Source organism: Microcaecilia unicolor, chromosome 2 (genome assembly GCF_901765095.1).
Source record: "Microcaecilia unicolor chromosome 2, aMicUni1.1, whole genome shotgun sequence".
Classification (NCBI taxonomy): Eukaryota; Metazoa; Chordata; class Amphibia; order Gymnophiona; family Siphonopidae; genus Microcaecilia; species Microcaecilia unicolor.
This window is the reverse complement of record NC_044032.1, coordinates 366,840,539-366,901,486: the sequence shown is the minus strand read 5'-3', so window position 1 is coordinate 366,901,486 and position 60,948 is coordinate 366,840,539. Positions and strand designations below refer to the sequence as shown.

General features: G+C 46.9%; 1 long non-coding RNA gene across 1 annotated transcript; it reads left to right on the top strand.

The window, feature by feature from the left end:
• The first annotated feature begins 532 nt into the window (after positions 1–532).
• Positions 533–23,418, top strand: LOC115463774. The gene is made up of 3 exons (XR_003941075.1): positions 533–617; positions 6,978–7,135; positions 23,124–23,418. It is a non-coding gene; the product is annotated as an uncharacterized LOC115463774 (long non-coding RNA).
• The last annotated feature ends 37,530 nt before the right edge of the window (positions 23,419–60,948 follow it).

Genomic DNA, 60,948 nt, shown 5'->3' with positions numbered 1-60,948 from the left:
GTTTTTTTTTCTTCTCCTCGCTCCCTCCACCCCCCACCTGCCCGTGAGTTCAGCATACCGCAGCTTTCTCATCATATCCTCCCTCAGGTCCATTTTCACCTTACCGCCGTTTGTCAGCCTCCTGACTCAGGAAGACATGCGCAGCGCTGACAAACTATTCAGCAAGGTGGAAAACCCGACCTCCCCCAAAAGGATGCAGACCACCACCTCTGCCCCGGCCATTTTTAACTTTTATGAGTTCTACTGGGCTCATTACGGTGAGCAGCTGGAACGGAACGTTTCACCAAGGTTGAAGCACAAACCACCGTTTGTCCAACATTGCTAGTAGTAACAGGCTGCCTGGCCAAACAAGCGCCTTTTCTCTGCCAGATCCCGCCCACGCGGAAGCAGGACGTTGCATCAGCGTGGAGAGCGGGTGGGCAGTAACACAGGGGTGGCCTGTCAGCGTATATGCACTAGAGCTGCTGGGAGAGGAAGGTTTTGAAGGATGGCTGGTGAGGGAATGAATCATCTAAGAAGCCGAGAGAGAGATATGGACTCGAGGGGGAACGGGAGAAGGTGCTGCGTTTGGTTGCGAGCGGGAGACGACATGAAATAAAAGAATTGAACCTAATCAGGTTAGTCTCTTTCTCCTTCCCGCTCAGCTCTCTTCTGTCTCACCCCCTTCCCCCTAACTTTAAAATTGATGTCTGTCAATCTCTGTCGCCAGTAGCAGCAGTGATACAGATCCTGCGACCTGACTGAGAACCTTTTCTCAGACGGCCTCGACCAGCCCCTACAGAAATAGGAAGTTGGGTCACAGAAAAAGCTCTGGGTCAGGCCACAGAGGGGCACCGGCGGTGTATCCTGCTGCTAGCGGCAAGAGATCAAAATAAACCGGGGGAGGATGCCCTGTAGGGCAGAGGAACAGAAGAGAGTTTTTGTGAGGGAGGCCTTGGAGTCATACCTTGTCCTACTTTTCCCTAGTGCCTTAGTAGCTGTGAGCATAGGCGCCCGGTATAAGAGGCTTGGGGAGCCGCAGCAGGAAAGGATTAGGTGTCCGGGGGGGGGGGGGGTGTTGGGCGGGCGAACGGCGCCGTGAGTGTCCCCTTCCCTCCATTTCCCTTGCTTACTATCTGCCCCGCGCCATCTTTAATTTACCTCAGTCCCCATTTCAAAGCCCGCCCCCGTCTATTCTTCCCTCCCTTCGCGACGTGAATTCGTTCCGCAGAGTCCCGCCCTCGAGGAAATGATGTCAGAAGGCGGGACTCTGCGGAACGAATTCACGTTGAGAAAGGAGGGAAGAATAGAGATGGGCAGCAGGGCAGGCTTTGAAATGACGCGGCCGACGCTGGGACGGAAGTAAATTAAAGATGGGTCGGGGCAGATAGTAAGCAAGGGGAGACCATAAATAAATAAATGCTGGTATTCTATACACTTTCGACTATGGTGATAGAATTTCTCTTTCAGTGTGCTAGCAAATAGACGCTACTTTTCTTTTCCCCTATTGTGCCCGAAATCAAGTGTAAGGTCTACCAGTAGTAGACATTTTTCTCTCAGTGGGTGGAAATTAATGTTTTATATTTATTGATACTCAAAACACTTTAGTGCTCAGTTAGTTCATATAAGCGAGAGAGAACAATTGCAAGTTTCCCTCAAGCAAGCGGCATGGTCCTGCGAAACGGTGGCCAGCAGAGGGGCACCGGTGTATCCTGCTGCTAGCGGCAAGAGATCAAAATAAACCTGGGAGGGGGGGGGGGGAGGATGCCCTGTAGGGCAGAGGAACAGAAGAGAGTTTTTGTGAGGGAGGCCTTGGAGCCATACCTTGTCCTACTTTTCCCTAGTGCCTTTGTAGCTTTGAGCCCTCCAAGTAAAGAAAAATACTTACTTTGAGTGACTTAGTAGGCTTTTTCTTCTTCACGTACTGTAAGTACATGTGGTGTTCTCCTCCTCGCCCGGTGTTTGTTTCATCCACTTCTGTCCCAGTTTCCTCCACTTCTTCTATATCTTCTAAATATAGATCATGTACGTCTCTTCCTCGTCTCAGCTCCCGGTGTTTTTTGCCTCCGCTCACTTTCCTCTCCACCCAGTGTATTTTGCCTGCGCTCCTCTCCACCCAGTGTATTTTGCCTCCGCTCATCTCCGCCCAGTGTGTTTTGCCTCCGCTCCTCAACACCAAGTGTGTTTTGCCTCCGCTCCTCTCCGCCACGCCTCCACTCCTCTCCGCCACGCCTCCACTCCTCTCCGCCTGCCTCCTCCTCTCCACCACGCCTCCACTCCTCTCCGCCTTGCCTCCTCTCCTCTCCACCACGCCTCCACTCCTCTCCGCCACGCCTCCACTCCTCTCCGCCTTGCCTCCTCTCCTCTCCACCACGCCTCCACTCCTCTCCGCCACGCCTCCACTCCTCTCCGCCACACCTCCTCTCCTCTCCGCCACGCCTCCTCTCCTCTCCGCCACGCCTCCACTCCTCTCCGCCTTGCCTCCTCTCTTCTCCGCCTTGCCTCCTCTCCTCTCCGCCACGCCTCCACTCCTCTCCGCCATGCCTCCTCTCCTCTCCACCACGCCTCCACTCCTCTCCGCCACGCCTCCACTCCTCTCCGCCACGCCTCCTCTCCTCCACGCCTCCACTCCTCTCCACCACGCCTCCACTCCTCTCCGCCACGCCTCCACTCCTCTCCGCCTCGCCTCCACGCCTCCACTCCTCTCCGCCACGCCTCCACTCCTCTCTGCCACGCCTCCACACCTCTCCGCCACACCTCCTCTCCTCTCCGCCACGCCTCCTCTCCTCTCCGCCACGCCTCCACTCCTCTCCGCCACGCCTCCACTCCTCTCCGCCTTGCCTCCTCTCCTCTCCACCACGCCTCCACTCCTCTCCGCCACGCCTCCACTCCTCTCCACCACGCCTCCTCTCCTCCACGCCTCCACTCCTCTCCACCACGCCTCCACTCCTCTCCACCACGCCTCCACTCCTCTCCGCCTCGCCTCCACGCCTCCACTCCTCTCCGCCACGCCTCCACTCCTCTCCGCCACGCCTTCACTCTCCATCACTTGCATTATCGCCTGAACTATAAACCCACAGCAAGCTGGAGGGTGCAGCTGACATTTATAACCCTCTCCCAGTCTATCTCACAATACCCCCCTTTATCACAATCCTTGCATCAGCTCTGACCTTGGCCCTTGCCTTTTCCTTTATAGCAGAGGTGGGCAACCTTGGTCCTCAAGGGGTTGAACTCAGGATTTCCCTAATGAATATGTGTGAGATCTTTTTGCATACACCAGGTCCAAGGTTGCCTGTCCCTACCCTATAAGGAAACACTTTAAGTAGCCCAGAATTAATCCCCTGCAGTTATTCACTGATTTCAACTCTAGTTGAACTCTCTACAGAGGCAGCACTAAGCTAAATGATTCAGGAGAGCTTATGTCGATTGAAGCTTGCAAATTAAGAAATTGATAAAATTGGACTGAGATTAAGGTGCTAAACACATTGCTAATAAGAGTCCTGAGAAATGAGTGTAGCTGTGCACAGCTTCATCATTAAGTACTTTATTTAAATTTTTAATACCCGGGCCTGGCTTGGGGTGGTTTTGTGGTATGAGCATGTTATTTTCCAGTGCTCGTGCATCATGTGGCTCACAGCTGCTATGGCTGACTTGGAGGAGAGCGGTTGTGGCTTGGGGAGCAGGATGGTGGGAGGCAGGTGGACGCAGGGTTTTCTGGAATGGCAGCAGAGGTGGGGGTAGGATGAATTATGGTGTGTCTTTTGGAGGAGGTTATCTGGCAGGTGATGTGAGCAGGGGGTGGAGGGAGGACCAAGGGGAAGAGTTCTGGTGTTGGACAATAGAATGTTCTCCAAGAAATAACTGAAGAAATCTGACCTGTTGTGATAACTTGATACAAGGATATCTGCATCCTGAAACTGTGCTGATGTGTGTATTTTGGTGCCTTGTAATGCTGCTTACCTATCCTTAAATTCTGGAACAGTTCCCCATTTTAGGGTACATGAGGAAGCTCTTGGTCCTTGTTCGAGACTGTGTTATTGATTCATGCAGGAACAGACAGACTTTGACCAAATGTTTACAATGCTTATGCTTTTGTATTGTCTCTGAATTTTGCCACAGTTGGGAAATCCCCTGATTTGGTATTAGGTTTTTCCTCAGAGTGAGAACTGAAGAAATCTTTTCCTTTTTCAAGTGTTCTCAGTTACTTTCTAAGTTTTTGACATTTTAGTATTTCTCTTTCCTGTGTGAGATCACTTTTTCAGTAATTGTCCCATCATCTGCCAGCAGGCAGAATCAGTGAGCCTGTAAGTGAACATGCACCACAGAGAGAGAAGTTTGCACTAAAACAGTGTGACATCGGCACCTTGTGTTAATGCAAGCATAAACACAAAGATTGGGTGGCAACACTGGTAATTGGGACGCAAAACCAGTGCTGGGCAGACTTCTACGGTCTATGCCTGATCATGACTGAATAGATAAGGATGGGTTTGAGTGTAAATTTTAAGGGGTTTCGACGTTAGCTTCAGAACTTTTAGTACCAGAAGAATGCTGGGCAGACTTGTACAGTCTGTGCCCTGAGAATGGCAAGGACAAATCAAACTTGGGTATGCATATAAAGTATCGCAACATGTAAAATGAGTGTTTCTTGTTGGGCAGACTAGATGGACCGTACAGGTCTTTATCTGCTGTCACAGTTAAGATGGAAGAAAGCAGAAACCAAGAGACGCGACCAACGTGATTAGAAAAGTAAAATTTCAGTCAGCAAAGGTAGAAAATTTATTTTCTATTTATCAATTGGAATTTGTCAGTTTTTTGGTATGTACATATGCTAGACCTGGTTTAAGACCTGTGAGGCCTGTGAGAATTCTCACTCATTAGTTTTAAATCTCCAACTTTGTCTATGAAATTCGGCTCTCTTCTGAAAAAAGCCAGACAGTTGTTAATCTTAACCTCTTGAGCACAATTCATAGCCTCACACCCGGGGGAGGGGGGGGCAAGGACGTCCATACAGGACGCTCCTGATGAGCGCCTTTGCCCCCCCCCCCCGATACACGTGTTTGTGTTTTGGTTTGTTTTTTTTTGGGGGGGGGGGGGTTTGACGTGTGTGGCATGCGCAGAGCAGCCAGCATAACGCTTGGCTGCTCCGCACATGCTTTAGGGGCCAGTTACCAACGGGGATTCCAGCAGATTGATGCATTGTACTTTCAAATACCGCACCAAACATGTGCGACTTGTTTTTTTGCTGCATTCGTTTTTTTAAATTCGGTAACAGCTTTTACGTTTTTGCTTTTTTTACGTTTGGTTGATGCATCTGGCTCTGAGTTTCCATATTTCACCACTTATTCTTTCACTCAATTTTCTCCTTTTGATACAAGTCTAACCTGTCTTGTCCTGAGTAGGATCAACCCTTGCTGGCAGATAAGAGCACTGGGGCCAAATGGTTGGTACTGCAGAGAAGGCAGCAGCAGTTAAAAAATGCTTTTCACCGACTCCTTCTGCTGACTGGACAGCAATACACAAGGGGGTGGGGAGAACAGACAGATTTCTGCAGGCAGCTATAACTCTGACTGCCTACCCCCCCCCCCCCCCCCCCCCAAACTCTTATTTCTGCAGCATACTGACTTGACTTAAGGGCAAAATGTGCCTTGGGAATCATTGAATTAGCATATCTGAGGATCTGACCAAAACGTTTGGGTCCTAGGCATTTTCCTAACTTGCCTAGGCATTAGTCTTGCCCTGATCTTATCAGTTATATTCTTCTCTATCACAGCTGTTTAGTTTTCCAAGTTTCTTTTTATTTCATCATTTTATAAACATCATTTTATTTCATCATTTTATGTACTTACCCTCTTCAGAGAACACTGCCAGGCCTGATTAAATTTCTTGTGCTCAGTGGTGGCATTTCTGTGGTGGATGCCGCCTTTTATGTGCCCCCATGCCAAGAAGTGAGAGCCTGTTCTATATTGGCATCTGGACGCCCAGATACCATTATAGAATTCTCGTGTAACTCAGTTGATGTGCCTTATATTTAGGTGCTCATTTACATCAACCACCGACCTGTCATAACTGCAGGCACCTCAATGCAGCAAAGGCATGTGTAACTTATGTAAGTTGAGTGTAACTGGGAGTCCCGTCCATGTCTGCACCCCCCTTGCTGTTGCATGCAGTAGCAATTACGTTCACCCTTATATGTGTAAGTGGCACTTTTCTCTGCACTTAATGCACACAAAGGGTTCATACCTGTGAGCACCTAGTTATAGAACTGCCAGTAGTGTGTTTATGTAATCTGAACAACAGATTTTCCTTCCACCCTCGTTCTCTAAGCAGCCACCTCTGTGCATATGCTGCACTTAAAACTTTTGCATTGTGATGACCCCAAGATTCAATGTAGATGAGCAGGTACACAATAGTTTTCTCTCTTCCACTCCCCAACAGGCCAGCTCTAGGGTACTTGACACCTGAGGCAAATCTTCAGCCGTGGCCCCTTCTCAAAGAACGGTTTAAGGCCTTTCACCCTTCTGTCCAATATCTCCTCCTCCTGTACCCTTTCTTAGTCCAGCATCTCCCCTTCTCTACCACTTCTTCGCATGTCCAGCATCTCTCCTTACCTACCCCTCAGACATACAGCCTCCCTCCTTTTCTATCCATCCCCAAGTGTCCAGCCTATCCCCTTCCTTCCTCCCCCAGGTGTCCAACATTTGCCCTCTTTTGTTTTTACCTGAATGCTGTCCCTGCTGGGTCTACTGCTTCTGCCACCCTCTACCAGACCAATTTTGAAGGGAAATAAGAGCAGTTAGTATGGGGTCTTGAGCAGACCACATGCTCAAGGCCTGCCACATCCCACCACCTCAGAACAGAAAGTTCCCTGCGTCCTTAGCGAGCCTACAAGAAACATGAGGGAAGAGGATTTGAATAGACAGAGCAGAGCATACCAAATAGCTATTCTTTCTAATTCAGTCTCTTTTCTTTTCTTTTTTTTTCTCCCTCTCTTCTCCCAGGCATCCTATAGACAACATACGTCACCGCTGACACTGACTGAGGAACTGAGGGATCCTGATAGGCCAGTTCATCCCAGTAGTGACTGGAACATGTGCATATGGGACTTGAATCAGAGAGGCGTTTCTAGCTGAGGGAAGTCTGTGACAGAACTATAGTGGTGAGTTCAAGCATCTGTACTGGGCTCAAGGAAAACTGGATTTGTTCTCAAATGTGATAACCTTTTCTTAGATCCACGTAAGAATTCTCCTTAGACGATATCCATAAACTTTAAAGTTCACATAGGTCCCTTCTTCAGATGATACTGCAAGGCTGTAGGCATTAGGCAAGAATCATATGTATTTCGAGTGGTGGCTGTAAAGTATAAATGCACAAAGGTTTGAAAGGGGTTTGAAGTAATTAGATGAGCATCACTTAGCGGAAACGGAATTGTTGGTTGAAACTGCATGTATAGACTAACGCTAGAGACAGTCCTGGCTGTTCCATAAGTGTGCTGTTCATCGAATTGTGGGTATATTTAGGGCTTCTATATTAGGTGTTTATAAATTGTAAACTGTAAAGGGCAATTCTATAACAGGATGTGTGCAGGTGTACGTAAGTGCACAGAAAACAGCATTTACGAGTGTAAATGCATTACATGTTATTCTGTAAGATAGCATGAAAGTGCTGTACTGCATAACTGCAAGGGAGCCTATATGTGGGAGGAGCATAAGAGGGACATGGGTGTGTCTCCAGTTTAGAGAATTCTTGTTATGCACGTTGAATGTGCCCCTGCCATTGACCTGGCAGAAATTATGCGCTACGTGTGTTTACGCTAATATTGTAAAATGGAATAGGCACCCCCTCCCTGCGCAGTCTAAATGGAGGCACCCTGTTAAAGAATTCTCCCCTAGGTGTTTATTTCCAGCTGATTGGTGGCTCTTTGGTACACAGAAACCTTCTGCCTGATATTTAACTGCAGCCCCAGCGTTCTGGAAAAAGACCAGATGCTGTGGTTAAATGGAAGCTGCAAGTACCCAAATACTATCTGGTGCTGGTTTCAGTGTTGATCTAGATGTATTAGCTGCCATAATCAGACTGCTAACTGGGTAGCTAACCGGATAAAGTTAGGCAGCCTTTTTGCTATCTTAATCTTATCTGATTGGCTATCCGGTTAGTGAGCTAATAATGGTTGCTAATCAGCTCTGCCCAGCCTCTGATAGTGTCCTCAAGCTACGGTTGCCAGCTTGAGAGACGTCCGTTCAGTTAAAATTGTAAAACTTATATTTTGTAAGTGAAATTGTAAGTAAGGATGATGTGGTCAAATTTGTATATGCTATAAAACAACATATATAGGTGGATGGGGCTGGGAAGATTTGGTCTTTTACAAACCAACCTCAAGAATTGTGGAAATCCTCCAAATGGAAGGGTAGGGAAGGGAAATTGCTGCATATGGGGGAGGGAGTGGGGCTTGAGCTGCCCCTTGATGTGGGGCTGTGTAGCTGAAGGTTTGCCTTCAAATGAGGAATTCCTACACTGTTTTTCCAGCCAATTGAAATTACAGTCTGGCTGTCCCAGTTATAACCGGTAGCAAGTTGAAAGTAATTTTCTTATCCGTCCCTTAATACAATTGGATCATATTTACACAAGTTCGCTAGGTCTCACTGCTCACTGGATACCTGTCCGGCCTACTTGTTGTGGGAGGGACCTGGTGAGGTTTTTGCCTTATTTACACCATGGAATTATAAATATGTTGGCTGAAGGCAGGTTCCCAGAGGCAAAGGGTCACATTGTACTTACTCCCATTCCTAAAAATCCTACTTTACAATTGGACAAGACATTTTGTGTGCCGGTATACACCGATACAGCTTACCGGCACTTTTTTTTTTTTTTTTTTTTGCCAGCGAGTCGCTGGCCTGCATTCTTTCTCTCGCTCCCCTCTTCCCCTCGACCCTCCTTACCCTCGGCAGCGCGGTGCAGCGATTAAGAAAGGCTGCCAGCGTTGGGGTCTTCCCTCTGCGAGTCCTGCCTATTAAGAAACAGGAAACTGAAACAAAGTAGGCGGAACTCAGAGGGAAGGCCCCGATGCCGTCAGCCTCTCTTAATTGCTGCACTGGCTGATGATGCTGGGGGCCTGGACTCTCAATCAGGCAGTAGGAGAAGGAGAATGGACAGGGGAAGGGAGAATCGCTGGACATGGATAGCAGGGGAGGACAGGGGGGAAAGAAGAATCGCTGGACATGGATGGCAGGAGAAGGAGAATCGCTGGACATGGATGAGAGGGGAGGGCAGGGGAGAGAGGAGAATCATTGGACATGGATGACGGGAGGGCAGAGGAGAATTGCTGGACATGGATGGGAGGACAGGAGAAAGGAGACGTGGACATGGATGGGAGGGGAGGGCAGGAGAGAGAGGGGAATTGCTGGACATGGATGGGAGGAGGGCAGGGAAGAGAGAATTGCTGGACATGGATGGAGAGGAGGACGGGAGAGAGGAGAAATGCTGGATATGGAGGGGAGGGCAGGGAAGAGAGAATTGCTGGACATGGAAGGGAGGGCAGGGAAGAGAGGAGAAATGTTGCAAATGGATGGAGAGGAGAATTGCTGGACATAGATGGAGGAGAGGGCAGGGGAGAGAGGAGAAATGCTGCAAATGGATGGAGAGGAGAGCAGCAGAGAATTATTGCTGGATATGGATACAGACGAGGGAAGATAGAGGAGAAATACTGGACATAGATGGAGAGAAGAGCAGGAGAGAGAGGAGAATTGCTGGACATGGATGGATGGAGGGCAGGGAGGAGAATTGCTGGACATGGTTGGATCAAGAGGTAGGGGAGAGAGGAGAAATGCTGGACTTGGATAGGGGAGTGGGGGAGAGAGAATTATTGCTGGGTATGGATACAGGCGAGGGAAGAGAGGAGAAATGTTGGACATGGATGGATGGAGTGGAGGAGAGAGGAGAAGTGCTGGACATGGATGGGAGGTGAGGACAGAGGAGGAAAACTGCACATGGATGGAGAAAATAGGCAAAAGCTGGATCCACGTTATACCTCCTCCAGTGAATTCCACGGAGGAGGACCCAGCTTTTACTTATGAATGTAGGGTAAGAAATGAAGAAGAAATGAGGAAAGTAAAGAAATAAATGGAAAGGAAGCCCTGGAAACGGAGTTAAGAGAACAGATAGCAGCAGAATCCAAGACTGGGACCAACATGATTAGAAAAACAAAGTCATCAGACAAGAAAGTTAGAAAAAAATCATTTTATTTTCATTTTAGTGTTTGGAATATTGCAATTTGAGAATTTACATCTGCTGCCCATATTCAACAGATTGCTAAAACCTGTTGTTTCTTCCTTTATAACATCGCCAGAATTCGTCCTTTCCTTTCTGAACACGCTATCAGAACCCTCATCCACACTCTCATCACCTCTCGCTTAGACTACTGCAACTTGCTTCTCACAGGTCTTCCACTCAGCCATCTCTCTCCTCTTCAATCTGTTCAAAACTCTGCCGCACAACTAATATTTTGCCAAAGTCGTTATGCCAATATCAGCCCTCTCCTGAAATCACTTCACTGGCTCCCTATCCATTTCTGTATACAATTCAAGCTCCTCTTGTTGACCTATAAGTGCATTCACTCTGCAGCCCCTCACTACCTCTCCACCCTCATCTCTCTCTACACTCCTTCCCTAGAACTCCGTTCACTAGGCAAATCTCTCCTAGTTGCGCCCTTCTCCTCCATCGCTAACTCCAGACTCCACTCCTTCTATCTCGCCGCACCTTATGCCTGGAATAGGCTTCCTGAGCCATTACGTCTAGCTCCATCCCTGGCCGCCTTCAAATCCGGGCTAAAGGCCTACCTGTTTGATGCTGCTTTCGACACCTGACTTGTCACTTTTATCTTATCCTTGTGTCCTTCTGTCTGTCCTTCCCTTATCCTTATTGATCCTGTCTGTTTGTCCTGATTTAGATTGTAAGCTCTTTTGAGCAGGAACTGTCTTCCTTCATGTTCAATTGTAAAGCGCTGCATATGACTGGTAGCGCTATAGAAGCGATTTATAGTAGTAGTAGTAGCTGTCTTATTTTGAACTGGGTATACTGGAGCTGTAACAGCTTACAGAAATTATTTATAATGGAAAAAGATCACAAGTTATTTTTTTCTTCTATACTGCTATAATAATTTCAATGATGCCTGTTTATATGCATCATGGCTGGTATATTGGGTATGGCTGATATGGGCGTGGCTATCGTAGGGGCAGAGCCATAGGTGGTGACCCCACCCATAATGAGTACCTGTACCTTTTTCCTACAAAAAGATCACTGCAATTGGATAGTGTGTCAAATTACAGACCTGTTGCATCCATCTCTCTATTGGTTGTGGAACAGTTGGCTGCTTATTTGACCCGATATGATATTTTAAATCATTCACAATCAGGTTCTAGGAGTGGATATAGCCAAGGAGACAGTGTTACCAACATTATCAACAGAAGAGAGGAGGGAGGTTAATTTGGGAGAGATTCCTCCTAATGCAATTCGACATGTCTTGTGCCTTTGACCTGGGGTCCTACTAACCGTCTTGGATTATTATGGCATCAGTGGTGCAGTAATTGCTTCAATGGATTTTTGACCTGCAGACATTATAGAGTGAAAATGAAGGGAGAACTAACTGATGAATTGATTCCAGATTGTGGCATCCCCCAGGGTTTGTCTATTTCGCCTATTTTGTTCAATTTAATGATTGGCTCTCTTTCTAGAGCAAGATCTACAATTTGTTTACTTTCCAGTTTTCTAGTATTAAAGGCTTGGAACTCTAGAGGATATAGTGGAATGTAAGAAGACATATTCATAATAGCAGTAGTATAATGTTTCATTTGTGGCTCATCCCAACTTGAAAGGTCTGTGTGTTCTGTCATACTGCTTGTTGAGGTATTTCTTATCTTAGATGAGATACACAGTTCTGATTTTTCTGGTGACTGATTTGGGCCTAATACAGTGTGAAAAAATATGATGAGATGTTGTAATTTTATTCCTTAACCAGGGAAGACTGAGTACAGTTACTAATAAAAGCTGCCTAGTAACTCTGCTCACTGTTAAACACTGTATTCTGAAGAGCATCTGCCAGAGTCCTAGGCTCCTGCAAGGCAGATATTTGTCTCATCTTGTTAGTGCATTGTGACAGGGCCGGTTAAGTGGTGACAGCGCCATGATGGTAGATATGCTTTTAAGTGGGGAATCGGACAGTGTCCCTTTAAAGGTACTTTAATCATCCTGTCATTATATTTAGTACTGGAAAAGGCCCTTAATTATTTCAATTTGGATTATGACTAGTACCAGCATTATTAGCAGTAGTATAAATGTGATTTTATAGTAGCAGTTACTGTACACCGCTTCAGTATTGAGTATTGTTCAAACAAATCCGTAGTGAAGTGGAGAACCCGAACGCCACATAGGAGAACACAGTTATATTTTGTGATATTTTCCATTACCATTTGTTTTTGAGTATTCTGACGTGATTTGGTTTGCTTTTATCTAATTTTTTTCTGATTTTTATTCAAGGTTTATTTGTTTATATGTGTGTTTTGTAGACTCCTGATGCAGGCCTTACGGCCGAAACACATTTGTGTCGAGTCTTTTTTTCATCAATAAACAAGTGTTCTTGAGATTCATCTCTCCAGGCTTTGTTTTGCTGTGGTCAAACATCCCACTTTCTCCTATATCAGTAGTGAGTATTGACAGTATTAATGGCATTTGGGTATAAGACCATCCCTCCTGCTCTGTTGGAAGAAGAAAAATGGCAGAAAATCAAATGTTACCAAAAAAGGATGAAAACTAAGATTTTACTGGAGATGTGATAGGAAGCTGTTCAGAATGTTATGTTATTAAGCACGATATCTTACCCATTGCTTCACTTCAGGACCACTGTCAATGATTTATTCCACCTGTTGTTTCTGCAGAGATGGGCCCTTCAGTAATAAATCGCTTTCCAAATTAGTGTTGCCTAAAAAACTTAAAGCAGATATTATTCAAAAGGTTTACTCTCTTAATTTTGGAAGTGTTTTGCCCAGTGTGTGGCGGCAACCAAAAAACAAACAAACAGGATGCTAGGAGTTATTAGGAGAAGGATTCAAAATAGACCAAAAAGATTGTTATGCCTCTGTATTGCTCTATGGTGCAACCTCACCTTGAGTATCATGTTCAGTTCTGGTCGCTGTATCTCAAAAAATATATAGCAGAATTAGAAAAGGCTCAAAGAAAAGCAACCAAAATGATAAAGGGAACGGAACTGCTCCCATATGAGAAAAGGCTAAAGAGGTTAGGGCTCTTCAGCTTGGAAAATAGACAGCTGAGGGGGGAGGGGGATATGATTGAGGTCTACAAAATCCTGAGTGGTGTAGAGCAGGTGGAGGTGAATTGATTTTTTTCACTTATTCAAAAAGTACAAAGACCAGGGGGACACTCAATGAAATTGCATGGAAACACTTTTTAAACAAATAGGAGGAAACATTATTTCACTCAGAATAGTTATGCTCTGGAACTTGTTGCCAGAAGATGTGGTAACGGCAGTTACCATGTCTGGGCTTTAAAAAACGGTCTGGACAAGTTCCTGGAGGAAAAGTCCATAGTTTGTTATTGAGATAGAAATGGGGGAAGCCACTGAGTGCCCTGGGATTGGTAACATGTATGGTGCTACTAATTGGGTTTCTACAAGGTACTTGTGACCTGGATTGGCCACTGGGCTAGATGGACCATTGGTCTGATCCAGTGTGGCTATTCCTGTGTTCTTATGTTATACCTAATGGTCTCCCTGAAAATTTACTAGGCTGAATTCCTAAATTTATGCTAAGAATTTTTCATTAAAAACTAAGTTTAGCACTAAATCTGAGTGCATAAATTTAGGTTTCGAAGGGGCTCTTACTAAAGTGTAGTAAAATCTAGGCTTAGCACATTCTAACACAGGATCTTCCAGCACGTTAAGCCCATATTTAACACAATGCTGTGTACAGCGTTTCTTTTAAGGGCCCTTTTACAAAGCTGCGGCAAAAGGTGGCCTTAGCACATCCTTACGCAGTCTTTGCCGCATGCTAAGGCCATTTTTACTGCAGCCAGAAAGGCCAACTTTCCAAATTAATTGCCATTCGCTAATGTTGCCATTAATGCAGTCATTACCAAAAGTTAGCACGTGAGCCCTTAACTGCCACCTATTTTGTAGCAGTAAAGGCTCAAGCGCTAATCAGTTAGGGCCCTTTTACTAAGCCAGGCACTAGGCTCATAAATAGAGGCACATGAATAATGGACATTAATTTCAAAGCCTACATTTTAAGATTAATTTTCTGCTGAAAACTTAGGGCTTCTCTTACTAAGCTGTGCTAGCAATTCCCATGCAGCAAATACGAGGCAGCCCGTTCAAACTAAATAGACTGTCACATTTGCCGCGCTGGGAATCACTAGCACGGTTTTGTGAAAGAGGCCCTTAGGCTTCTAAGTGGCTGAACTAGGGCAGAAATTTAAGAGCTCTTTTTTTTTTTTTTTTGAATATCAGGCCCAAGTTCATTTGTGGTTATGATATATTCTCCTTTTTTCTTCTTTAATTTGCCATGTGTTAACCCAGGAGACATGGTTTGGTGACTCAGCTGTCTTTGCTGGGTAGGAGGGAAGTGTCCTCGAGAGACCGTTTTCAGTTGTAAGCCCTGAGTTTGACAATAGGTGCTGGGAATGGAAGACTTGACTTGGGAATTAAACCCGGGTGCCCCCACTCGTGTTCCATTCTAATTGTAAAATGACAGTTTATCTTGAGAATCCGAGGCTGGGGTATCTTTTAATAGGACCATCGTAAGAGTAGGTATTTAGTTCAGGAGTTTTGCTGAGAGAAGACTTAGAGTGACCGGCTGGTAGAATAACAGAAACAGTTGGGATCAGGACTAAGCCAAAAATATCAGGTGCCCTAGGTGAATCTGTAAAGGGTCATGTGGTACAACCAAAGTATGGTACTTTCTCTCTCCCTAGTGGACTCAACACAGTCTAGATTATGTACCTGTGGGACCTGACTGTACACCAGGTTGCCGGTATCTTCCCTTAGCCTCTTTTTCACCTCTTCCCCCCCCCCCCCCCCCCCCAATTGTGGCCACCATTCACTTTGTATGGTAAGGAATTTAGTGGAATATAAATTCCACATGAGAGTAAATTAGATCTTCTCTTCCCCTCTCTACTCTCCAGATTGCCAGCATTTCATCTTTCCTCCTTGCTTCTGGGCTGTTGCTGACCTCCTGCCTCCTCCTACACTGACCCTGTAATGGTGACTTACCAAAAATGCAAGGAAGACAAGGGGTCCATCAAACATAGAGTTACCATATTTTGTCCTCTGAAAAAGAGGACACATGCCATGCCCCCTGCCCTGCCCACACCACGTCCCTTTCAGATCCTTGCCGCGCCCTTTCTTGCTCTCACCCCGCCCCCTGTCACATATTCCCCTCCTCTCCCCTTACTTACTATTTACTGCCCTGGTGGTCTAGTGACCTCTTCGGGGCAGGAAAGAGCCCCCTCTTTCCTGCCCAGAGTGCTGCCTTGCCCTGCATCCTTCTCAGGCTCAACTCGGGATTCAAAATGGCCGCCGAGAGTTGAAGTCTGGCAAGGCCGCTTCAACTCTCGGTGGCCATTTTGAATCCCGAGCCAAGAAGGATGCAGAGCAAGGGTAGGCAGCGCTCCAGGCAGGAAAGAGGGGGCTCTTTCCTGCCCCAAAGAGGTCACTAGACCACCAGGGCAGTAAATAGTAAGTAAGGGGAGAGGAGGGGCAGATAGTGAGTAAGGAGAGGGGAGACCCACGACGCCGCTTGCCTTCCCGCCTGCCCGTTTGTCCAGAAATCCGGACAAAGAGGCGGGCGGGACGCCCCGGAATGTCCTCAAAAAGAGGACATGTCCGGGGAAATCTGGACCTATGGTAACCCTAGTTGGAAGGGGCATCATACACCCTACTAATTTGTGTTTTCTCTTGCACTGATCGCAACATTGGTGCTCGGCCATTAAGACAAAAATGGGAAAATTGGCCATTTTACTGCTGCAGTGAAAATGGCCTCAGTGCATGGGCAAAACCTATATAAGGCCACTTTTTACCACAGCTTAATAAAAGGACACCTTAATAACTCTAGAGGACCTTCTCAGCCACCGTAGTCCATGTATCCATGTATATGTTTCCGGTGTGGACAGAAGCAGATTCAGAACTAAGAACAAAGTGTTCATTCTGTGATGTTCATTTGGAGATCATCTCCAAATGCCTCGATTTCCTCTCCTCTCAAGCCATCCTCGATCCACTTCAATCCGGTTTTCGCCCTCTACACTCGACAGAAACAGCACTCTCTAAAGTCTGTAATGACCTGTTCCTTGCCAAGTCCAGAGGCCACTACTCCATCCTTATCCTCCTTGATCTATCTGCTGCGTTTGACACTGTCAATCACGATTTACTTCTTGCCACACTGTCCTCATTTGGGTTCCAGGGCTCTGTCCTCTCCTGGTTCTCCTCCTATCTCTCCCATCGTACCTTCAGAGTACACTCTCACGGTTCTTCATCCACCCCCATCCCGCTCTCTATAGGAGTTCCCCAGGGATCTGTCCTTGGACCCCTTCTTTTTTCAATCTACACCTCTTCCTTGGGCTCACTCATCTCATCTCATGGTTTCCACTATCATCTTTATGCTGATGACACCCAGTTGTATCTCTCCACACCAGACATCACCGTGGAGACCCAGATCAAGGTATCGGCCTGCTTGTCCGACATTGCTGCGTGGATGTCCAACCGCCACCTGAAACTGAACATGTCCAAGACCGAGCTTATAGTCTTTCCACCAAAGCCCACCTCTCCTCTTCCTCCTCTCTCAATCTCAGTTGATAACACCTTCATCCTCCCCGTCTCATCTGCCCACAACCTTGGAGTCATCTTCGACTCCTCCCTCTCATTCTCTGCGCATATCCAGCAGACAGCCAAGACCTGTCGCTTCTTCCTCTTTAACATCAGCAAAATTCGCCCTTTCCTCTCTGAACACACCACCCGAACTCTCATCCACACCCTCATTACCTCTCGCCTTGACTACTGCAACCTTCTCCTCACTGGCCTCCCACTTTGCCATCTATCCCCACTTCAATCCATTCAGAACTCTGCTGCTCGTCTTATATTCCGCCTGAACCGATACACTCATATTACCCCCCTCCTCAGGTCGCTTCACTGGCTTCCGATCAGATACCGCATTCAGTTCAAGCTTCTCCTTCTCACCTACAAATGCACTCAGTCTGCAGCCCCTCATTACCTCTCCACCCTCATCTCCCTTTACGTTCCCGCCCGAAACCTCCGCTCACAGGACAAATCCCTCCTGTCAGTACCCTTCTCCACCACTGCCAACTCCAGGCTCCGCCCATTCTGCCTCGCCTCACCCTATGCGTGGAGTCAACTTCCTGTGGCCCTACGCCAAGCCCCCTCCCTACCCATCTTCAAATCCTTGCTCAAAGCCCACCTCTTCAATGTTGCCTTCGGCACCTAACCTTAGACTGCCCCAATTTGACTGCCACTACTTGATTGTCTGTACATTTGTCCATTAGTTTGTAAGCTCTTCGAGCAGGGACTGTCCTTCTATGTTATATTGTACAGCGCTGCGTAACCCTAGTAGCGCTTTAGAAATGTCAAATAGTAGTAGTAGTAGTAGAGATGCTTCTGAACTGCTTTTGTAAACTGTGGCCTTTTCCCCAGCTATGCCACAATCTCAGACCTAAAAATGTTATATCATACAGAAGAAATTGAATTCCTGGTTGCCAAAAAAAGCAAATAGTAACATAGATGACAGCAGAAAAAGACCTGCACGGTCCATCCAGTCTGCCCAACAAGATAAACTCGTATGTGCTACTTTTTGTGTATACCCTACCTTGATTTGTACCTGTCCTCTTCAGGGCACAGACCGTATAAGTGTGCCCAGCACTATCCCTGCCTCCCGACCACCAGCCCCGCCTCCCACCACCGGCTCTGCCACAAATGTTGACCTTGCTTTGTTAATAGCTGCCAGTTGCAACCTTTTTCTATTCTTTTCTTCTGTACGATAGAGTGGCTCAGATTTCTGTTTCTATGGAGGGAAAAAAAGTCAGTTTTATCACCCTAAATCTTTCAATCGATCTGAGTCAAATCAGAGTTATGTCTCTTCAGAAAGGAGCTACTGTGGCTGGGTTCTACCTCAGGTTATGGCAGTGGGTAAGGGCAAGGCTGGCTGGCCGCTGGCAACACACACAACACTGCAGCCTCGTCGTTGAATCAGGATTATGGCGGTGTGACGGCTGCAAGCAGAGAAGGCAGCAGGCTGCAGACAGTAAAAACCGCTGCGCCTGCGTGCAGCGTGCAGGAGAATCATCAGCTGATCGGACGCTGGCTGGCATGCGCACAGACGCTGCCTGTAGCCTGCCTGCGTTGGCCCACACAGCGTGCGTGCATACAGTCTCAAAGCCAGAGGAGTTGGACCGAGGACAGGTCATGTGATGATGACCCGAAGACTGAAACAAATCCAGGAAATGGAGAAACCCGCCCGGACTCCTGACGGCGCCCTCAAAAAGAGGACATGTCCGGGGAAATCCGGACAGATGGTAACCCTAATCAAACAGTGTCTGTGGGGACCAGCATCCCCCATGCTAGAAGCACAACAGAGAGGGGCTAAACCAATTGGACAGTGTCAGCCTGGGATGTCCGCCCACTCACTACTGGAGGGGGGACACTAGGTAGTTCGGATCCAATCAGTTTAGAGTGATGTCATCAGGGAAGCCCTGCAGGAAGGAGGAGTTGGGACAGCAGCCAGCCAATGAGAGTCCATCTTCTGGGAGATGGGCATTCTAGGATGTCAGCTGGCCAATAGAAGGAAGCTGCAGGGCAGGAACTGCTGGGGGTCACGGTTGCCAGATGGGCGGTTTTCCGCAACCCACCGCGGGAAACTTTTGCCCGCGGCGGGTTGCAGTTTTTTGGGCTCGTTTTGTTTTTTCTGTGTGAGTTTTGGGGCGGTTCTTCGGCCGGCGGGGGTGGGGCTAATGGTGTCAGAGGCGGGGTTTGTGACGTTTTGGGCGGGGTGTGCTGACGTATTGGGCGGGGCGATGACGGTGGGGTGGGGTGATGACAGAAGGGGCGGGGTTGATGACGGGGATGGGGGTGATGACAGAAGGGGCGGGGTTGATGACGGCAGGGGTGGGGTGTGTGTGGTTTTTGGGTGGGTTTTTGACGGTTTTGTGTGGGAATTTTTTTTTTTTATTTGGCAACCCTGCTGGGGGTGGAACTAAGCCCTGCTGATGCCGATTTCTCACAGAAAATGAGTGGAGAGCAGCAGAGAGACTTTTCCCACTTTTTCCCAGCAGCGGGGAGGCAGGGAGCCCCAACACAGGTCTGCCCCCCCAAAAAAAGTGGTTTTGTGCTTTACAAAAAAAGGGTATATCTACTGCTTTCATACATGCAGCTTGTCTGCGTGTATGAGAGCCGTCTGTAGCATGCGCAGAGCAGTCACGCATAGCAATTGACTGTTCTGCACATACTCAGCTCACCGACTGGCTTCCCTATATCACAAGCAAATGAGCTGGGTTACAAAAGCAACAAGCATCTCATTTGCATACGATTCTCTTTGTGAATCCCTCTGTGGTTTCTGAATCGGTGCATGCAATTCTTTTTGTGAATCCCTCTGTGTTTCTGAATCGGTAAATTTTTACCTATTTGGAAATACAGCTAGAATCTTAATGGGACCTTTGTGCATGTGGGCCTGACTCAGGAGGACATCTTAAGATATAGCTGATCATCCTGCTGAGAGAGAGAGCTAGTGTTGCACCACCCCCCCCCCCCCCCCTCCAGCACAGCACAAGGGCTGTCTGAGCTGGGAATGGGAAGTTAGCCCCAAAGCTCAGAGACTGCTTTCCCCTTCCACCTCCATCCCAGCACCACACAGATCACAGGAGGGCTAGGATGGAAGCAAGCTAGCGAGAGAGGCCCCCCTCCCCTGTGACATCAGCACAAGCCACAGACATTGCCAAGCCAGCCTTTGACAGAGAGTGCACTGTGACTGCATTGCGAGGTTAGAAGAATTTAATTAGTCCAATAAAGATATTACCTTATTTCCATTTTCTCTATTTATTAACACAGCTACCACACTACTTTATCCTAAAAATAAAATTCATTTTTCCTACCTTTGTTGTCTGGCCGTTACTGTTTCTAAATGTGTTGGTCCCAGTCTCCTGTTTCTTCTTTCCTCGATGTTAACTCTCCCCTTTTTCCATCCAGCGTCTGCGCCCTCTCTCTCCCCTTTTCATCCAGCGCCTGCGCCCTCTCTTCCCCCTTTCCATCCAGCATCTATTTTCTCCATTCATATGTAGTTTTTCTCCTTTTTTCCCTTTCCTTCATCTCCATCAGTATGCATCTCCTTCCTCTTTCTTCTCTCCCCTCCATCCATATGCATTTCCTTCCTCTCTCTTCCCTCTCCTCCATGCATGTCCAGCATTTTTCCTCTCTCTCTGCTCCCCTCCATCCATGTTCATCTCACTTACCTCCCCTCCATCCATGTCCAGCATTTCTCCCTTCCTCTCCCCTCCCCTCCATGTGCATCTACTTCCTCTCTTTCCTCCACTCCATGTCCAGCATTTCTCCTCTCCCCCCTCCCCTCCATCCATGTGCATCTCCTTCCTTCCTCTGTCTTCCCTTCCCATCACCTGCATGCCCAAGCCTTGGAACTTAGCAGTCAGCAGCGCCACAGCAGCACTTGGTGCTTCTTGCCCTTAGATTGAAAACTTCAGAGAAAATGCCCTCGAAGCCTGCACTCTCGATGTCGAGGGAAGAGGCTTCCCCGGAGTCAGAGTAGGGCTGTACGTCCGCGCTCTTCAGGACATGAACAGGGATCCACTGCTCGAGGCAGGCACAGACTGATTCAGTACAACCTGAGTACAGTGACGTCTGAGTGGGACTTGGGATTCAGAGGAGGACCCACTTTACTTTTCAGAGGAGGAGTCTTACGGGAAACCTTCTGATCCCTCCCCTCCTCAGGAGAAATGTAAATCTTCACCTTAGGATCTCTTTCATCGGTTTACTTCAGCCATCCCATTTAAGTTACAGATGGAGGGAGAGCCCATGGCAGAGATGCAATCTGTCCTGGAGTATGAGTCTCCTCCTATGGAAGGGGTCACTAAACCATTGCATCCTATCCTTTTCTACCCCATTCTTTTCTTGGGCATCAGTTCTAAATACTCCAAAAAGCTGCAGTGTTTCATCATATTGACAATTACATTGGCTTCCTATTAGGGAAAGAATTATTTTTAAAGCTACTTGCTTGTTTTATTTCAGATATTATATGGGTTTACTTCTGAACTACTGATTAAGACAATTTCAGTTTCTCTGTTTGGATTTTCATCCTGTTTGAGTGTGGAAGATGGAGCTATAAGCGCAGAGGGATGGATGCTGGGCAAACGAATAATGGAGGAAGAGGAGGAGGTAGATAGGCAGATACTGGGGAAGATTATACGGATGGGGGAGGTAATAGATGCTGGGGAAAGGGAACATAGAGGCAGAGGGGTGTGAAGGTGAGAGACAAAGGAAGGGGACAGGAAGGTGAGAGAGAGTGGAAATGGAAGGATAAAGGGATATGGAAGCCTAGATAAGATGTAAGAGAGTCTGGAGGTGGTGAGGGGATGAGAGACAGAGGTAGATGATGCAGATTTGGGTATGACTACAGAAGGTAGAAACAGGGAGCTAGAAGGTGGCTGAAAATGGGGAATGAGAGAGAGAGACAGGTGCAGTGGTGTGCTGGAGCGGGCTCTCACGGGCTCGCGAGAGCCGTTTGTTAAGTTTTTAAGAATTTTGGGAGCCGGTTGTTAAAGTAGGCCTCCCCATGGCTACTTTAACAACTGACTCCCAAAATGTGGGCTTGGGCCCCCTCATGGATTCTCTTTTACTTTGATGGCAGTGATGTTGGCCCCACTAGCCAAGTAAATAGACTACTGCTGCTCCCTGCTCCTTGTTTCTGACTCTGAGCATCAGGCTGGGACTTTTCATGCAAGCACAAGAAGGTTCCATCATGCTGCTCAGAGCCAGAAACAAGCAGCAGATAATGGTGGCAGTCCATTTATTGGCTGGTGGGGCTCGGCAAAGGTATTCCTAGTGTGCCCGCACAAGGGAGGGGAGAGAGAGGCATGTATTTCCCCCCCCCCCCCCCAATTTCAGGGCCGGCTATGCCTGGAGAGAGAGCCCGTTGTTAAAAATTTACCAGCACACCCCTGGACAGGTGGAATGGCAAGACTCGAGAAGTAAGCATATGATAGAGAGACGGGATTGGAGGGAGGGAAGAAGGAATAAAATCTAACTAAAAGATAAAAAGGAAAATAAGAGAAGTGGAGAAAAAGGCTGAAACAGAAGAATCAATGCCAAAGAGAAAGGGAAAAAGATGGGAGGAGTGAAGAAACAGAAAATGTCTAGAAAAAGGTTTAAGCGAAAACAAGAGGAAATGCTAAAGATAGACCAGGACCAACCCAAATGGAAAAACAAAGTGATCAGACAAAGGTACAAAATATTTATTTTTCAATTTTTAGCAAATGAAAAATGTCACTTACCCCTCCTGTTTACTAAGCCGCGCGGCAATGCTAACATAGTCATTCAAAGTGAATGGGCTGTGTCAGCATTAGCACACCACCACCACCAGTCAGCACAGCGTAGTAAATGGGGGATTAATGTGCATTACTTGATCTTGAGTGGCCATTTGAAGGGTTTTGTGTTGGACAGGTAGAGAGAGAAGAAGTATGCTGGGGCAAGGAGGTTTAAAAAGACAGGAGATGGCAGGAGCATGCTTAGCCTATTACTGGGCTGAATCCAGTAGGCTGAGTATGCCGCCATATTGCATCATCCAAAACAATAGCAAATGCTTATAAGAATAGCAAGCGCTTAGTAGAAATAAGGGTCTGCCCATGTGTGGTTCATCTGTAAAAAAAAAAAAAACTCTGAAGCTGTTCCAGTTGAAAAGCCCGGGCCTTAAAAGATGGAGGATAAAAGAATTTTATCTTTTTTAGTTATTTGAAAGCTTCCCATATGTAGATATATATCATGAAATAAAATTGAAAATCACTAAAAACAGCATAAAAAATTATTGTAGACTGGTAGACACAGCAGTAATAAACTCTGTATTTTGTGCCCATAGAATACAGTAATACATGGCTAAATTACAGTGAAGATATCCTGTTTCCTGATGGGGTTCATCTTAACTACTCTTCTAATCTGCCTTTGGAAACCTGGTGTTATATAGATGGACTATATTGAAATTAAAAGGAAGTCAAATTAAACTCTCCTTTTATTGGGACACATGGAATCACATCTTCACTTCAGCTCTTTTGTAGAAGTTTACATTTTAGATAATGGATTATTCTGTTTTGAGAATGTTTGTTTCAGGGACAACTGGTTTTATAAGTCAAAAATAATAAAAATAACTATTTTGATGCAGATCTCTTGTTTGTTTAAACATAACTGAATGGGGTAAGGTGGAGGATATAGGATTTTTAAAAATACATTTATATCCCACATTGTCCCAGGATACTCGGGTTCAGTGTAGCTTACATTTGGAAGATACAATGAGATAGAATAATAGAATTCAGTAATATCTTGGGAGCAAGTCACTGGATATATTCAAAACATTTAACAAAATTGAGATTAGCATATTGTTAGGTTCTCAGGTTCAAAACACGCAGGCACAGACTCTGGAGTAATCGTGAGCCCTTGGGCTGCTGACGAGGAGAGGCAGCAGCAGGCAAAACCCACCAACCAACACTGGGCTAGAACGCACCGGACTGGTACGCACTGAAGTGGAACGCACCGGACTGGAACACACTGGACAGGAACACACGGGACTAGAACCAGGCTTCACCTATACTTAGCTGCCGTTCCCCAGGGGTTGAGCCCCTGGGTGCAGGCAGGCGGCAGGACTTGGAGGGATATTGGTACTGGAACTAGCAGGCTGGTACACCAGGAATCAGGATTCAGAAGTGCCCACAGGCACCTAGACAAAAGCAGAGCAGACAGGGTTCAGAAGTGCCCACAGGCACCTAGACAAAAGCAAGGCAGATAGAGGTTCAGGGTACTCAGACAGGAGGGAAAGGAAGCCAAAAGCAGACAGGATTCAGAAGTGCCACCAGGCACCCAGACAAGAGCAAGGCAGAAGTGCTAACTGCACCAGGAATACAGGGTTCTCAGACAGGAGGGAAAGGGAGCCAACAGGACTGGAATCAGGATAGGATTCAAGGCAAGCAAGACAAGGCAGAAGTGCTAACTGCACCAACACTAACCTGGACCTTTGGCGTTTGCAAAGGCCCTGAATGGAAGAACACCACTTCCTTATCAAGGCCCTAACTGATGATGTCACAACTACTAGACATAGGCAAGAAGTATACTGAAGCACAGAGAGGCTTAACACACACAGGTGCAGTATAGTGGAGTAATTAGAGCCACACTGGAAGCAGCCAGCACACAGAGACAGAGCTAACTCAAACAGAATTTCAGCTAAGAAGCTGACCACCAGAAATAAGGTAAGTTTGAGAGGGGTCACGACCACAATCGTAACACATATATACCCAACTGGGCATTTAAAAGTCTGTCCTATTAATAATGCTGCATGTTCAGAAATCATAGACATGTGATTCAAACATTATCACATGTACACAGCAGAACAGGCATCCATACACACATTGCAAAAGTAAACAGCAACTTGTAGAGTACACCCAAACTTTTTATTTCCTTATTTCCATCTTCCAAAATACGAGACAGCAGAGGTACAGATCAGTAGGACCCAAAGCAGTACAAAACAAGTTAGAAACAACACAGTTTATACCTAATTGTTCAAGCACCCTTAGGTTTCACCTTTGGGTTTAAATCGGTGGTTCTCAAACCTGGTCCTGGAGGCACCCCAGCCAGTCAGGTATTCAGAATATCCACAATGAATATTCATGAGATAGATTTGCATGCAGTGGAGGCAGTCCATGCAGATCTCTCGTGAATATTCATTGTGGGTATCTTGAAAACCTGACTGGGTGTGGTGCTTCCAGGACCAGGTTTGGGAACTACTGGTATAAAAAGCAATAACAGTAGGTCACGTGATGGTTTGAGAGAGGAAGTCGCGTCTATCTTCTCTCTGGGGCTCCCTCTTCTCCATTCCCCGCATAACGAGCGAAAACCAGACGAAAAATAACTATAAAACGTGAGCGCACCTTGTGCATATATATGGATCCCTTTGTAACAAAGGAAACCCGGGCTTCAGCGTCGAAATCGGCGAAAAAAACAGCTGAGAAGCACCGAGGGTCGGAAGAATCCAAGATGGCGCCCAGCCCAGTCCCCGAACGCCCTCCACAATTCCACCCATTGCAGCTTCAACAGATAACAGAAGCGGTGAGAGAGGCTTTGAAACCAGAGCTGACAAAATTATCTGACCAGATTGCGGGTGTAGAATCGCTACTGGGAGAAACGACGAGGAGGACGGGGGAGCTCGAAGTACGAGTTTCGGAGCTGGAGGACTCAAACATGGGCAGAGGATCACTGCTGCAGGACCTACAGAATTCATTGCGAGCCCAGGCAAAACATCTAGATGACCTGGAAAACAGGTCTCGCAGGTCTAATCTTCGCCTGATTGGAATTCCCGAATCAGTGTCGGATCGCACTCTGCCCACGCAATTGGAGAGTTGGCTGAAATCTGAATTTGCTCTCTCTGATAGCAGTGGGCCACTGTGCTTGGAGAGAGCACACCGTCTGGGCAGGAGAACTGAAGGAGGAAACAGACCGAGAGTGGTCATCATAAAAGTCCATAATTTCTTGCACAAGGAAGAAATTCTGAGAGGCGCCAGATCCAAATGGGACTCACTCACATTTGATGGAACAGCAGTAAAAATTTTTCAGGATTACTCTGCTGCCCTACAGGAGCGCAGGAAAGCATTTGGACCTCTGTGCCGCCATTTGGCAGCGAAAAACCAAAGATTCATGCTATTGTATCCAGCTCAGCTCAAGGTGTTGGAACAGGGGGACTGGAAGATGTATCACTCTCCAGAAGAGGCCCAGTCCCTCCTACGGGACAATCCCGCATCCTCCCCTGGTCACAATGGCTGAAGGGGGAACACATGAGCAGGTAGCAGGCTGTGATGGTCTAAGATCGCAGGCGCACTGCAGCTGTAACGCAGCTAGAGCAAAGCTTGCACAGAGTTGTACCACAGTTAAATGTTATGAAGTTAACTTGGATCTGTATGTTTGCGGATTTGTTGAATTGTTGTAAATTATTGTAATTCTAGCGCAGCAAAGATGAGAGGATTGGAAGGAGAAAAATGGGGGAGGGGGGCCCCTACCATTAATTGACCGGAGCTCTCCTAGTAGATGTTGCGAAAGGAGAGGTCAAAGGTGATAAGGGGGGGGAGGAATTAGGGGTGGGGGGGAAGTTTGGGGTGGGGGAGGGTAGGGGAGAGGGGGGAAGGGAGGGTCACAGAACAGAAGGGGACTGGGTGCACGGGGAATGTCCTTGAGATGTCGGGTGATGGAGCGGGGAGACTCGGGTGGAGCTGGGCACCAGAGTCTCCCATACTCTTAATGTGGTTTGGTAACTATGGAAATAATTTCATTCAGGAAGGGGGGGTGCTCGGACTAGATTCATAACATGGAATGTAGGGGGCATTACATCCCCAATTAAGAAAGCAAAGATTTTGCAAGCCTTAAAGAGACACCATGCAGATGTGGCTTGTATCCAAGAGACGAGATTATCTCAAGAGGAGTTACAAAAGTTGAAGAGAACATGGGTAGGTGAGGTACACTGGGCAGCGGCCGAAGGAAGGAAGAGTGGGGTTGCAATCTTAATTCGAAAGGGAGTAGTGGCGAAAACACACCTGGTGGGTAGTGACCCAGGGGGGAGATATGTGGTGGTGCGTCTCTGGCTGCACCATGTGGAGTACTTAGTAGTAGCGCTATACGGTCCAAATTTATATGACAGATCCTTTTACGACCACCTAGTCCAAGTGTGCCTCCCTCATGGGTCACTGCCGCTGCTTGTGATGGGGGATTTTAATTTAGTGGCTGACCCCACACTTGACTGCTCGTCCCCTAGAAGGGCAACCCGGGGAGGCCCGGAGGTGAGGGCTCTATCACAGTTCATCCAAGCACTTGAAGTGGTGGATTCTTGGCGCACTTTACATCCAGAGGAGCGAGAATACACCCACCTATCTAGGGCCCATGGGACTTTCTCTCGTCTAGATTACATTTTGGTGGATCAACGGGTGTTTCCCTATGTGAGTGAAGTGGAGATAGGCCCGGAAGAGATCTCGGACCACTCCATGGTGTGGTTGGATTTAGAGGATCGAGACCTGGGGATTGGGGGAAGAGGGTGGAGATTTCCCACGTACCTAGCATCAGACCCAACATTTAAACAGCACCTGCTAAAGAGTTGGGGGGAATACTCACAATTTAACAAAGAACATAGGGATACTCCCCTACTATTCTGGCAAGCGGCGAAAGTAGTTTTGAGGGGTGCAGTGATTGCATTTACTGTACAACGGGAGCGCAAGATTAATGGGGCAATTATCCATCTAGAACGTAGACTTGGGAGAGCTAGGCGCCGATTTGCGGCGGTTCCATCGAGCTATAATAAGGAGCAGATGAAAATAGCTCAAATAACATTAAATTCACTTTTACATGAAAGAGCCTCGAGAGCCCTAGCAGTTAGGAAATTCCGGTTCCAGAGGCATGGGAACAAATCAGGTGCCACGTTAGCAAGGGTAGTCAAGGCCTGGAGTGGCCCTAGAGCGATAGTGGCGGTGAAAGACCGGAAAGGACATATTCAGAATGAGAGGGAAGGAGTAAAACAGGTGTTCCAGCACTTCTATAGTGAACTATATAAAAATATATCCCCACCATCATTGGAGGCGGTGACAGATTATTTGCGGAAGGCCAGAATGCTGACACTTAAGGCAGCGGAGGTAGAGGTCCTGAATAGGCCTATTACAGGAAGGGAACTTCAGGATATCATTAGGTCACTCCCTGCAAACTCAGCTCCAGGCCCAGATGGCTTCTCTAGTGAATTTTATAAAATCTTAAATCCGCACATAGTGGGCTCCCTGCACTCGTATTTTGAGGAGGTAGTAGCTCAAGGACAGTTTCCTGCTTATGCAAATGAGGCACTAATAACACTATTGCCAAAGCCAGGAAAGCCGGAGAACCAGGCTGGCTCTTTCCAGCCTATCTCCTTAATCAATGTAGATATAAAGATCCTAGCTAAACTGCTAGCTAATAGACTACAGGAGTGCCTACCCAGTCTTATCGGGCAGGAACAAGTGGGTTTCATGCGCAATAGGCACTCAGGAATTAATGTGCAACGATTACTACTAGCCCAAGCCCAAATTCAGCGTTCAGGCGGTGAAGCGATGCTGGTCAGCCTGGACGCTGAAAAAGCATTTGATAAAGTAGGCTGGGATTATATGTTTGCGGTGTTGAGGCATGTGGGTGTAGGGGGTTGGGCTTATGGGGCTATCCAGTCGCTATACTCAAATCCTCGAGCAGCTGTGCTGGTTATTGGATCTAGAACACAACAATTTCCCATCGCGAGGGGGACTAGGCAAGGCTGCCCCCTCTCTCCGCTCCTTTTTGTGCTATCCATTGAACCATTGATTAAAAATATCCAACCGGGAGAGGGGGTGTCAGGGGTGACAGTAAGCGGAGAGAAAGTAAAGGTGTTAGCCTTTGCGGATGATCTATTGATAATATCAGAGTCCCCGAGGTCGGCACTGCCAGCACTGCTCGAGGAGATAGAATGCTTTAGTGTACTGTCAGGGTTCAAAATTAACTGGGAATAATCACGCATAATGAGGCTACCTGAGCGACTGGATGGCCCCGACCCAGATGACTTCTCGCTGCAGAGGGCAAGGACAGAGATGAAGTACTTAGGTGTATTAATCCCCAATACATTAAGTGGTTTGTATGAGATAAATATCCAAAAATTAATGAAAGATACAGCGAGGAAACTTGAGCAATGGCGGGGTCTTCCTATCTCTTTGTCAGGACGTATAACATTATACAACATGATGATTATCCCCTGCTGGTCATATATGTTCCAAACCTTGCCCCTACACCTTACCAACAGGGACGAGAAACGATTGAATGGAATGTTAAGGAAATTTCTGTGGCGGGGAAAAAAGCCGAGATTCCCATTGGAGAGTATGTATGTACCGAAAGAGTACGGAGGGATGGGCCTGCAGATTGTGAGACATTTGGGGATTGCTTGTGCAATGAGACATGTCACAGACTGGTTCCGCAACTCTGAGGATTTCTCGGCCACCACAATAGAACTACGGTTGTTTGCACCCACTCACTTTAGTAGTTGCCTACATGGGAGTGGAGGGGCCTCTCCAGTACTACGCATTTCAAACCTTTTGCCGCAAGCACAGAGAGCCTGGAGCTGGATTTGCAGATTACATCAATTTTCGCCAAAAGTCACCCCACTGCTGCCAATCTGCGGGAACCCTGAATTTCAGCCTGGTTTGATATATAAAATTTTTGAAAAATGGAGAGAGCGAGGTATAATCTACCTACACCAGATCTTAACACGAGAAGGAAAGTTGCAATCGTTTCAGAAACTGCAGGATCGAGGGCTGCTCCGCCCTAAAGACTACTTTCATTATTGGCAACTATTGCATTATACGAAGAGTTTGACTTGGGAGGCCTTGGCTGAGGATGTGCAGGAGGAATTACCATGGGCATTCTCGCTGGGATCACAACAAAAAGTCCCATTGAGGTTTCACCTCCGACATATTAAAGACACAGCTGTGGAGCCAGACTTTGGTAAATATGCTGAGGCCTGGAGCAGAGACCTGAAGGTAGACATTTCATCAGGCTTGCTTAAAGAACATGTATTGGCCCTTTACAGAGTGTCACCCTTAACTGATCATTGGGAACTACAGTATCGTTTTGTGTTTCGGATGCATATGCCGCCTCGACGGGCGTTTCATGTGGGGGTTTCCCCTGATGGGGCGTGCCCCAAGTGCCATACTGCGGGAGCGACCTTGGGACACATGTACTGGACTTGCCCTGCAGTGAAGAATTTTTGGACGACTTTACTACAACGGGTTTCAGCCTTGTGGAGGACTAGGTGGTCTTGTTCTCCGATGCTGTTGTTCGGGAAGCCCTGCCTGCGGGCTCCCCGGCCAAAAGGGCTCACTCTCTTTGTACAGCGAGCCATTATGATTGCAAAACAGACTATTCTGGTGGATTGGCTATCCCCAAAAGGTCCCTCACTTCAGAATTGGCGAATGCGGATGGTGCAACTGTTACGCTTTGAGAGAATGATGATAAAAGACGGAAATCCGACTGAGTTGGACAAATTCTGCTCGAGATGGGGTCCGTTTCTGGACTCTATGCCCCCAAGAGCTAAGAGTTCCCTCTTGAACATATGACTGACTCATGGAGCCCCGGACATTCATTCCCAGAACTAAATAATGAGTCACAGGGAGGGGAGGGAGGGAATAAGTAGATAATAATGTGCCGGCCTGGGGAGTCTTGGGGGAACATCAGAGTCCAGTCCCCTCGGGACTACCACACCCGGAATTTTGCTTTTAGACATTAAATCTTGTTATTCAAGGGAGGGGGGAAAAATGTTAAAGAATTGATGATGCTGTTTAGAGAAAGCAAAAATGTGAAGTATCTATGATATGGTTAGAATGTTACTTAACTGTTTGTGTGGACTTCTTTTATATGTCATCAATAAAAATAATTGAGGATAAAAGCAATAGCATATGCATGTAAGGTCTAGCTATGCAAAGTTAAGCAGAAGACGACAACAACAGCAAAGGTGACAAAGAGGAGTCCAAATGATGAATGTGTAAAGATGTGATGCTTTATTCTGTTCAGGGAGCTACTCAACACGAATTTGTGTTTTGGCTAAAAAGCCTTCATCAGGAGTCTAAAAACAAACAAAAAAAGCATATCAATAAAATAATTGAAAATGTGCAATACGTTAAACACGGAAGGTAAAGCAACAAGGCAGATCTTGTAAAAAAACAGAGTCTTTATTAATAGATTAAAAGCTGCCCGAAATTAAACAGAAAATACCCAACATGGCCATGTTTTGCCAGTACAAATGGCTGCGTCAGGGGCAGTAGGTCACTGTAAATGAAAATAAAATCATTCAGTGTCTTTCTGAAAATAATGAAAATAAATAAATGAATGAACTTAAAACACAAGAGGAACTCTAAAAAGCACCTTTAACAATGGTACCATATTAAAACCTAGTATCTGGGTACTCAAACAATACACAATTGTGAAATAGTTCAAACAAATGGCTTACCCAGCTGGTGTAAAGTGCAAAAATCAGCCTGGCTGGTTTAGCTGTTAGAACATAGCAAGCACTAAAGGGGACAAACACCACAGATTATCAAAACAGCCATACTAGGCTGAAACAAGGTAAAACCATTAAAAAAAAATCTCAGTGTACTTACATATTCTGGGATCAATTTCTTATAAAATCGCTGTGAATGCATTAAAAACAAACTTGCTCTGTCATCCTAACTTATATGCCTGCTGATGTCATGCATACATAATGTATATAGAGTAACCTATAAAAACAGTTGAAAACAAGGAATACTTGATCCAAAACCAATAAAAACATGACGTGCAGAAAATCTAAGGGGCAGATGACGGAAAGCCCTGTGCTGTTCCAACCTGCACTCTAAAAATAGCGTGGAACAGCACTGGGCTTTACCTCCCCTATGATCAGAGATAGCGTGCATAAATTTGAATGCTATTATTATCTCTGATCATAGGGTAAAGTGTGGGAGGATTGTGCCTTAGCATCGGGCACAATCCTCCCACACTTGCTTGACAGTTCTGGGCTGTCAACTGTCAAACACAGGGGCTGGAGGTCCATGGGACCACCAGACCCCAAATAGCATGACTCTGGTATCCTAGTACCCCCACCCTGAGCCAAGCGACATGGGGGCTGGAGACAAGTTCAGGTGGGGGGGCTGGAGATCCAGTGGTCTCTAGCCCCCCTAACATTCCCTCAGATAGAGCCCTGATGGCCTGGTGGGCTGCGAGTCAACCCACCTGACCAGGTGGTCTAGCGGTCCTCTTCCCCACCCCCTTCCTTTGTTGGAGGAGGGAGGTGACCTCCCTTCGGTGCCGCCTCCAAAATCGTGGCGCCCTGCCCAGTGTATCCTGGGATATGCTGGGCAGGGCTTCACACCATATAAGGGAGTTTCTGGTGTGAAGCCCCACCCAGCGCATCCAAGGATGCACTGAGCAGGGTTTTTTTGAGGCGGCACCGATGGAAGAGGAGGGAGGCCACCTCCCTCTTCCAATGAAGCTAGGGGGGTGGGGAAGAGGGCCGCTAGACCACCAGTTGGGGGGGGGGTTGATCCGTGGCCCACTGGGCCACCAGGGCTCTATTTGAGGGGATGCTAGGGGGGCTGGAGACCCTTCTGCCTAAAGCCTTTATATTGTTTCACTGCAACATGGATTCTCTGGTGAGCTGTGAGGCTATTCTCAATGATGCTTTTACCACACTTTCTATATGCAACTGTTTTAACTTCTGAATGGATTCTGTGGTTCATTGCTAGACCAGTCCACCAGAGAATCCATGTTGCAGTTGACGACGCCATCCCCCTTTCAAATGTTGTAAATAATTTGCTTAACTGTTTCCAAATAATGATTAGTGGGATCTAGTTTCAGTTGCTGTTAAAACTGAATATCTATTACCTTCCTCTAAATATTGCTGCTTATCTTGGACTACTATGCCTTCCCCTTTATCTGCTTGCATTATTACTATGGTTTGATCACTTAGCAATGTTTTTAAAGCTTCCCTCTCTGCCCTAGTTTAAAGATAGTGTTAAGCGACTGATGCTAAGATTGTCTGTCGAAGGAGCTTTGATAAGTGAAAATACTTCAAGGAATTAATGTACGAGCAAAAACGCAGGGCTTAATTGGCGGCTCCACAAGAAGTGACATTGAGTATTGACTCTAAATGGACTTTTTTAATCAAGTTGCCTTAAACAGCTGAGAAGAGAACATTTGTTTAAGCAGATCTTGTGTTAGATTAGTATAGTGATTTCATTGTCTAGCTCAGAGGTTATAATATTTTGAATTTGGTCAAAGTATTTTGATGCTGTGAGAATGGATGGTCTAGCCAGTCAGCTAATAGTGAAAAATTTTAAGATATTGTTGTGATATGATTAATAAAGGATTGATTTATGTATTCTAATTGCTCAATTATTTTTATATAAGTAATCAACATACATATTCATTTGGGATATCCTGAAAACTTGAGTGGCTGATGGTCCCCCAGGAAAGGTTTGAGAACCACTGGTCTAGGGGGAAGGAGGAACAGGCAGTGATGTGGTTCAGGGAAGGAGATTGTGATGCGGTTCCAGAGGTGGGGGTAGAAGTGAGTCTAATTGGTCTGGGAAGGTGGGCAGGAGGAGGCTATAATGTGCTCAAAGTGAGGGAGCAGAAGGAGGCTGTAAGAAGGTCTAGAGAGCACCATCGGCCCCAAAGATACAGACACAACTGGACTGATGATAAATTTGGTGTTCTCCTTTAACGTATCCCTGAAGTGGGCAGTGTTTCCTTTACCTTGAGGCTGAATATGGGCTCGGAGATGCCCAGGGTGGAACATCCCAAAAGTATAATTTACTGCTCAAAAGAATGAAAGTGAAAGAGTAGGTTTTTTTTAGGACCAAGGTATAAATTTAGAAAGCTGTAACTGTCATAATCAGTTTTGTAAATTAAAGAAGCAACATAAAAATATTTCTCCGAGGACAAGCAGGCTGCTTGTTCTCACATGTGGCTCGACGTCCACGTCGGCCCAGGAAATGGCAATATTTTCAAGGGAAAAAAATATGTTTTGCTAGACTCTACTGGCGCGCGAGTCGTGCGCACAACTTCCTGCCCGTTACGCGAGCGTGCCCCTTCAGTTCTTCCCTTTCTTTTGTGCCCTTTTTTCTTTTCAAAGGCACAATCGCATCTTTTGATTTCGCCGAAGCCGTTTTTCCTTCCATGTCATCGAAGACACCCAGCAGCTTCAAACGTTATACTCGGTGCAACCAGACCCACGCCTGGTGTATCCAGTGCCTTGGGCCCGACCATAGCCCAGCCACTTGTAGTCTGTGTGTTCATATGAAGAAACGGACTAAAGCATCTCAAGAAGCCCGAGAAAAGCTTTTTGGGGTTCGGTCCGGTCCTTCGACATCAACATTGGTACCGAGGGCGGCGGCGGCGGCGTTGACATCAAGAGGAGCATCGACATTGGTTGCTGAGAGACCAATGTGCGCTGGGAGCAGTGAGGTGTTGAATAGGTCTCCACCTGCCTCAAGGCCTCCTGTTATGCAGGGCCCCCAGGACCGACCTTTGTTGGACCCAGCCCCGAGGACACATGAGGATTCCACGTCCTCATCGGTACCGAGGAGTCTCGATGACTGGCGTTGAGCGAAAGCGAAGAAGCACCGTCATCGTTCTCCTTCAACTCATGGTGCCAGGAGCTCTGGGGCATCGAGAGAGTCTGCACCCGAGAAGCGTCGGTGCTGAGAGGATCACTCCCCCTCTATACAGGAGGTGCCGATGTGTGGGTCTTCTAGCAGCCTGGTACCTGCTCCCGAGCCTCGATAGATTCTGACACCGCTTGCTCCACTGACCCCGCAGCCTTCTCCGATGGCAGCTCTTGATGAGCGCATCCGGGCCTTGTTTCCAGAACTTCTGGAAGGACTGCTACGTCAGTCACCTTCGGTGTCGGGGGTGCTTGCGCCTTCTGTACCGTCTGCTGCAGTGGTGTCTGGCCCTTCTCCTGCGGTGAGGTCCATGGCCCTAGTGTTGCCTACGGCATGGGCATCAGCTGCCACCCAGGTCGACTCCACTTCGACGTAGGTGGAGGAAGCTTCGCCGGTGGAGGAAGCTTCGCCGCAGTCCGAGCGGCCGTCGGCCTTTCGACATCGCCATTGAGGACGTCGTTCCTCGGCATCGAGGCAGGCTCAGTCTCGGACTACCTTAAGAGAGGTCTTATCCGATACTGAACAGGAGCGTTCGTGGGAGTCAGAGGAAGATCCCAGTTACTTTTCTGATGAGTCCTATGGGATTCCCTTTGAACCTTCCCGTCCAACAGAGAGGAGACTGTCTCCACCAGAGAGTCTATCCTTTTCTTCTTTTGTCCGGGAAATGGCTACGGCTATTCCCTTCCCTGTGGAGGTTGAGGATGAGCCCAGGACTGAAACGCTCAAAGTCCTGGATTATTCTTCTCCACCTAAAGAGGCTGTAACAGTTCCTCTGCATAAGGTACTGAAGGAAGTCATTATGCGGAACTGGTTGGTCCCACTGTCTGGCCCTGTGATCCCGAAGAAAGTTGAATCCCAGTATCGGATCCACGGTGAACCTGGATTGATGAGGTCTCAGTTACCCCACAATTCTATGGTGGTGGACTCCACCCTCAAGAAAGCCAGGAGTACTGGAGACTATGCTTCGGCGCCACCAGGCAGAGAAGCTAGGACTCTTGATTCTTTTGGTAGGATGATGTATCAGGCCGCTATGCTTGCCGCCAAAATTCAATCATACTAGCTCTTCACGAGCATCCACTTGCGGAACTCGGTGAAGCAACTGTCTAGCTTGGTTGATGCACTCCCTCCGGAGCAAGCCAAGCCTTTTTGCCAGGTGGTCAGGCAGCAGAAGGTGTGTCGAAAATTCCTGGCCAGGGCTACGTTTGACACTTTTGTGTAGCATCCAGAATTGCTGCTCAAGGTATAGTGATGCACAGACTCTCATGGCTGCGTGTTTCTGACCTGGATCATTCGGTCCAGCAGCGAATGGCGGATGTTCCTTGCTGGGGGACAACCTTTTTGGTGAGAAAGTAGAGGATCTTGTCGATCAGATCAAGAAGCATAATGATGCTATGGATTCTCTCCCACCGGGCATCTTCTGCTACTACCTCCTCATCTTGGAGGTTTTTTGGAGGGAAGAGGAGTGCTCCCTATGCCTGTGCTAGGAGTAGGTACACTCCTGCTTCTTGGCAGCCTGCCCAGGCTCATCCCCAGCGCGCTCGTTCACATCAACAGCGTGCGTCTAAGGCCCCTGCTGCTCCCCAGCGAAAGCAGGGGACGGGCTTTTGACTGGCTCCAGTTAAGCATAGCCTCAGTAAAAGTGTCCGTACCGGACGACTTGCCGGTTGGGGGGAAGTTGATATTTTTTCACCAAAGTTGGCCTCTCATAACCTCCGACCAGTGGGTTCTTCAAATAGTCCGGTTAAGATACACCCTCAATCTGGAATCCAAACCTCCAAATTGCCCACCAGGAGCTCATTCTTACAGCTCCCAGCACAAGCAGGTACTTGCAGAGGAACTCTCCACCCTTCTAAAGGCCCAAGCGGTCGAACCCGTTCCACCAGGGAAAGAAGGGCTGGGATTCTATTCCAGGTACTTCCTTGTGCAGAAAAAGACAGGGGGGGATGTGTCCCATCCTAGACCTAAGAGCCCTGAACAAATTTCTAGTCCGAGAAAAGTTCGGGATGGTTTCTCTGGGCACCCTTCTTCCCATGATTCAAGAAAACAATTGGCTATGCTCTCTGTACTTAAAGGACGCTTACACACACATCTCGATACTTCCAGCTCACAGGAGGTATCTTCGATTTCGGCTGGGAACACAGCACTTTCAGTACCGCGTATTGCCCTTTGGTCTGGCGTCTGCGCCCAGAGTGTTTAGAAAGTGCCTAGCGGTAGTTGCAGCGTCGCTACGCAGACTGGGGGTGCATGTGTTCCCTTATCTCAACGATTGGCTGGTGAAGAGCACCTCGGAGGCAGGCGCTCTACAGTCCATGCGAATGACTATTCAGGTGCTAGAACTACTGGGGTTCGTGATCAATTACTCCGTCCCATCTCATCCCAGTTCAAAAGTTGGAATTCATTGGAGCTCTGCTGAATACTCAGCTCGAGAAAGGGCAGACAACCTCCTGTCCCTGGTGTCCATAGTTAGAGCGTCTCAACAGATCACAGCTCAGCAGATGTTGAGACTTCTGGGGCACATGGCTTCCACAGTTCATGTAACTCCCATGGCACATCTACATATGAGACCAAATCGGCTCAATGGACCCTAGCTTCTGTATAATTATGGTACAGCCAGATGCAGGATTGTGGTCAGCCATGGTGTGAGAAAGGAAAGGTGTAGCTGGATGCAGGGTCTTGCTTAAGATTTGTGGTCAAGCGAGCTAAAGACAAAACCATGTTAGCAAGATAGAAGCTACTCATTAGCATGAGCCAATCAGTGACAACCATGACATTAGCATAGATCCAATCAGGTATATCTACTGTCATATTACCCTGATTTTTATAGGATATGGATATTTCCTGGTTTAAGTTAGAAAGAAGGGTTGCCACTCTCTCTCTCCAAGGGAAACCAATGTGTCCAGCAGAATTGACAAATTACCTAATTGCTTTCTCTTGTAAAACCTCTAATTGGTCAAAGAAATTATAAAAGATTAGGAACTAATTAACACCTGTTTGCAGCTGGATTATTATATTCCTATAACTAATTGATTGTACGTGCCTGTTGTCAATCACTGATTTGACTTGTATCTTGGCAAATAAACTCCTCATCCCAAATGATGTTCTGTGGGCTTCACTTAATGATGAAAGGCTGTAAGTATAAATGCTTTTGCTATATCAGGCTATCTTTCGCTGCATTGTATAACTTGTAATCTAAATCCAGTTTGTCATAAGGCTGGTATCTTTTCCTTAGACCTAACATCTCTCTTAGTGGCAATTCCTTTTAGAACTTCACAACTCCTTGATTACCCCAGTACTAGTGCTATTTAGAGATGGAGTCAGATTTAAGGTCACTCCAGCCTTCTTGGGGGTCTCTGAACCCTAAAATTAAAACACTTCCCAGTGGTATGAAGCTGCAGGGGATCTAGAGGATGTGATCCAGCTGTCCACCGACTTCCAGACTTCTCTTCAGGGGTGGACGATCCGATCCAATTTGACCTTGGGACGCCCATTCCAAATTCCTCAGCCACAAAAAGTGCTGACGACGGATGCATCCCTCCTGGGATGGGGAGCTCATGTAGATGGGCTTCACACTCAAGGAGCTTGGTCCTTTCAGGAAAAAGGTCTTCAGATCAATCTCCTGGAATTGCGAGCGATCTGCAACGCTCTAAAGGCTTTCAGAGATTGGCTGTCCAGTCAACTCATTCTGATTCAGACAATCAGTTTGCCCTGTATTACACCAACAAGCAGGGGGGCACTGGATCTCGCCCTCTGTGTCAGGAAGCCGTCCAGATGTGGCTTGGGCGCGCCGTCACGGTATGTTTCTTCAAGCTATTTATCTGGCAGGTGTATACAACAGTATGGCCAACAGGCTGAGCAGGATAATGCAACCTCACAGGTGGTCACTGAACATGGGTGTAACCCGCAAGATCTTTCGAGTGTGGGGCACCTCCTCGGTAGACCTTTTTGCCTCTCAGATCAATCACGAGGTCCCTCAGTTCTGTTCCAGGCTTCAGGCCTACGACAGACTAGTGTCAGATGCCTTTCTCCTAAATTGGGGAACAGGCCTTCTGTATGCGTTTGCTCCCATACCTCTGGTAGGGAAGACTTGGCTGAAACTCAAGCAAGACCGCGGAACCATGATTCTCATTGCTCCCTTCTGGCCACGCCAGATTTGGTTCCCTCTTCTTCTGGAGTTGTCCTCTGAGGAATCGTGGAGATTGGAGTATTTTCCAACCCTCATCACCCAGAACGAGGGGTCGCTTCTACATCCCAACCTCCAGTTTCTGGCTCTCACGGCCTGGATGTTGAGAGCTTAGAGTTTGCCTCCTTGGGTCTTTCAGAGGTTGCCTCCCAGATCTTGCTTGCTTCCAGGAAAGATTCCACGAAGAAGTGTTACTCTTTCAAATGGAGGAGGTTTCACATCTGGTGTGACAGCAAGGCCCTAGATCAGTGATGGCGAACCTATGACACGCGTGCCAGAGAGGGCACGTGCGCCGTCGCTGGTCCACCCACTCTCCCTCCGAGCACCAGGCCGGCCTCCATCCCTCCCACCAAGCACCAGGCCGCCCGCCCGCCTTCCCTCCCTCCCAGCACCAGGGCCCCCCCCCCTCCAAAATTTAAAAGGCGTACCTCGGGGTTAAGGTGGCGGCGGCAGCGAAAAGCGTGTTCTTTTGTCGGCGCGCCTTCGGCCTTCCCTTCTGTCTCTCAAGCTCTGGTCCCGCCTTCATAGGCGGGACCAGAGCTTGAGAGACAGAAGGGAAGGCCAAAGGCGCTCCGAGCAAAGAACACGCTTTCCGCTGCCGACGCCACCTTAACCCCAAGGTACGCCTTTTAAGTTTCAGAGGAGGAGGAAGGGGGGCCTTGGTGCTGGGAGGGAGGGAGGGAGGACGGGCGGGCGGGCGGCCTGATGCTTGTTTGGTTGGTTGGAAGAGGGAGGGAGGCAGGCCTGGTGCTGGGTGGGAGGGAGGCCTGATGCTGGGCGGGTGGGAGGGAGGCTTGGTGCTCGGTGGGAGGGAGGGAGGCCTGGTGCTGGGTGGGAGGGTGGCCTGGTGCTGGGTGGGAGGGAGGGAGGCCTGATGCTGGGTGGTGTTGGATGGGAGGGAGGGATGCCTGGTGCTGGGAGGGAGGACAGGGGAGAGAGGAGGGTGGCTGGACATGGGTGGCTGGAGGGGAGGGCAGGGGGGAGAGGAGGGTGGCAGACCTGACCAAAGATGTGCAGCCCCTCATTTCAGCCTTGCATATTGTGGGTTCCAGGACATGCCCTGGAATTTTCTGCACATGTAGGCCAGGAGGACAAGGGAGAGGCCTGATGGCAATTCCACTAACTCAATCTGTATGTGACCCTGGGAATGTATGGTGATTGCGCATGGCTGATGCTGGGCTCATTGCAGCATTGCATGACAATTTCAAGGGTCCTCCTGATGTTCCTCCAGACCTACATGGCTACATTAAGGGGTAGCAGCCTTCTGTGCCACCTGAACAGCTGCCGCCGTTGACTGAGGCAGAGCAGTGCTAGGAGGTAGCTCTCCTCATTAAAATTTGGCTTTCTCCTAGTCATCATTCTTTGCTCTAGAGAGGGTGCTGTTCCACATACACAGGAATTGGACATCCTGCTTCATCACGGCCCACACAGGCGAGCCAGTAGATGTCCACTTCTGCATTTGGCTGGTCTCAATATGTTTATTTAAGAACTTAATATACTGCCTTTCATGGAAAAAGCAAAGCGGTGTACAATACTAAAAAAGGGAAATGGAAAGGAACTCCATCAGCAGATAGGACAGAGAAACAAAAGAAAGAAAATGCAAGGGGTAGAAGACTAAGGGCAGGGTAACTAAATGATGACTCGCCAACTGCAAAACCCAGGTTGGGCACCGAGCAGACAAAAATAGGTACTAAGGAGGAAAAGCAAATGCTGAAGAAAACAGATGAGCTTTTATAACAGTGTGAATAACTATCTTGTGAAGTCCATGTCCATGTCCATGTCTGTGTTGGAAACATCCAAATTAAGAATGTCTCTGTGATGATTTTGAAACACATGAAAGCGTCCATCGATCTGTTTCCATTATTGGGTGATTTTTTTGGAACATCGATCAATGGGCAACCATTTTTGGACTTGGACATCCTTTTGAAAATGCCCTTCCACATCTTAAAGTGAGTATAGTTCATCATAGCAACTAAACTTGGCTGATGGAGTGTCCACTTCTGGCCACTAAACCTGGCTTTTCATTTCTTATAGTAACAAGTTTATACCCTTTCTCTTGTCTGCCATATTATCGTCCTGTTTTTTTTTTTTTTTATTTTATTTATTTGGATGAGCTACTACTGAAAACGGTGAATTATATTCAGGTACACTAGGTATTTCTCCTCAGAGGGCTGATGAAAAGGGATCTGAGGAAGCTAGAAGAATGGTCTAAGGTTTGGCAATTAAAATTCAATGCGAAGAAATGCAAAGTGATGCATTTAGGGAGTAGAAACCCACGAGAGACTTATGTGTTAGGCGGGGAGAGTCTAATAGGTACTGAGGGGGAGAGGGATCTTGGGGTGATAGTATCCGAGGATCTGAAGGCGACGAAACAGTGTGACAAGGCGGTGGCCGTAGCGAGAAGGTTGCTAGGCTGTATAGAGAGAGGTGTGATCAGCAGAAGAAAGGAAGTGTCGATGCCCCTGTACAAGTCGTTGGTGAGGCCCCACCTGGAGTATTTTGTTCAGTTTTGGAGGCCGTACCTTGCGAAGGATGTTAAAAAAATGGAAGCGGTGCAAAGAAAAGCTACGAGAATGGTATGGGATTTGCGTTCCAAGACGTATGAGCAAAGACTTGCTGACCTGAACATGTATACCCTGGAGGAAAGGAGGAAGAGGGGTGATATGATACAGACGTTCAAATACTTGAAAGGTATTAATCCGCAAAAAAATCTTTTCCGAAGATGGGAAGGCGGTAGAATGAGAGGACATGAAATGAGATTGAAGGGGGGCAGACTCAAAAAAGATGTCAGGAAGTATTTTTTCACGGAGAGGGTGGTGGATGCTTGGAATGCCCTCCCGCGGGAGGTGGTGGAGATGAAAACGGTTATGGAATTCAAACATGCGTGGGATATGCATAAAGGAATCCTGTGCAGTATGAATGGATCCTCAGAAGCTTAGCTGAAATTGGGTGGCGGAGCAGGTGGGGGAAGAGAGGTTGGTGTTTGGGAGGCGAGGATAGTGGAGGTCAGACTTATACGGTCTGTGCCAGAGCTGGTGATGGGAGGCGGGACTGGTGGTTGGGAGGCGGGAAATACTGCTGGGCAGACTTGTACGGTCTGTGCCCTGAAAAAGGAAGGTACAAATCAAGGTAAGGTATACACATATTGTAGGAGTGGACCACCGGATACTACTCGAATACTACGCATACTACTGACCACCAGAACAACCTCATGTTTTGTGCCTACTGATGGACTTATACTTATGTACTCTACCTCTGCTTTTGGCCTTTTAGCCATACTTTATTAATGCACTGGACCTTTGTGCCTTACCCAGTTTTATTGTTTACTAATGTAAGACAGAATGCAGGGCTATTAGCCATATAGCTTGTAACTGTAACTGTAGTAGCAAGGCTTATACGAGATCAGCTTGCACGTAGGAGTCACATGAATAGGTGGCCTTGGAGGGTGCTAACACCCCCGCCCTGCATCTCTGAGCCGATGAATCTTATCTCCTGAGCTAGAAAGGAGCATTGTGTGTGTAGAATAAGCTGCTAAGTTTCGTTTCTCTTGCCAGTATCTTTTCAGTATTATGACGTGTGTATGTACTGAGAACTACAAATATGCACTGTGAGAACTACAACTGTTTACTGCGCATGCCAAATGTGATGTGTAAGGGGCCTAATGCGCAGGCCCAGTAGGGAAGTATAAATGTAAGTGTCAGGTGATTTGGGACACACAGTATTCTGAGATTGTACTCGGTGCTGTGTGAATTGCTAGCAATAAAAGCTGTTTTGTTTTGGAACCAATTTGTCTTTCGTCTCCTGATTTTCGGACCCGTTACATTGGCGACCCAGATGGGACAGGAGTAGAAAGGGAAATCGGATTATATTCTTTCCCCCTCCCCACTGCAGGCGGATCGGTTCACCGACTCCCCCAGCCGGGAAGGTGGTTAGTGGCCACCGCTGACTTCAGCGTCCACCTCACGGCGGGAGGGCCGATCAACTTCGGCCGGCTGAAAGTGGGATTGCGTGGCTCCAACAAAACAGCTTTCTCATTTTTCTTTTTCTCTCCGGAGAGACGCGTACGACGGCGCGGCCTGCTGGGACGACGGACAGGCGAGTATACTCAACGTAGTGACCGGCTCGGTAAAGGGCCGAAGAAGAGGATTGATCACCCTCTTAGCCAGTGACTAATACGGACTAGGTCCCGGAACCTCACTAGGCTTGGGCGAAGAAACCGTACGGGAGGGTTTCTTGTTGTGTGTGAAAGTTGTGTGATTGGGCCTGCAGTTCCAGGCTGGGCGACCACGTCCTGGTCAGGCCGAGTGTTGACCCTTCTGTGTCCGGTGGAACGAGACCCCTTACTCCTCCACCATCCCTCTCCCCTTCGTCTGTCTCCTATCCTTTGGCACTCAGGTTAGGATGGGCGGGGGTGGTTCCACACCGTTAGACTTAATGACGGAACACTTTAGCGAAGTGTTCGACCAAGATAAATGCAGTAGGGCCGGGATGATACAGCGATGTCAATTTATGTGGCCCGGGTTAGGGATTGCTGAATGGCCCCCGGAAGGGTCATTTGAGTACGAAAAGGTGGCGGCGGTCATGAATATTGTTATAGTTGGGGGAAACCCCGGTTGCCCAGAGGACATCCCCTACATTGAGGCGTGGTTAAACGTTGTCCGAGACCCGCCCGACTGGGCCCAACATAAGGTAGAGAAGGCCGCTCTTATGGTGATAAAACAGAGGAAGGGGCGGGGAGCCAAACGAACCCCGGCCTTCGCTCTCCAAACTCCGGCAGCCGCTGCCGTTCCGAAGGCCAGGGGAACCGCCCCTATAACGCCCACCGCCCCTTCCGTTGAAGCCCCAGAGGCCACGCCCCGTACTACCGCCAAGAAGGCCACGCCCCGTGCTACCAGTGCGCTTTCCACACCTAGACCACCCATGAAAGGCCGAGGGAAAGTTCAGGGTCCGCCCGAAAAGGTGCCCCCAAAGGCCCCAATTCTTGCTACCACGGAAGCCTACGAGGAGGATGTGGCGCCCCCTCCATACGTCCCCCTATACCCCGACCTCGCGGACTTGTCGGATGGCCCGGATGACGCTGAGGCCTCCGAGGCCGAGTCGGACACTGGAGACGCTATAATCCCGGACCCCACAACTTACAGGAAGAGTCGCAGGGTAGTAAAGGCCGTTACCCGATACCCCCAGTCGAGTCCGAGAAGTACACTTCCGGCTCCCCGGAGGACTGAAGCGACTAACCTATACCCGGTCCGGCAGTCTACGACCTACACCCCTAACCCAGTGGCCGATGCCCAGCCCATTCAGTCGACCGTCTACAGCCACGTTCCCTTCTCCAGCGCTGACCTATATAACTGGAAGCTGCACGGACCTTCTTATGATCAGAAACCCGAACAACTGATAGAACTGGTAGAAGGCATCATTTACAGTTATAATCCCACGTGGGCCGACCTCAGGCAGTTGAGCGCCCACATCCTGACCACCGAAGAACGCCGCCTCCTACAGCAAAATATGGAACAAGCGATCCGAGACGCCAACCCGGGAAATGCTAACGTACAGGCCATTGTAGACACAGAAGCCCCTACCGCGGTCCCTGCATGGGACTACCGGACCGAGGAGGGACAGGCCGTCATTCGCCGGTACCAACAGGCATACCTGGCGGCCCTTAAAAAGGGAAAGCAGAAAATTACCAATATGGGAAAAATTCACAATGTAGTCCAACAGAAGAACGAAAGTCCGGGGGATTTCCTCGAGCGCCTTATGGACGCATTCAGGAGACATAGTCCGATAAACCCCGAGGACCCCAAAAACGTCCCCACAGTGGTCATGAGTTTTGTTAGCCAGTCAGCACCCGACATACGGAGAAAACTCCAGAGAACCGAAGGATTTGAAGGGATGGGCATCAGCCAACTGAAGGCCATAGCTGATCGCGTGTTCGGATACCGTGACCAAGAAGAGAAGGCCGAAGCCCGGAAGGAGTCAACCAGGCGGATGCGCGAGAATGCGGATGTGTTGGCCACGGTGCTGGAAGAACGTCTGGGGTCCAGGCCACGGGGCAGAGGCAGAGGCCGAGGGGGAAGAGGAACACGGTCCCCCATAGGACGCAACCAATGCGCAAACTGTCGAGAGGAAGGGCACTGGTGGGCGGACTGCCCGGAGAAACCGCGTGACCAGAAGAGAGAGGGGGAAGACACCGACCGCCCAAGGGGCCCCAGACAAGGACAACGAGGATGGGGCCGCGGCCGGGAACGGGCCGAACAGCAGGAATGGCAGATGGCTCTGGACGCCACCCGGGACCATACGGCATGAAGGGACCGGGAGGGCAGAGTCCCCACTGACCCTCTGGTGGAGATCCGCGTGGGGACGCAATTGATGAAGGCCCTCCTAGACACGGGGGCCCAACGTTCCGTCATCACCACTGCCATCGCCCCGGCCACAAAAGAAACCATACCAATTATAGGTGCCTCTGGAAAATCGCTCACAGCCCCCCTCCTCAGGGAACGCCAAGTCCAGATCGGTGGAACGATGGTGTCTCACCAGTTCATCCATATCCCCGAGTGTCCCGTCCCCCTGATTGGCCGCGACCTACTGTGCAAACTCCAAGCCACCCTGAAGTTTAAACCAACGGGCGAAGTGGAAGCCCATTTTGAAGACCAACCAGAGACGCTCCTCTGCCCGGTGCGGGAAGAATGGAGACTACATGCCCCCCTTATTGCAGGCCCTGACGACGGCCGCCATTACCAGGACACCCCTTTCGCACAACAGAGGAGGAACCTAATGGCAGAGGTGCCCAACGTATGGGCAGAAGTGAACCCTGGTGGACTAGCCGTCAACGCCATCCCCATCTGGATTGAACTCAAACCAAATGCCCAAGTTGTCAACCAAGGACAATATCACATCCCTTATGCAGCCCGGCATAGCATGCAAACACACCTACAGAAACTCCTTCAGCAAGGGGTCCTTAGACCTGTCAGATCTGCTTGGAACACCCCATTATTGCCCGTGAAGAAGCCAGGAACGTCGGAGTATAGGCCCGTCCAAGACTTGAGGAAGGTCAACAACCAGGTAGCCGACATAGTTGCCCTCGTACCGAACCCTTATTCCATTCTCGCCCAAGTGCCAGCCCAGACCAAGTGGTACAGTGTCATTGATCTGAAGGACGCCTTCTTCTCCATCCCCCTTGCCGCCGACAGCCAGAAATTGTTCGCCTTCACGTGGGAAGACTTACAGACTGGTAATAAGCAGCAGTTTACATGGACCCGACTCCCCCAGGGATTCAAGAACTCCCCCACCCTCTTCGGCGACCAACTCGCCCAGGACCTGAAGACGTATCAGGACGAATATGGGCCGGTCGTCCAATACGTGGATGACCTGTTGGTGGCCCGTGAAACGTTCACAGAATGTGCTGACGCCACCCTCTACCTCTTGAGAACCCTGGAGGCCCAGGGGTACCGGGCCAGCCGGAAGAAGGCCCAGATATGCGAGATTGAAGTCGAGTACCTGGGTTTCCGCCTAAGAGAAGGAACCCGGAGGTTAGGTACCCCCCGAACCCAAGCCATCCGCAACCAACCCACTCCTGCAAATAAGAAGGAACTACGGGCACTCCTCGGAGCCGCTGGATATTGCCGCATTTGGATCATCAACTTTGCCATCCTGACCCACAGTTTGTATGCCAAACTGAAAGGACCTGAACTCGAGGGCCAAAACCTCCAGTGGGAGAAACACGAACTGAAAGCCCTTCAGGACCTCAAGGAGGCCCTCGTGGCCCCACCAGCGCTCGGACTGCCAGATGTGACCAAGCCGTTCCACTTGTTCATCGACGAAAAGAAGGGATTGGCACTTGGAGTCCTTACTCAACTGGTCGGCACCTGGCAACGTCCTGTAGCATACCTCTCCAAGAGCATGGACAATGTGGCACGAGGATGGCCGGGCTGCCTCCGAAGCATTGCGGCTGCCTGTTTGCTGATACACGAGGCAAATAAACTCACGTTTGGCCAAACACTCTTTGTGACGACGCCTCACACCATCCGTGGCCTACTCGAGAGCCACGGACCCAGATGGATGACTAACTCCCGATTGGTTAAATACCAAGCCCTCCTGTGTGAGAATCCGGAGGTGCGGATCCTGGACACAACTAACCTTAATCCCGCCACCCTCCTACCGGCCCCTGAACCACCATTCCACGACTGTGAGGAGGTAATGGCCACAGTGCATTCTAGCAGACCTGACCTCAAGGACCAACCCTGGCAAGGGGGCATCACCCTTTTTACCGATGGAAGTAGCCAGGTGATAGAGGGAATTCGAAGAGCAGGCTATGCGGTGGTGTCTGAGGACCATGTGATCGAGGCTATGGCTCTGGCACCCGGAACATCAGCCCAGAAAGCAGAGCTGATCGCCCTCACCAGAGCCCTCCTGTGGGCTGAAGGAAAAGTTGTTAACATTTACACCGACTCCAAATACGCTTTCCTCACTCTCCAGGTGCACGGAGCCTTGTACAAGGAGAGGGGATTTCTGACAGCTGAGGGGAAAGGACTTGCAAATGCCGCTGAGATCTGCCAATTACTCGAGTCAGTATGGAAACCGAAGAAGGTGGCTGTGATGCACTGCAGGGCCCACACCGGAAGGACGGACCCTATCGCCCGGGGTAATCAGCGGGCAGACAACGCGGCAAAAAGAGCAAGTCGACTCCCTTACTTTTCTTGTTCCTCTGACCCTGTACTCGTCGTTCACCTCCCCACCGAGATCCCTATCTATGCCCCACAAGAGACGGAGTGGGCCCGGCAAGAGGGCCTAGAATCACGAAATGGCTGGTGGATACTACAGGATGGGCGCATATGGATACCCGAAGCCCTGGCGTGGACTGTGGCCAAGGAGGCCCACGACCGCACACACCTGGGCAAGGAAGCTCTGGGACGCCTACTCGAGAAAACCTACTACATCAACAAACTGTCCCTGTGGACCAAAAATGCTTCCAGCCAATGCGCAACTTGTGCTCGGAACAACCCAAGAACGGGGCCCGGTCCTATGCCAGGACATGTTCTCCGGGGCACTAGCCCATTCCACGTTTGCCAGATTGATTTCACGCATATGCCCCCAGCACGGGGATATAAAGCTATCCTCGTCGCTGTGTGTACCTACACTGGATGGATTGAAGCTCAGCCCACCAGAACGGAAATGGCGAAGGAAGTCACCTCCTTATTGATCCATCATATCCTACCCAGATACGGACTCCCCAAGCAGATAAACTCCGACAACGGACCTGCCTTTGCCAGTGAAGTAACCCAACAGCTCAGTACCAGATTGGGCCTCGATTGGAAGTTGCATTGTGCCTGGAGACCCCAAAGCAGTGGAGTGGTAGAGAGGGCTAACCGTTCCCTGAAGAACCAGCTGGCCAAGCTATGCCAAGTAGCTAAAGCCAAATGGCCCGACCTGCTTCCACTGGCCTTGCTACATCTTAGGTGTACCCCCAAAGCTACCGGCCTTACTCCTTACGAGATGATGTATGCTAGGCCACCACCACTACCCTCTTTTCCCGACTCCTTGCAGATACAGGGCGAAAATTCCTTAGTGAGACAGATGAAGGCCTTACGCGAGGTAGTGCAGGGGTGCTGTGTGAATTGCTAGCAATAAAAGCTGTTTTGTTTTGGAACCAATTTGTCTTTCGTCTCCTGATTTTCGGACCCGTTACAATATGAGTTTATCTTGTTGGGCAGACTGGATGGACCATGCAGGTCTTTTTCTTCCGTCATCTACTATGATCTAATTTTGTACCTAAGGCAATGGAGGGTTTAGTGACCTGCCTAAGGTCACAAGGAACACCAGCAGCATCTGAACCTGCTGCTCTACATATTAGGCTACTCCTTCACTTCACTCATTTCTTATTTTCCTCCACATGCCTTGTGGTGCTCTCAGAACAACCTCCTTCATATCCCTTCATCCTCGAAGATTCATCTTGAGGGCATTCGCTGAGCAGACTTTGTATGTTTGGCACCAGGTCTGCAGAGCGTTCTGCCCTCTCACCTCAGTTTAGGGTCTGGAAACAACAAATTTAAGAAGGGGATAAAATCTTGGGCCCTGATATTCAAAGGGAATTATCTCGATAAGGACACCCTTTATCAGATTAATACCCCATGCCAGCACTATCCATTGATGTACACTTTTATACTGCCAATTAGCAGAAGAAGATGAGAAATGAGTTATAAACATAAAACAACATAAAACCAACAGCAGTACATACACGCCACATGAGAATTAAGTGGGGGTGCCTTGAAACAGCTTTGGGCAAAATATGGGTCGGCACATTTACCCCTATTCTACAGCTCAGATAAGTAATGCTTATCAGCTTATAAGCCTGAACTATGTTTGTTAAAAAGTTTATAAAAGTAAATATTGATCATTTCACATATTTTGATTGAGAAAAAGAAAAAAGATTTCAAAATATTTCAGATTGATGAAGAAATAAGGTGAAATCATATTTCCATTATTTCCAAAACTGAAGGCTTAAGCGGAAGGCTGTCTCTGAGGATCCGTTTTATATATCATTTGGTAATTGTTAGTTACAAGAGCAAGTATTACATAGGATTTCAACCTTGATATATATATATAGCTGTTGTTGGTGCTTTTTCTACATATTTAGAGACAGAGAAATTTACTTTTTCATGTCCACAAGGTGGCATTAGAGCACTACAATTTGACAGGGCATATGCTAATCAAAACATTTCTGTTTCTATTTTGTGTACATACAAAGGAGCAGTGCAGACCAAGGAGAGAACTAAAGACTATGTTCTGTAAATGTGAGCAGAGGGAGGTATTTTGCAAGCATGTAGTTTCTCTGCAGAGATTTGTAGTATTCTGGGTCATTTTCTTTTCTTAATAAGGACTGGTGTAATATTTGCAAAGCTGCCTTTTCATGGAGTCTGTGGCTGGTTGTAGGGAGCATGACTATTATGAGCATGGGTCCCACAGTGGTCATCCCACCCCTTAAGAGCCATCCTGCATGTGAGTATCTACACCTTTTTTTTCCTAGTAAAAAAAAAACAACTCTGGTCATAAGCACATAAGTATTGCCATACTGGGAAAGACCAAAGATCCATCAAGCCCAGCATCCTGTTTCCAACAGTGGCCAATCCAGGTCACAAATACCTGGCAAGATCCCCCAAAAGTACAAAATATTTTATACTGCTTATCCCAGAAATAGTGGATTTTCCCCAAGTCCATTTAATAATGATCTATGGACTTTTCCTTTAGGAAGCTGTCCAAGCCTTTTTAAAACTCCGCTAAGGTCTTTACCACATTCTCTGGCAATGAATTCCAGAGTTTAATTACACATTGAGTGAAGAAATATTTTCTCCAATTTGTTTTAAATTTACCACATTGTAGATTCATCGCATGCCCCCTAGTCATAGTATTTTTGGAAAGCGTAAACAGACGCTTCACATCTACACATTCAACTGCACTCATTATTTCATAGATCTCTATCATATCTCCCCTCAGCTGTCTTTTCTCCAAGCTGAAGAGCCCTAGCCGCTTTAGCCTTTCATCATAGGGAAGGCATTCAAATCCCTTTATCATTTTCGTCGCCCTTCTCTGCAACTTTTCTAATTGCACTATATCTTTTTTGAGATAGGCCAAACAGAATTGAACACAATATTCGAGGTGCGGTCGCACCATGGAGTGATACAAAGGCATTATAACAGCCCCATTTTTGTTTTCCATTCCTTTCCTAATAATACCTAACATTCTATTTGCTTTCTTAGCCGCAGCAGCACACTGAGCAGAAGGTTTCAACGTATCATCAACGACGACACCTAGATCCCTTTCTTGGTAACGTAGCTATAATTCGGGTTCCTCTTTCCCACATGCATCACTTTGCACTTGCTCACATTAAATGTCATCTGCCATTTAGACGCCCAGTCTCCCAGTCTCGTAAGGTCCTCTTGTAATTTTTCACAGTCCTCCCGTGAGTTGGAAGTAGCAGATAAGTGGAACTAGATTTTGGAACTACTAGTGTGTATGATATATTTACATACACTTTTGATAGTTTATACCCCTGACGCAGCCTGAGGGCGAAACGTGGCCACGTCGGGTATTGTTCCAATAAATACATTTGATTCCACTGCTTTGTTGTTTTTCATCTACTGTTTTGTAAGCAGTTGTGTGCCTTTTTGTTTTTTTTTGTTTTTTACAAGTGCAACAAATAAATAAATAAATAGTTTGTTCACCCCTTCAAAGAAATGTAGTAGATTGGTGAGGCAAGATTTCCCTTCACTAAATCCATGTTGACTTTGTCTCATTAATCCATGCTTTTGAATATGCTCTGTAATTTTGTTCTTAATAATAGTCTCTATCATTTTGCCTGGCACTGATCTCAGACTCACCAGTCTATAATTTCCTGGATCTCCTCTGGAACCTTTTAAAAAAATTGGCGTTATATTGGCCACCCTCCAATCTTTCAGTATCATGCTCGATTTTAAGGATAAATTACATATTACTAAGAATAGCTCCGCAAGCTATTCCATCTTCTTCACAGATGCCAAAACTTCACAGACTTCTCCATGGCAGGCAAAATAGCACTGGCCACCTTATTTATTTATTAGGATTTATTTACCGCCTTTTTGAAGGAATTCACTCAAGGCGGTGTACAGTAAGAATAGATCAAACATGAGCAGTAAAAATATTCAAGTAACAATACAAAATATGGCATGGTATACTACTTGCAATGACAACACAATATGTAATAGAACATTATAATTGGTAGTGAAGGGTAAGGCAAAGTTGTAACATATAGATGAGTAAGAAAGTAGGAAGAATTTAAGGTGACTGATTTGAAGAAAGTTGCACATGAGGTCAGAGAGATGGTTAAATATTATCTCAGTTAGGCTAGGAGTGGATAAACATGGGCTGTGTTTTGGCAGATGCCTGCATCAGGGGTCTATCTAAAGACTTATAAAATAAAAAATATACAAAAATATAAAAATCAAATAAATATACATTTAAAAGATATGTTACTAGTGGCAAGGGCAGTGTGGCGCTGGCTTTGTCGGCATCATAGATTTGTAGCAACAACAACCCCGTACCTGCCAATATGCGGAAATTCGGAGTTTTTGCCAGGAAAGACACATGAAGCCTTTATCCGCTGAAGGGGTTGCAGTATGCACTGAATGCGATAGACACAGATGGATTACAGACCCAGTTCTCCTTGAGGTCATCGGACTGGCTCCATTACTATCAGCTAAAACACTATACAAATGATGAGAACTGAAAGGTTGAGTTTGAACTCTCAAAGGCCGCTGAGAACAAAAAATTTCTGGAACTGCTGGACCCTATTTTGGCTAACTTTGATGCCGAGAGCCAGGGGACACTTAATGAATATGTAAAACCAAAAACTGATCTGAAACAGAAAGACCATGAAGACTGTGAACCTGGGGCGGGATAGGGAGGGAGGGGAGTTTAAGGGGAAGGGGGACAGAGGGGTGGGGGGAAGGGGAGGGGATGAAAATGTAAAAAGTGCATGAAGAGGAAAGGTTGTTTTCTTACATGTTTAGTTGCAAAAGGAAAGTTGTCTCTTCAATAAAATATATTTAAACATAAATTTAAAAGATAATGACTACATGATAAAATGAATAGATTACTGTATATATATATATATATATATATATATATATATATATATATATATATATATAGTATATGTACATATAGTATATACAGTGGGGGAAATAAGTATTTGATCCCTTGCTGATTTTGTAAGTTTGCCCACTGACAAAGACATGAGCAGCCCATAATTGAAGGGTAGGTTATTGGTAACAGTGAGAGATAGCACATCACAAATTAAATCCGGAAAATCACATTGTGGAAAGTATATGAATTTATTTGCATTCTGCAGAGGGAAATAAGTATTTAATCCCTCTGGCAAACAAGACCTAATACTTGGTGGCAAAACCCTTGTTGGCAAGCACAGCGGTCAGACGTCTTCTGTAGTTGATGATGAGGTTTGCACACATGTCAGGAGGAATTTTGGTCCACTCCTCTTTGCAGATCATCTCTAAATCATTAAGAGTTCTGGGCTGTCGCTTGGCAACTCGCATCTTCAGCTCCCTCCATAAGTTTTCAATGGGATTAAGGTCTGGTGACTGGCTAGGCCACTCCATGACCCTAATGTGCTTCTTCCTGAGCCACTCCTTTGTTGCCTTGGCTGTATGTTTTGGGTCATTGTCGTGCTGGAAGACCCAGCCACGACCCATTTTTAAGGCCCTGGCGGAGGGAAGGAGGTTGTCACTCAGAATTGTACGGTACATGGCCCCATCCATTCTCCCATTGATGCGGTGAAGTAGTCCTGTGCCCTTAGCAGAGAAACACCCCCAAAACATAACATTTCCACCTCCATGCTTGACAGTGGGGACGGTGTTCTTTGGGTCATAGGCAGCATTTCTCTTCCTCCAAACACGGCGAGTTGAGTTCATGCCAAAGAGCTCAATTTTTGTCTCATCTGACCACAGCACCTTCTCCCAATCACTCTCGGCATCATCCAGGTGTTCACTGGCAAACTTCAGACGGGACGTCACATGTGCCTTCCGGAGCAGGGGGACCTTGCGGGCACTGCAGGATTGCAATCCGTTATGTCGTAATGTGTTACCAATGGTTTTCGTGGTGACAGTGGTCCCAGCTGCCTTGAGATCATTGACAAGTTCCCCCCTTGTAGTTGTAGGCTGATTTCTAACCTTCCTCATGATCAAGGATACCCCACGAGGTGAGATTTTGCGTGGAGCCCCAGATCTTTGTCGATTGACAGTCATTTTGTACTTCTTCCATTTTCTTACTATGGCACCAACAGTTGTCTCCTTCTCGCCCAGCGTCTTACTGATGGTTTTGTAGCCCATTCCAGCCTTGTGCAGGTGTATGATCTTGTCCCTGACATCCTTAGACAGCTCCTTGCTCTTGGCCATTTTGTAGAGGTTAGAGTCTGACTGATTCACTGAGTCTGTGGACAGGTGTCTTTCATACATGTGACCATTGCCGACAGCTGTCTGTCATGCAGGTAACGAGTTGATTTGGAGCATCTACCTGGTCTGTAGGGGCCAGATCTCTTACTGGTTGGTGGGGGATCAAATACTTATTTCCCTCTGCAGAATGCAAATAAATTCATATACTTTCCACAATGTGATTTTCCGGATTTAATTTGTGATGTGCTATCTCTCACTGTTACCAATAACCTACCCTTCAATTATGGGCTGCTCATGTCTTTGTCAGTGGGCAAACTTACAAAATCAGCAAGGGATCAAATACTTATTTCCCCCACTGTATAGTAATTGATATGTATAAATACAAATCAATGCATGCATCTACCTTTTCCTACACAAGCACGCAACTCTGGAACGCGCTGCCACGTAACCTGAAAACGGTCTATGAATTGACCAATTTCCGCAAATTATTGAAAACCTATCTCTTCGACAAGATATATCACAAAGATCAACATGTGTAACTGTATAATTTAACATGTATAACTGTATCATCTTAAAACTTCCAGACTGTCTTATAATGTTTTATAATGTCTTTCTGCTCTAACGCCCTCATGTATTTCACCACCATGTAACACAAAACCCTCTGTAAACCAAATGTATATTCACTGCTATTTCCAGTATCCATGACGAAATGTAAGCCACATTGAGCCTGTAAAGAGGTGGGATAATGTGGGATACAAATGCCATAAAATAAACAAATACATAAATAAATATAGCAAGAAAAGACTCACTGCCCATTTCCTTATTTCTTCAAAGACAAACAGAAGTTGCACACTTTCAAATCAAATGCAGAATAAGTTAGCAAGCAAAAAAAATAAAAGATGTAGATATGAATCATAAATAACCAAATGAATAAATATAACCAAATAAATAAATAATTTCATCAGATGTTGTATATTTTCCAAATAGAAAAAGGCAACTTACAAAAAGGTTCAAAGCAAGAGAGTGCCATTAATCACTCACACATAATCCAGAACAATTGCTGCTGAATTCTGCATGAATATAGCCTGCATAGACTTGTTTGTTTTACTCTGCTGTGGCTGATAGAACATGGGGCGTGTTGGGAAGAGTTTGGTATGTAGTAGTGACATCATTCTGAAGGGTATAAGAGAACACCAGTACCTGAGGTGTCGTGCCTCAGGCATCGTACTGAAAGAGCATGTCAAAGGGGCAGGTCACGCCACTTCATATGACTATTGTAGGACATTTATATCACTGTGAGCTGTTTAGAAGATTTGTGCAATTTAGAGGCTGTTCAGCACATATAACTTTAATGATGTATTGGGTATTATTGTATTGTTTTTATCTGCATATGGGAAGTGGGGGATGGAGTAGAATAATTCCTGAGAATTGTAGCCCAGAATAACTCCTACTTCCTGCAAATCCAGAGCTCACACTGGTTGCTACAGGGACTTTTCTAATTTCATAGATTGTTTCACATCTGCACAACACAGTAATTGAAGTGATTATTAGAAATAAACCTAAAAGGAAGCAAAGTTTAACTCAGGTAATTTAAGGACAAAATCATTTAGGGGCCCTTTACAAAGGCTTGTAAGGGCCTATGTGCATCCAACACATGCAAAATTGGCATTGCTGCCTGGCTACCGCATGCCCCAGGCAGTAATTCTGAATTCGGGACATGTCAAAAACACGTGGTAGAAAATATTTTCTATTTTCTACCATGGTCGCCTACCCGGCGGTAAACGACAGTTGGAATGCACTGCATGCTTACCACCTGGGTCAATGGGTGGCGGTAAGGTCTCAGGCCAAAAATAGACATGCGCTGGTTTCAATTTTAGCGCGCGTCCATTTTGCAGCCCCTTAAAAAAAGGCCCTTTTTCCTAGTCACGCACGCCCAAAAGACATGCTCACACTACTGCAGGCCACATTTTACTCCGGCTTAGTAAAAGGGCCCCTCAGGGATTAGACTGATCAATCTAATAATTATGTGCCTATTCCATGTTTTTATTTTAATGTGAGGTCAATTTGTAACAAAACTACTTTATTTTATTAAGGGGCCCTTTTACTAAGCTGCGTTAGGTGCTAATGTGTACCCTAATGCAGCAAAAATGGCCTAACTCGGAATGCATTAAAGCGGGGGGGGGGGGGGGGGGGTCAGGGGTGGAGAATGAGTGTGGATTTGCTATTCAGTTATTGTGCTGACAGTGCACACTCACTGAATAATCCTGTGTAACAGTTTTTTTATAATGGCCACATGCTATTGCTAACAGCACATGCCACCCCACCCCAAAATAGAAAAAACTGATTTTACAGCCACACTAGAAATAGGCTTAGTGCAAAGAAAAGACCCATGTAAGGGCATGCTACGCCCATTTAGCACAGCTTAGTAAAAGGGGCCCCTAAGAGATTTAGGGGGTCTTTTACTAAAGCTTAGCACGAGTTACCTGCAACATGGCTCATAGGAATAAAATAGGCCCTGCTGCAGATAACTCGAGCTAAGCTTTAGTAAAATACCCCCTTAATTGGGGATACTCAGGTGGGATTTGCTTTTATAGTTGAAACCTGGTTTCCTGACTTCAATAGTCCTTTGGTCTTAGAACTCTGTCCTCCCGGGTATAGCATTATCCATTGTCTTAGACCCAATAAAAGAGAGGGCCTGGTTAGTTCTTGTGTATAAAGATGTTTTTGTTTTAAAATTGATAGGAGGAGTGTTGATGACTGGACTTGAACTTATGATTTGTCAACTTATGGATGCTTCCCTTCATGGTTCATTTGGGATAATATTATAGATCTCCAGGTAACTGGTCTACAGTGCAATCAAAGTTATATGAAAAAAAATTGCTCAATATACAGGTTTTTTTTACACATTTAAGGCCCTGTTTACAAAGGTGCGTTAGTGTTTTTAGCGCGCCTACACTTAGCGTGCACGCTAACCATGTAGGCGCCTATAAAGATATTGTAGATGCGTACATGGATAACGCACGCACATGGTTAATACACATTAAAAATTTTAACGCGCCTATAACACTGCTTAGTAAACAGGGCCCTTAGTAATTTTAAATTATCTTAATCTCCATTTGGATGAGATTTCAAATAATGGTACCTCTCATTTGTTAAAGTACTTAGATTCTTCTCACCTAATTGTTGAAAATGTTATATCTACTCATGAAAAAGGCCATGCACTTGATTTTTTAGCTTTTCATCTCGGTTTTAAATTTCATTTCTTATTGTATATGGTCTGACTATTTTTTGTTAGACTTTGCGTTAAAACTTCTGGAATTGACAAAATGATTACCTAGGCATAAAATATAAAACATAGGCAGATGTAAAATGGATTTCGATAAATTTTGGAACCTGGTACTATCTTCCCTTTCATTTATGGAGAATCAAATGTCCACTATGTTATTAGAATGGAATAATTCAATATTCTGTGTGATGGAAGTGCTAGATTCATTACAAGGCAAAAAGACGAGCGAGAGGTGGACCTTCCCTTCTTCTCTCACGGTCTACACTAAATGAACCACAACCATACAGGTAAAAAAGAGAGATTGTCACCGGTTGGAACAAATTTGAAGGAAATCTGTTTTACTCTGGTCTTGGAAAACTCACTTTCAGCAGTACAAAAGAGCAATAACTGAGGTAAGTAGACCTTATTTTGATAAGTTGATTGGCCCTATTAATTCTGATTTGAAGAAAATCTTCAGATTATTTCAAGGTCTGGCCACTTCCTCAACTGTTTCCTCTCCTCCTATTGTCCTGCAATCAACTGCCGTTGACATAGCACATTATTTTGTGGATAAAGTGAAAATATTAGACCAGTGTTTCCCTAGTTGATCCTAGAGTACCTCTTTTCCAGTCAGGTTTTCAGGATATCCACAATAAATATGCATGAAAGAGATTTGCAGGTAATGGGGGTAGTATATGCAAATCAATGTCATGCATATTAATTATGGATACCCTGAAAACCTGACTTGCAAAGGGGGAATCTAGGACCAACTTGAAAAACATTGGATTAGACAATCCCTCTTGGTTAAGGGTTCTTTTCTGAGCCATATAGAACTTGGTTCAGTTAACCCAGATGAGGGAAATACCAGCAGATAGAATCTGGAATAATGTTTCTCAGGTTACAGCATTTAAAGTCTCTTCAATCACAGGCAGACTCCCACAATTTGCTTGCCTTTTGGATGTTTGTCCTTCTTTTCTGTTTAAGGATTTGTCACAGAAATGTTGTGTTATGATTAACTCTTTTTGTTAATGCAGTTTTACAAACAGGCGTCTGCCTGCATTTATTAGGTGGCATAGTATTGACCCCTACACCAGTGACAGAGGGTGCAGATTTAACTAGGGTGGACAACTTTAGACCGTTAGCCAGTATCCTTGGCTTGCTAAACTTCTTGAGCCATTGGTAACTTAATTATGGTGAAACTTTAGAATGTTTGCATTCAACACAGTTTGAGTTTAGAGCTATACAAGATCCACAAGTGGTTTTATTGCAATTTGACATTTTGGTGGCGTTTGATACCATTTCAATTGCTTGTTGCTGGGGAGATTAGGTGAATTGGGTTTACTATTTGTAAAAGGAATTATTGTGTACAGAAATTGGGTTTAAAATCTTTCACCTGGAAGAGGAGAATGTTGTGACCAGCGGTACAACCAGTTTCCTGCCATCTTTCATGTTGCCAAGAGATGGCGCAGTGCTCATTGTGATATTTGTTTATGGGCGCTTTTTGTCTTCGGAGTTTGACAACAGTTTTCTTAACCTACAGGTACAGCATGAATGAACGCTGCAGAGTCAATAAGGTTCTGCCATTCTGTTCTAGCCCCCAGCAAAGCCTGTGAGCCAAACCCTGTTTCACTGTACTGTTTTCTCAAGGAAAGGCAAACTTATCTGCTTGGAACTGCCATGCCAACTGCTCCCGAATCAAAAGAAACATTTTGTTTTGACTCTCCCTTTCCAAAGTGCTCTGGAATAATTCAAATTCTTGTCAACAAAAGAACAGTGAAATAGACATATACAGGCTGATATTCAAAAGATTTATGTGGTGAAAATGGACTTTTAATCACATACATCTAACTAGTTAAATCCTCCTTAAGTCACACAAAAACGTTGAGTGCACAGAGTTAGCCAGACAAAATAAGGAGTTGCATGAATTTTTCAAATTTATAAAGATAGTTACTAATGTGCACTAACGTCATTACCACACATTGTTTTACCGCCAATCCTATTTTTTTACCAGGAGCTAGTTACTAAAAATGCACATTAATGACATTAACATACAACAGTACTGCACGTTAGTCACTATCCCCATCAGTGTATTAGTACTACATTCAGCGTGTAGGAGAAAATTCTATAAGGAGCCACATAAACCTAGATAGCATGTGGGTGTATAAATGCCAGTATCCTAGTCATTTATAGCTTGTGATTGTTTAAATGTCAGTATTTTAGTCATTTATTGTATTTGGGTGTGCAAATGCCAGTTTATTTAGTCATTTATTGTATTTGGGTGTGTAAATGTCAGTATTTTAGTCATTTATTGCTTGTGGGTGTGTAAATGTCAATAATTTAGTCTAAATCAAATTGAATTAGTTTTATCACTTTGACATTACTATAGATAACAATACAAAATTTGCTGGATGGCAGATGAGTAGCCTGAGGGTTAGATCAGGGAAGTGAGGGTGAAAATCCCATTAATGCTCCTGGTGGCCTTGGTCAAGTCACTTAACCCTCCATTGTTTCAGGCACAAACTTAGGGGCCAATTTTCTATGAGACTTATCTGTTTAAAAAGCAGCTCCTACCTGGATAAGACCCACTCACTGGATCCGCAGTTGAATTTTCAGAAGCATCATCATACGCATGCTCCTGAAAATCTTGACAGACCTCCTTGACACTATTCAGATGGTCCTGGTGCAGTCCGGAGATGGAACTTCCATTTACCATGTTAATTGTAGTATTCTGTCCACTAACCAGGTAATTGCCTGGGCAAAGGACAGCACAAAGGTTGTCTTAACTTTATTCGGGTACCAGTGGTTGTGTTATACCAAAATATTTACTGCTACTAATCATTTCTTTAGCGCTACTCAGGGGCGTAGCCAGACTTCGGCGGGAGGGGGGTCCAGAGCCCGAGGTGAGGGGGCACATTTTAGCCCCCCTCCCGGTGCCGCCGCCACCACCCCCCCAGCGCTGCCATCATCACCACCAATTTTGACCCCCCCTCCCGCCACCAACCCTCCCCCGCCGCTGTCGGCTACCTTTGGGGTCCCCTGCCAGCAAAGGTAGCCGACAGCGGTGGAAGGGGGGGGTCAAGAGGGTCGTTGGCAGGGGGATCCAGGGCCAAATCTATGGGGGCCCAGGCCCCCATGGCCCCACATATTTACGCCACTGGTGCTACTAGATGTATGCAGTGCTGTACACATTATATGCATGTATTTTCTTTGTCCCTATAGGGCTCACAATCTAAGTTTCTGTACCTGGGGCAATGGAGGGTTGTGACTTGCCCAAGGTCACAAGGAGCTTAGTGGGAATTGAACCCAGGTTGTCAGAATCAAAGCTTGCTGCACTAACCATTAGGCTACTCCTCCTCCTTAGTGCTAGTAAGTATCCCTATTCTGGGGCTGAATATCCAGCTGATAAAATCAAACAGTGATCGCTGTGGCTGAATATCAGGGGGCTAGATTTTAAGTCTTCTGGGGAGAGGAAAATACGCACTGCACCTGAATGTAACTGCAACTTTTGAAAAGCCGCGATCTAAATCCAAATTCCCATCCTCTACTGCTTTAAAATAATACCTCTTCTGCATGATCTGATAGCTGAGAGCTTTGGCACACACCACTGCGTAAGTAAAAATTAACTACAATCCAATGCCATCTGGCCACCAGACCTTGAGCTAGACTAAGGAAGGGCAGCCTACCTGCCTGGTCTGTCCCTGAGCCATAGATAATGTATCAGCATTCCAGTGAGCTGCAGCATTTTGTCTCCGGGAGGGGCTCTCTGCACATGAACTGCTCTGTCCTCTTGATTCCCAGGATTAATCCGACAGCATGTGATGTTTGCTCAGAGTTTTATTAGCATTTAGATTCAATCATCTTGAAAGGGCAGAGTTTGTTGGAAACACTCTGTCTATTCTCCCCACTCCTTCTGTAGAACCTTGCGGTTGGCAGGAGCAATTGCGACTAGTGCATCTTACCTGATGCTTCCTTCTCTGCCAGTGGGAACCATGCAGGACCACGTAGCCTCACAACATCCACCAGCCCCACTTGTAGAGGAAAGCTGGTAAGGGAGGAGGCAGCAGCATGTCAGAGGTACTGCTCATTGACTCCTACCT